At 43.1% G+C, this 72089-nt stretch overlaps 1 protein-coding gene across 2 annotated transcripts; it reads left to right on the forward strand.

Annotated features, from left to right (window-relative positions):
• Positions 1-20704: 20704 nt before the first annotated feature.
• On the forward strand, positions 20705-35865 carry LOC122550569 (G protein-coupled receptor 83-like). Of its 2 annotated transcripts, XM_043691500.2 has the most exons (5): positions 20705-21323; positions 22363-22488; positions 25155-25288; positions 27847-27954; positions 32830-35865. In XM_043691500.2, exons 1-5 carry the CDS (start codon positions 20946-20948, stop codon positions 33452-33454), a joined length of 1371 nt encoding a protein of 456 aa, XP_043547435.2. In that variant the 5' UTR covers positions 20705-20945; the 3' UTR covers positions 33455-35865. The 2 variants fall into 2 exon arrangements, with proteins under 2 accessions (XP_043547435.2, XP_043547437.2); XM_043691502.2 differs by lacking the exon at positions 27847-27954.
• The last annotated feature ends 36224 nt before the right edge of the window (positions 35866-72089 follow it).

Consider the following 72089-nt stretch of genomic DNA (forward strand, 5'->3'; position numbering starts at 1 on the left):
CACGTCCTGCACCTCCATCCTTGAACCCCACCCCTCCAACCGCAACAAAGACAGAATCTCCCTGGTCCTCCCCTTCCACAAAGACTGTTCACTCTGTGACTACTTGATCAGGTCCATGCTCCCTAAAACCCATTCTCCCCTCCTGGCACCTTCCCCGGCCACTCAGGAATTGCAAAACCTGTGCCCACACCTCTGCCCCAGGCCCCAAAGGAGCCTATCAAAGTTTCACCTCAACTTCCACACTGTCATTTATTGTATCCGTTGCTCCCAATGCGGTCTCCTCTGTTTCAACTTCACCAACACTTCTCGCAGACTGCTTCAGAGAACATCTCAAGACACCTGCACCAATCAGCCCCCAATGCCCTGTGGCTGAACATTTCAACTCCCCCTCCCACTCTGCTGAGGACTTGCAGGTCCTGGGCCACCTCCATCGCCACTTCCTCACTACCTGACATCTGGAGGAAGAACACCTTATAATCCACCTTGGGACCCTTCAACTCTAGGGTGTCAATATGGACTTCACTAGTTTCCTCATTTCCCCTCCCCTCCTCTCCCCACCTTACTCCAGTTCCAACTTTCCACCTTAACCAGCCCTCATGACTTGTCCCACCTGTCGATCTTCCTTTCCACCTATCTGCTCCACCCTATCACCTTTACCCCCACCTCCATCCACCTATTGCATTCTCTGCTACCTTCTCCCCACCTCCACCCCCTCCCATTAATCTATCTACCCTCGACGCTCCTAGCCTAATTCCTGATGAAGGGCTTTTGCCTGAAATGTCGGTTTTTCTGTTCCTTGGATTCTGCCTGACCTGCTGTGCTTTTCCAGCACCACTCTAATCTTGACTCTAATCTCCAGCATCTGCAGTACCCACTTCCACCTATTCGGCCTATCAAGTCCACACCGACCCACTGAAGAGCATCCAACCCAGACTTACTCCCCTACCCTTTCCCTGCATTTCCAATAGCTAACCTACCTAGCCTGCACATCCCGGGACACTATATGCAATTTAGTATTGCCAATCTTTTGGCAGTGGGAGGAAACCAGAACATCCCTAGAAAACCCACACAGATACAAAGGGAATGTTCATATTCCATACAGACAGTTGTTAGAGGCTGGAATTGAACTCTGGTTCCCGATGCTATGAGACAGCAGTGCTAATCACTGAGCCACCGTGCTGTCAATACTGACATTGGTGAAGTAGGCAGATGGTAGCAGATGAAGTTCAATACAGAAAAATATGAAGTAATGCATATTTGGTAGGAAGAACATGTATGTCAGACAATATAAAATTAGAACAATTCCAAAAGTGATGCAAGAGCAGAGGGATCTGGGGCTACATATGCACAATCATTGAAGGTGGAAGGCCTTCAATGTTGGTCATTATTTTATAAATATTAATTATCTTATCAATGGGGCACACTGTATGAGAGCAAGGAGATGATGCTGAACTTGTTTATGACTTGTATTTTTGCATTCAGAACAGTGAGACTTCCAGTTGCACACTTGTAGTTACAGCTCAATTTGATCCAATACATTTTTGTTCGAGTTTCCCTTTTTAGATTCATTCTTATGTATTCCAATAAGTTCCACATCTTGCAATGTTCAGCATTCTGAACAAATGTGTCCCACTTTTTTACAGTGGAAATGTTTCAACCTTCAATCCTCAACTCCACATTCAGTTCTTGTCTTTGTGATCTGAGGAGATCTTAGGGAATTCTCAGATATCCATTGCTTTCCTTGGCTACTTGCTTTCCTTTCATTCTCCACTTTCTAGCTGTTTTGTATTTTTGAGGGCAAAAAGGAAAACCTTTTTTTGTTTTATGGATCAGCTCAAAATGATCAACCATTATTGTTATCTAGGTAAAAACCATTCCAATATTGTTATCTGTCTAGCCGTTTCATGTTTTGGTCCTTGACATAGTTTCTTATTAGAGTTGAAAAATGTGGTGCTGGAAAAACACAGCAGGAGGATCGATGTTTTGGGGCATAAGCCCTTTTTCTGCTCCCTCGGATGCTGCCTGGCCTGCTGTGTTTTTCCAGCACCACATTTTTCAACTCCGGTCTCCAGCATCTGCAGTCCTCACTTTTCTCATAGTTTCTTATTACACAAGTTCATGAATTTTTAATTCCGTCTAAGAGAATGCTCCCCCTAAAAACTTTATTTGTGGTTTCAACTTCTAATGCTCATATGCACCTGTCAAAATTAATTTGCTTAACTCTTCCATATTGAATGTAGATTTGACCTGGGATTGATTCCTTTGTCTGTATGTTGCAAGCGCTAACTTATGTGCATCCAACAGAGCTCTTCTTCCTCAACTTTTGGCAGGGCCAAAAGTAAACATTTCCTTAGTGGACTGTAGATAATGACTCAGGTTCTCCCAAACAGAGTCTGCCATTTTATCTGCTGTCCCTTTTTCCAACAGCTGCATTTTAAGCCTAAATTCTTTGTCTGTTTTCCCTTCCTTCTGAAATTCTACTTCTCGTCTTCTCATTTCTCTTTCTTCCCTTTAGAAGTCAATCTTTTAAAATTACTAGATTTTTGGTGACCTTGTTATTCAGTTCCCAACTGTTAACTAAATTTAATCCTATATCTCTTGCCTGCAGCAGCATTCTGCTAGTTTTCACTTCACCACTAGTGTTCTTTAAATAATTGCTGAAATGTTAACGTTGGGTTTTTAATTAAATTTCTCAAATGCCTTTATGATATGATCTGTTTTCCAATCCATTTTCAGGCTGTAGTTATGCATTCACAGCTGTGTGGCACGACATTTTTTGTTAGGATTCACTCAGTCTTTTTTCTGGTACAACATGGGTCAGTTTTTAAATCAGCCCATAATTGATTATGATGTTCAATAAAAAGCTCTATTGGATGCATATGAATTAGTACTTTTTGACATATAGGCAAAGGTTTTGGAATTTAAGGTAACGGCCCCTGGGCACAACACTGAGAAATCAATGTGGCTACCTGGTAACTTCAGCCCGTCACTTGATTCAAAGGACTTAAACTTTGGACACTGGCATCAACTTCTCAGCGCATGCTCTATGGTCACTGGCTACACATATCTCATGTCCAGGGACATGAGCATTTGACCAGCCTTTTGGAATCCACATGACATGCTCTGATCCAGTTATGGAACTCTTATGCATTTCAATACTACACTGCAAACTGCACGACCAACTATCTGAAGCATGTGCACTGTGTCATCAGGGATATAAATCCAGCTCATGTACTGGACAAGGTGGCATCTTGGACTCTTCGCTCACTGTCTTAGGCTCAGAGTAGGTGAACACTATCTGAGTAGCATCCTTAAGTTTCATTGCCTTTCCTTCACTTTGTGTTTTGTTTCCTCAGCCTGAGCTAACAGGGTCCTTTCCTTCTGCCTCACTTGTGGCATTTAGCACAAAGGCAAAGAGCTAGTCTTGTTTGTCAGGAGGGTCCATCAAGTCAAGGAGGCAATCTGCAATCAGGGGCTCTTACTATGGTAAGTTAAGGGAAGCTTCCAACACCAGTCCAGGAGCTTGGATACAGTCAGGCATAGAGTCAGGATGTTCTGTGTATAACTAACTGGGGAGATCAATGTTGAGCAGCCAACACCCAACTTGAATTTTTCTTCCCTCTCAGGGACTGTTTATCCCCTGGTTATGCAAGTGTTATGGGAGAAGAGTGAGAGTGGGCAGCTGTCACTTTTGGTGCAGATTGGGAGGTGTCTTATGTGATTATGTAGCACAGAGGGCATGTAAGGTTAGTGGTGAAGGGTTGGGATGGGTGACAGAGACATTGCGAAAGCATTGTAGTCAGTGAGAACAGTGGAGGTTAGACATTGACCTTCTTCCTACAGTGCCGAGCATTCTTCCAGATGATGTTACTGATCTAAAATAGGTGGCAAACTCTGAACAGTTTTGGCATGGTCTGGTGTCATGATCCTTAGGCTAAATTAAGTCCCACCTCTGCACCACCACATCCAGCACGACCTCTGCCATATTTGGTGTAGATATCAGGAAAAGTGCAGGGCAGCTCTGAATGATAGAGTTTGACCAGGTGCATAGTCAGCTTTTTAAGGTAGCATGGGTACAAAGAATGCCAGTTAATTCTGACATATCCTGGCACTGGTGAGTTGTTCTGAGAACAGTGTGTAGTAATATGGGCTGGAATTGAATGTGAGGGATGCCACAGAGCTGGAGAAGGTGATTAATGAGGTATGTTGGGTCAGGTTGTGATAAAATACACTAGGACTTGCAGTGAAAATTCTCAAAAAACCTAGTGCAACTCTCACTTATCCAAAGATAAGAGGCCAGGTTTATGCACTTTATAGAATTGTTAACTCTTTTTGGTCCAATTTGAATTTTGTTGGTTGCTAAATGTCATCTTGTACAATTTGTGCAGTTATGTTCTGTGGTGCTTGAGATCTGAGGGTACATTGAAGTTTGTTTGCATTTTAGGAATGTACGGTAATTTGAAAGTTTAGTGTATGCCTGTATTAAGGTGGAACGTGGATGGTTAATGTAATGTCCTTTTAAGCAACCATCAGTGGTTGTATGAGGCAAAAGTCTGTGACAAAATGTTGATTCAAAAGTTTGGTTCATAAGAACTTGGTAAAAAGTATCTTTTTGAATTGGCTCCATGTTGTGTTTGGACTGAGGACATTTTAATTCCAGAAATCACCATGTTTGGAATTTCATTTTCTGGCCAGAGTGAGTTTCCAAATATTGTTTTAACACATGAGTGAATCTTTAATTCTGGATGATAAGATGACTCCTATCCAAGTGATAGGGACATTGGAATGTCGAAAATGCAACTCAGTGAGTAAGGGGTTTAGGAAAGGTAAATTTAACAAAAATTGAATTTTTCCTCCCTTCAAGGCGGGGGAGAGATAGATGATATAATTTACGCGCAGGATTTTATGCCCACCCCCCTTTCTTTTGGAATCTGCAGCAGATTAATACTAATTAACACAGTCTGCTTCACATGGAATGGATGGAGCTTGTTTGTCATTTTTAGAAATTGGAGACACCGAAGGCTGGACCCATTTCCCGAATTTCAATATCACAACACAGTGACAGATGAGACACCCTGAACCCATTAAGCCATTCAATGTTGGGGAACTACTGTGGAAATGTCAATTATAGTGAATGTCAGGAATCTCGAAACCACTGAGCCTGGGTACACTTAAGCACATCATGACAAAAACTATATTAAGACTCACCTGCCTCGGTATTCTAAAGCATTTAAATGCAATAGTTACCTGAAAATTTGAAGGGCTTCTGGGAAATGATAAAATGCACGTATGCAGTCTCAGTGGTTTCAATGTATGAAAATGGTTAGTGACTTTGAGGGACTAAACAGAATATTGAATTTGGACAAATATACATAGAGATATGTCAAGTATCTAGAAAGAGTTATCAACTAACTTTAAAAAAAAAGTCATCTTAGAACAAACAAAGTGTTTTGTGCCTGAATCAAGCAGAAATGTTTGTCTTCTGTTTTAAAATATTATAAGATTATGTTCCATGGACTACAAATCTCTACAGATAAAAAGGGACTTATCTCGGGAGTCGGGTCCATTTTGCCAGAGTGGCGCGGAGTGAAGCGAGAGCTGGCGGGAAGGTAAGGGCTTAATTTATATTTGGGCAGTGGCTAAACCCAAGATACTACATGGGTAGTATCTCCCTCCCAGTCTCCCCCCACCCCCCACAACTGGAAGAAAAAGACCCTGTAAGGCAAGGCTTTTATTTCTTATCTATCTTTTTCATTTATTTAAGTGCATTGTTTGGTTTTCGTTCATTCATATAAAGCTCAGCTTACAATCGCAGAGGACCTCAGACCCGTGGCATGTGACTCTCGCTTGATGTGGGAGCTTAGGAACGTGTCTGATGTTCCTGACTGTTACACTTGCAAGAAGTGTTTCCAGCTGCAGCTGTTGTTTGACAGCATGACAGCTCTGGAGCTGCGGATGGACTCACTGTGGAATATCCACGGTGCTGAGGAGGTCGTGGATAGCACATTTAGTGAACTGGTCACACCGCAGGTTAGGATTGCTGAGGGAAACAGTGAATGGGTGACCAAAAGACAGAAAAAGAGTAGGAAGGCAGTACAGGTGTCCCCTGCGGTCATCTCCCTCCAAAACAGGTATACCGTTTTGGATACTGTTGGGGGAGATGGCTCACCAGGGGAGGGCAGCAGTTGTCAAGGTCATGGCACCATGGCAGGCACTGCTGTTCAGAAGGGCGGGAAAAGGACTCGTAGGGCAATAGTCATAGGGGATTCTATTGTGAGGGGAATAGATAGGCGGTTCTGTGGCCGAAAATGGGACTCCCGGATGGTATGTTGCTTCCAGGTGCTCAGGTCAGGGGTGTCACTGATTGGCTGCAGAGCATTTTAAAAGGGGAGGGTGAACAGCCAGTTGTCTTGGTGCATATAGGCACCAATGATATAAGTAGAAAGCGAGATGAGGTCCTGAAAGAAGAATTCAGGGATCTAGGAGAGAAGTTAAAGGGGAGGATCTCGGGATTACTACCAGTGCCACGTGCTAGCCAGTGTAGAAATGAAAAAATAGGCAGGATGAACACGTAGCTTGAGAGATGGTGTAGGAGGGAGGGGTTCAGATTTGTTAGACATTGGGACCGGTTCTGGGAAAGGTGGGACTATTACAAAAGGGACGGTCTACAGCTGAACCAGACCAGAACCAATGTCCTTGAGGGAATTTTAGTTACTGCTGTTGGGGAGGTTTTAAACTAATGTGGCAGGCGACTGAGAATCAGAAGAGAAAACAAGTAGGCAGCGAGGTGGAGACTGTGAGAATTATGAAGATAACAGTAATAAAGGGAAGAATAGGCAGAGAGCAGGTGAGCGCAAAAGAACTAGTGGCCTGAAATGCATCTATTTTAATGCAAGGACTATAGTGTGTAAGGCAGATGAACTTAGGGCTTGGATTGGTGCCTGGGAGTATGACATTATTGCCATCACAGAGACTTGTTGAAGGAAGGGCAAGATGATTGGCAACTAAATGTTCCAGGATATAGACGCTTCGGGCAGGGAGGGAAATAAAAGAGGGGGTGGAGTTGCATTGCTGGTCAGGGACAATATCACATCCCTGTGTTAAAGGACGACACTATGGCGGTCTTGGGTAGTGAGGCATTATGGGTGGAGCTGAGAAATAAGAAGGGTGCAGTCACATTGTTGGGGCTGTATTACAGACTTCCCAACAGTGAGCGTGAGGTAGAAGAACAAATAGATAGACAGATTATGAATAGATGTAGAGGCAATAGGGTAGTGGTGATGGGAGATTTTAATTTTGCCAACATTGACTGGGATACACTTAGCGTCAGAGGTCTGGATGGAGTAGAATTTGTACGAAGCGACCAGGAGAGTTTTCTAGAGCAGTCTGTCAATAGTCCGACGAGGGAAGGGAGCATATTAGACCTGGTACTGGGGAATGAGCCAGGACAAATGGTAGAAGTTGTGGTGGGGGATTTCTTTGGAAACAGTGACCACAATTCTATAAGTTTTAGAATACTCTTAGATAAATAAGAGAGTAGTCCTAAGGGAAGAGTACTAAACTGGGCCAAGGTCAATTATATCAAAATTAGGCAGGAGCTGGGAAATGTGGATTGGACACAGCTATTTGAAGGGAAGTCTACATCTGAGATGTGGGAGGCTTTCAAAGATAGGTAACGGTAGTGCAGGATAGGCATGTCCCATTGAAGGCAAAGGATAGGAAAGGCAAGATTCATGAACCTTGGATGACAGGAGAAATTGTACGACTAGCCAAGAGGAAAAGGGAAGCGTACGTAAGGTCTAGGCAGCTAAGAACAGAACGAGCCCTGAAGGAATATCAAAAGAGTAGGACAAGCCTTAAACAAGGAATCAAGAGGGCTAAAAGGGGTCATGAAATAGCTTTAGCAAGCAGAATTAAGGAAAATCCCAAAGCATTTTATTCTTATATAAGAAGCAAGCGGGTAACTCAAGAAAGGATTGATCCACTAAAAGATAATGAAGGAAGGCTGTGTGCTGAACCTGAGAGAATGGGTGAGATTCTGAATGATTATTTTGCATCAGTGTTCACTGAGGAGAGGAACATGATGAATCTTGAGATTAGAGATAGAAGTTTGATTAGTCTGGATCACGTTGGCATAAGTAGAGAAGATGTGTTGGGTATGCTAGAGATTATTAAGGTGGACAAATCCCCAGGACCGGATGGGATCTATCCCAGGTTGCTGAGGGAGGCGAGAGAAGAAATTGCTGTGGCCCTGATAGATATCTTTGTGGCATCCTTAAATACAGGTGAGGTGCCAGAGGACTGGAAGGTTGCTCATGTTGTTCCCCTATACAAGAAGGGTAGTAGGGATATTCCGGGTAACTACAGACCAGTGAGCCTGACGTCGGTGGTGAGGAAGTTGCTGGAGAGGGTACTGAGAGATAGGAATTATTTATATTTAGAAAAGAATGAGCTTATCAGTGATAGGCAATATGGTTTTGTGTGGGGGAGATCATGCTTTACCAATTTAATAGAGTTCTTCGACAAAGTGACCAAGTTAGATGAAGGGCTGTTAATGTCATATACATGGACTTTAGCAAGGCGTTTGATAAGATTCCCCATTGTAGACTAATGGAGAAAGTGAAGTCACATGGTATGCAGGGTGTTCTAGCTAGGTGGATAAAGAACTGGTTGAGCAACAGGAGACAGAGTAGTAGTTGAAAGGAGTTTCTCGAAATGGAGAAAGGTGACCAGTGGTGTTCCTCAGGGGTCAGTATTGGGGCCACTGTTGTTTGTAATATACATAAATGATCTAGAAGGGGGCACTGTTGGTATGATCAGCAAGTTTGCAGATGACACGAAGATTGGTGGAGTAGCAGAAAGCATAAGGGACTGTCAGAGAATACAGGAGGATATAGATGGACTGGACAGTCGGCGGAAAAGTGGCAGATGGCTTTCAATCCAGACAAATGTGAGGTGATGCATTTAGGTAAGCCTAATTGTAGAGCGAATTATACAATGAATAGAAGAGCCTTGGGAAAAGTTGATGGGTAGAGAGATCTGGGAGTGCAGGTCCATTGTACCCTGAAGGTTGCTGCACAGGTGGATAAAGTGGTCAAGAAGGCATATAGTATGCTTGCCTTCATTGGACGGGGTATTGAGTATAAGAGCTGGCAAGTCATGTTAAAATTGTACAGGACATTGGTTCGGCCGCATTTAGAATATTGTGTACAGTTCTGGTTGCCACATTACCAAAAGGATGTGGATGCTTTGGAGAGGGAGCAGAGAAGGTTTACGAGGATGTTGCCTAGTATGGATCGTGCTAACTATGAAGAAAGGTTGAGTAGGTTAGGCTTATTTTCACTAGAAAAAAGGAGATTGAGGGTGGAACCTGATTGAGGTTTACAAAATTATGAAGGATATAGACAGGGTGGATAGAGACAAACTTTTTCCCAGGGTGAAGGCTTCAATAACGAGAGGTCATGCTTTCAAGGTGAGAGGTGGAAAGTTTAAGAGGGATACACGCGGCAAGTACTTCACACAGAGGGTGGTGGGCATTTGGAACGCGTTGCCAGCAGAGGTGGTAGAGGCAAATATGGTAGATTCATTTAAGATGCATCTGGACAGATGCATGAGTAGGTGGGGAGCAGAGGATACAAATGCTTAGGAATTGGCCGACTGTACATTTGGATCGGCTCAGGCTTGGAGGGCCGAAGGGCCTGTTCCTGGGCTGTAAATTTTCTTTGTTCTTTGTTCTTTTAGATCTCTGGAATTAGATATGATAATAGTTAAGTTGCAAAATTTGATAAGCCCAAGTTATGAGGGGTGGCAACGAGTGTAGAAGATGAAAAATTAAAATAATGGGTTGAAACGGCAATTGGGTTAAGATGTAATTTAATGCAAAGGAAGTTTAGATGAGAGCTTTTCCTTGATGTTTGTGTCCTTGTCTGTCTTTTTAAAAAGACTGAATTGGTGACCAAACTAATACCTAAGGCATAAGGACCATATGTGGAGAGAGATCATTTGATAAAATCATATGGGAGTCAAGAATGTGTGACTTGTTATTGGGATACCGAAGTAAGTGTGCAATGGTGAACGTTACATTGGACATAATAAACATGAGGGAATACAGCGTAAAAAAAAATACACTCACTGAAGAATGGGTCTCAGACCTGTATACACGTACTTGAAGAGAGAATGGTTGAAGAGCACAAAAACATAGTTTAAATGATAAGACATTGACCCAAAATCCTTAGAGAAACTGGCTTTAAAACAAGAAAGTAGTATTAATGAAGGGATGTAAAAATAATTATAATCAAAATAAAGTGTTTGGCTATTATGTTAAAATTTTGCTGAAACTGAAGTATATGCAGTCTATGCATGTATGTTAGCTGAAAATGTGTTACTGGAAAAGCGCAGCAGGTCAGTCAGCATCCAGGGAACAGGAGAATCGACGTTTCGGAAACTGAAGTATATGCAACCCAACCTCCACTCCCGGCACCTTCCCCTGCAACCGCAGGAGGTGCAAGACTTGCGCCCACACCTCCCCCCTCACCTCCCTCCAAGGCCCCAAAGGAAACTTCCATATCCGCCACAGATTCACCTGCACCTCCACACACATCATCTATTGCATCCTCTGCACCCGATGTGGCCTCCTCTATATTGGGGAGACAGGCTGGCTACTTGCGGAGCGTTTCAGAGAACACCTCTGGGACACCCGGACCAACCAACCCAACCACCCTGTGGCTCAACACTTCAACTCCCCCTCCCACTCCACCAAGGATATGCAGGTCTTTGGACTCCTCCATCGCCAAATCACAACAACACGACGGTTGGAGGAAAAGCGCCTCATCTTCCACCTAGGAACCCTCCAACCACAAGGGATGAACTCTGATTTCACCAGTTTCCTCATTTCCCCTCCCCCCACCTTGTCTCAGTCAAATCCATCGAATTCAGCACCGCCTTCCTAACCTCCAATCTTCTTCCTGACCTCTCCGCCCCCACCCCAGTCTGACCTATCACCCTCACCTTGACCTCTTTCCACCTATCACATTTCCAACGCCCCTCCCCCAAGTCCCTCCTCCCTACCTTTTATCTTAGCCTGCTGGACAAACTTTCCTCATTCCTGAAGAAGGGCTTATGCCCGAAACGTCGATTCTCCTGTTCCCTGGATGCTGCCTGACCTGCTGCGCTTTTCCAGTAACACATTTTCAGCTAACATACAGATACCCCATCTTGAGTGGTTGTATGACTAAACCTATAGGTGGAATTGTAATGTGTTAGCACAGTTAGTGTTTGTGAAAGAAGGCTGAGTTAAGACAAGGTGGTGGAGGAGTTTGTGGTAAGGGAACCCCAGGAAAAATTAAAGGTTACAAGCATAAGTTGAAGCTAAAGCCCAATGAGTGTTTTATTGTTTGATACCGTGTATGCTGCAGTTCAAAGGGGTACTTGCATATGGACGTAGTTACCACTCAATGGTACAATCATTTATAAAATTGGCAAGGCAGGTAACATATTGAAGAAGTATCCTTGAGACGGATACCAAGAAAGACAGCTGAAGAAATTGCGTCCATGTATGATGTTATTTTACTGTTACTAGGTGAGGTGACCTATGGATAGGAAACTGAAGAATGAAAAAAAAACACAATTTAAGGAACCTGAATCTGGAATATACTGAATTTTACAGCAAATTCTGTGAATAGATTAATTGGAAAAATAAATGTGGAATGAGTATGTGGAAGTGGTTAAAAACAATGAGAGAACCCAGCAAGCTATGTGAATCGGGAAGGAGAGACATGTGATTTTAGGCCTTTTAGGCCTGTATCACAGGAAGGATGTACTGGTCTCAGAGCATGTTCAGAGGAAGTTCACAAGAATGGTCCCAGGAATGAAAAACTTAACATGAGAACATTTGAGGACTCTGGGTCTATACGATGGAATTTAGAAGGATTGGGAGGGGTGGGGGAGGAATCTAATTGAAAAATACAGAATACTGAATGGCCTGGACAAAGTAGATGTTGGAAAGATTTTTTCCATTGGTAGGAGAGACTAGGATCCAAGGGCACTGCCTTAGAATGGAGATAAGGAGAAACTTCTTCAGCCAGAGAGTGGTGAATCTATAGAATTCATTGCCACAAAAGGCTGTGTAGGCCAATCATTGAATATATTGAAGACGGAGATAGATAGGTTCTTGAGTATCAAGGTTTTTGGGAGAATGGGGGTTGATAAGTTTATCAGCCATGATTGAGTGGTGGAGCAGTCTTGATGGGATGATTGGCCTAAATTCTGCTCCTATGTGTGATGGTCTTATGATTGTATACCTCTCATGGAACAGGAAGAAGAGAGACAGTGTCGAGTTAAGGAAGAGCCATTAGAGGGGCTGGATGTGAAATGCATGTTTGTAGATGGGGTGTGGAAGTACTGTGATAATGAGGCCCAGATGGGATAGGCCATGGTTAATTTGAAAAGGGAACTTTTTTGGCAGGAGAGAGGATAGGAAAATGTCACTCTGACCAGGTAGAAGAACTAAAAGCACTGAACTAAAAGCACTGCCACCTTCCAACTACGAAAAGGACAATGAGTTAACATCTACGCTGACAGTAAAAATGCCCTTGTCCATGACTACATACAGTTCAACATGAAAAACTAATCACATACCCAGTGGCAGCAGTAATTAAAATTAAAGTGTACAGAAACTTAAAAATGCATGAATGGAAAGGAATTGACTGACAGTCAGCTGGTCTGGCACGCTTTTGTTTGCTCTCTCTCTTGCAAGTTTCGAGTGCCTTGGCAGGAACAGGATCCTCTATTCCAGGATGGGAGCTGAAATAGCTTTAGTGTGTGTATGGTTATGTGACATAGTTGCATGGCGACTGTAATTAAGGATATTATTGATACTAGCGGAAGCCTGAAAATGCTAATCTTCTGTGGGCTCCTTTCAATTTTGATCCCATTGGAGGCAGATAGGTACATGGTATAACTTGTTGGTTCCAGCACAGCCTTGACCATATATCAATGGTGGGATCTATTTGAGGGTTGGTCCCCAAAAGCTACTGCGACCATGAACTTGATGATACACCCTGTTGTCATACTATTTGTATTAACAATGTGTTATTTCTATTGTAGTTTTAATCTTCTAGTGTAGCCTACGTACTCTTATATGTTCTCACGTGGCTGTCATTGAGTTGTGTCTGCACCTGCAATTGTAACGCGCCATCAGATATCATCAGGGATGAATCGTACAGGATGGGATGAAGGGCTAAAATTGTTGATGGTATTCAACAGCTGCATGACCTTAATGGGTTCTGTGAACATTCCTGGATGTGCTGCAGATGGCACGATCAGAATTTGTTTTCGGTAGATGCAAGCAGCTTGTTTTCCTTATCTGCTTTTCTGTGCTGGCTGTTTGTTGCACTTTATAAGAGAGAGCACTTTGGTTCAAGTTTTTGGACTTCATCTTGGATCAGGATCACGAATGTGCCAGGACTAAACCTAACCCATGAGACCAGCCGAAAAATCGAGGGGTCCCTGACTGGCAGGAGGGCATAAGGCTCATTGCTTTCTTTTCCTTCCATTTTCATCTTTATTACTTAATAAATTTTCATATTTAAGCAAATTGCTGTTCTTGAGTCTTAACTACATTTAACCAAATCCAAAAAGAATGCACCCTGTGATCCAAGCCAGATAGGATGAGGGAGGGGATTGTGCCCAAGGAGAAAAGTTGGATAGACAAAGGACCAGATAGTGATCTGGCTAGGAGGGTAAATAGCTACACTGGGGACTGTTAGTGGCTAACAATGAGTTGCATGCAATAGCAGACTGCATGATAACAATGCCTAGTGTGTGGGGTTGGGGGGCAGGATACAGGTGAGTTCAATTTTTAAATTGTGGTTAGTGTTTATTTATTTATAATAAATAGTGAAGAAACCTAGTCAGTGTTTTCTATTAACCTGAGGCTATCAGGCAGATAATCTCGGGACTTTTGAGTGCTTTTATTAAATCTTTAACTTTTATGATGACCTCAATTATTGGGACCTGAGTATCAGCACACCTTCCCAAGTAGGACACACTATTTGTGAGAAATATTGTCAGCTATGCCATTGAGATATCACAGCAGTTCAGAAATCCTGATGGCGAGAGAGTCATTGGAGCAACGGCATGGGATAGGGTGTGCTAACCAGACCCCAGATCTCTAGGGGCTTGTTGTGTGGGGTCTGAACCAGCACCTGTAACAGGGCCATTAATTTCTGTTCCTGCCCCTGATTGGAGCAGCAGAGACTGGAGTTGCATGTCAGGGTCCTGTGGAATCCATGATGCAGCTGTTTCTATGGGAATTGCCCAGGTAATTAACTTATCTGATGAGCAATGCCCCTGCACCCAGAACACTGATAAAAATCCTTTAAAGTCAGAAATTCCTGAGGGTTCTGACTCTGTTAAACTTAATGCTTACTGAAACTGCACCTTGCCTGACCCCTTATATTCCATAGACACCTCACAATCAACCCCCACTAAGCACCTTCCCTGTTCCAACTCAAATCCATTCCATCTCCTGACTTAAAGATCCCCAGATATGAATTCCACCCTACTGTGCTAGACGCATACCCCTGCATTCTTTTGGCAAACCTATCCGACTCAATCTACCCAAGAACACATTCAGATACTTGCCACACTGGTATTTTGCCTACCTGGTACCCTTACCCCACAACCAAATGCCACCTAATCCCACATTCAATTTACATAATTTGCCCTTTCACAGCAGTTGTCCAAGCATTTGGCTATGCTGCTGGGCATGTCAATTACAGAACACAACTCCATGAAATTCATGTCACAGATGGTGGTTCAGAAAGTGTTTAACACACTTGCCTTCATTACAAATAAATAAATACTAACCACACGTTAAAAACCTATGAATGATCAACATGTAACTCTACTAGTTAAAACCATAACACTTCTTTTAAAACTCCTACATACAAATAGATGAACACAGACAGACTTTAAACAAAAGGCATTAAAGGTGGGGAACCAAACAAAACTGGAGAAACATGGTTCCAAAGCACTAATCACAGGCTTTGATAAGGAGTCCCTTTTTCTTCCCAAGACCTTCAGTTCTCCAAACACTTTCCTTCTAGGTTCTTTTGATTCTTTGCCAAAGAGACAGGAGATTTACACATTAAGTGTTCAGTTTCACAGTCACTGGCTAGAGGCAACACTTTACTGCAAATGAAGGAAAATAATTGGCTTACTTTAGGCTTCAGTTACTTTTACTGCAGAGCGCTGCTGCTTCCTTCTGCTTATGTACCAGTCATATACACACCAATCTGTTTGGCTGCCAATCAGATAATGGTTTCATCAGACTGATGACTTTGCTATCTACAACTGATCACAATTTTGTGAACCAATCAGCAATCTGTTGCTGATTGCATCTCATTTTGTACACATAACCTAATGCTGTGCTGTCTTATCTCTCCTGCCCTACTGCTGGTTAAAGCAGCAGTGTAAAACAGAAATCTCAATGGGTTCCAGTAACTTATTTCTAAAATAAGCCTTTTTAATTTGAGTCTGTAATTAAAAATGCAGAACAAAATTACTGTATAGATTAGTCTGTAACACATCAAAAACAATTGGTATCTTTGGGAGAGGGAGGAAAGGAAAAAAAACTCTTAAGACCACAAATTGCTGCTTGCTTTTGAATGCCAAATAAATGTCCCTCAGATACTTCATGATTAAAGTCACCATTCTTTTGGAATGTTACAAATATATTTTGTTCTCATTTTCTCTCTTCTTACAATATTTCAGACATGATTGTTTTAATGCCATGTCTTTTTTCTATTACCTATCATTGTGCCCTAAGAAAACACGACTCTCAGTCAAAATGTGTCAGAAAATATATTCCAAGAAGAATACTGAACCCCCTGGACCTGTTTTCTTTTAATTTTTTTATTCAGTACTTTGCTTGTCTTGCACCTCTGCAGTTCTCTATTGGTAAATAAATCCAACTATTGAGTTGCCCTGTATGCATTATTGTAATAAATGATAGTTCTCAACAGAGACAGGAAAAAATCATGGGAATCCAATTTAATTTTTATATGTCCATTAATGGATAATTATTATTTTTCCATTCATGGGACTTTTTACTGATTTATAAGTAACTTAGCTTGCTCTTCAATGAAGAACGTAGCCTGAAATATAAGGTACAAATTGTAAGGACTTTTACAGGACATTGTCACAACTAAAACATTCATTCTTGATTTATGATTTTAAAAAAATCAAGTAAAATATTTGCTGTCAGACTAGTATATTTTGATTAGCTTTAGTTGAACAAGGAGACCAAACTCATTAGCATAGAAACATTTTGTAATAACTAATGTCAAGGTATGTCATTATTCTAAGTAAGTGGTAAACGCAATTGTCCATATATATTTTGAGTTGAATACCTGTAAACTGCAAAAGGTAGTGTAATTCCAAACTCTAATGGGATTGAATGAAAAACAATATGATTAGATTCTCTACAGTGTTGAAACAGGCCATTTGGCTCAACAAATCCACATTGATCCTCTGAAGAGTAACCCACCCAGACCAATTCCCTTACATTTACGCTTGACTAACATACCTAACATACCTAACACTAGGCAATTTAGCATGGCCAATTCACCTAACCTGCACATCTTTGAACTGTACACACCGACACAGAGAATGTACCAACTCCACATAGTCACCTGAGGCAGGGATCGAACCTAGGTCCCTGGCACTGTGAGGCAGCAGTGCTAACTACTGAGCCACTGCGTCAGCCTATGACAATAAGAGTTAAATTTTCTGTACTGACTATTCAAGGAAGGTTACCTCAGAGTAAAACAAGATCTTAATCAGTTGGGCCAATGGGCTGAGTAGTGGCAGATGGAATTTAATTTAGATAAATGCGAGGTGCTGCATTTTGGAAAAGCAAATCAGAATAGGACTTATACACTTAATGGTAAGGCCCTGGGACATGTTGCTGAACAAAGAGACCTTGAAGTGCAGGTAGATAGGATAGTGAAGAAGACGTTTGGTATGCTTTCCTTTATTGGTCAGAGCACGAGTATAGGATTTACAAGGATGTCTATTTACCCTATCCATGACCCTCATGATTTTATAAATGTTTATAAGATCATCCCTCAGCCTCTGACACTCCAGGTGCAGCCTATTCAGCCTCTCCCTATATCTCAAATCCTCCAACCCTGTCAACATCCTTGTAAATCTTTTCTGAACCCTTCAAAAGTTGTATGCTCTGAAAAGCTAATGCTTGGTCTTCTCTTTGAACTACTGCACTGCTTGTGCTCATGACATTCCTATAATAGAAGTGCAGGAAATTCCAAGCCTTTTTAATGGTAATGAATGGACAGTGATAAATGGTCAAATCAGGATGCTATGCAACTAGAAAATTATAGTTTTTCTATTAAATTATTTTCCTTTATTGATTTAAAAATTCTGGGTTGCAAAATAATGGTGAAATGAACTTGATTAATTTTATAGCACATCCTGTAAATCATATATCACATAGATCATTTGTAACATCATGCAGATCCTGTTAAATGATGGAACAGGCTTGAGTGGCTAAATGGAATACCCCTGCTTCTTATGTTCATTTGCATACTGTAGTCACAATGGTGCAGGGATGGTTGGTTGTTTGATCAGCAGGCAGTTTGGACCTGGATGATGCTGTCCTTCTTGAGCAGTACTCAGCTGCACACATTGAGTTATTACCCCTGACATATGACCTTGTAATAAATTATGGGCAACTGTAAATATCATTGGGATCAAGGGAAAAAGAATGTTCAGATTAAAACATCATGCTTTAGAGGTTAATGTGATCAATTAAAGATTGGCATGAGCACTTGTCATCACTTGGACAACTTGAGATAAATCTTGGAGTAAGTCACTAATTCAAATTGTATAGTTCATTACCGGGACATTTGCAGCAACTTCTGTTTTTGTTTCTGATTTACAGCATCTGCAGTTCTTTCAGTTTTTATATTAATTCCAAAGCTGTTTTTGATTTAATTTTGGAATGATTGCAAATTTTGCCAGAGAAGTTATCCTAATGAGATCACCAAATAATGTGATTATGTTTCTAGATCAGACTCCCAACTAGATGGATGAATTTGGATCTGGCAAACTTATGGATATAGTTTGAACCTTAGTGTTGTACTGAGTCACATTCAATTTTATACTCGTCACTAAGCCTTTCTTGTAAATTGGGTTACCTGCTGAAATGTAAACTATTCTTTAGACTTTGACAAATTAGGAAGTCTGTCACCACTCCATCCAGTACTTTATCTGAACACGATTATCTTTCAAATTCTCATAACTGCTTGAACTACTCCAATCTATGTAATACTAGTCAATCATAGATAAAGGATCAGGTGATTATCACCTGATGAAGGACCGTCGCTTCGAAAGCTAGTGTGCTTCCAATTAAACCTGTTGGACTATAACCTGGTGTTGTGTGATTTTTAACTTTGTACACCCCAGTCCAACACCGGCATCTCTGAATCATAGATAAAGGAGTCTGCCAATTCCCTAGGCTGCAGGGATTGCTGGTTGAAATAAGTGTTCTTCTTGGCACTAAAACAAAATTGAATGCTATGTGGACTGACTGAAAATCTGCGTAGCTTTTATCAATGCGTTGTCAAATAAGAATCCATTAGCAAAGGGGCCAACTCTGTATAGGAAATTACTAAACTGGAGCTGTTACTGGCTCAGCTGGAAATCCAAGGCTTTTGTGTTGTTATGGAAATGTGCCATCAGTCACTTGATAGCATCAAAGAACTTCAACGAGTTCGTCACTATTCAGCTGGCACAGAGGTTTTGCCACTTCAGTGTATACCACATTTTAGATAAGTCTTCAAAACATTGCATTTGGGAACTTCTCTGAGGATTTTGTTTTTTCCCATGCTTTCTCAACTTTGTCTTATGACTGTTTTTGCCTTTGCTTTCCTCAGAGGAATCTAAATAAACCTATGTCTCTTTTAGAATGATATCTCTATCATTCCTATCACATTATTTAAATCTTCATACAAATTTAGGTCAGATTTCTGAGCTACTCTTAAATGACTTTTATTGACCAACTTCACATGATAGTAAGTCTACAAAGAAATAAGCTCCATAAATCATTGTTCATGTATTCATTAGCATATTATGGTAGCGCTGGTGCAGGGAATGGATATTGGTTTCAGTTGTGATTTAGCTGATCAGGTAGTTTTGACCAGGATGATGCTGACATTTTTGAGTGTGATCAATTATACACATTGAGTTATTACCTCCATTATAGAAACTTGTAATAAATTACAGGTGATTATAACTGGAATGAGATCAAGAGAAAAACAATTACTGGAGGTTCCAACCTTCTAGCAGAGTACGGGAACTTAGCTATGGAGGTCACAGTTACATCACAGCTTAGTTCAGAGGTTTAGCTACAAATTCATTAAATGTACAAATAATGACAATACTTTGGTCAGAACTATTTTCACAAAGTGTTTGCAGCAGCTGACAGAAGTGAAAGTAGCATTGGGCTGCAACAATCACAAAGATTAGAATCACTTTGATGAAGATGTAACACTTCAGACTCGACGTAAAATAGGGTGAAAGTGAGGACTGCAGATGCTGGAGATCAATGTCAAGATTAGAGTGGTGCTGGAAAAGCACAGCAAGTCAGGCAGCATCTCCGAATCCTGGAGGCTAAGAACGATGGAAGCTAACCCTCAAAACTTTGTTGCTTGTTCAAAAACAGAAATTGCTTGAAAACTAGCAGGTCTGGTAATACCTGTGGATGAAGAAGGATCACTAGACCCAACGTTAACTCTGCTTTCTCTCCACAGATGCTACCAGATACGCTGAGTTTCTCCAGATTCCGCAGATTTTCTATTTGTTATTTGTACTTTTGGCAATTGCCTTAGTCTCAGAGCTCAACCCTACTAAAGTCAGATTTAGAGTCAACTTAACTAATAGCCTGGCCATAATCAATAGTCCTTTACGGTGATATCCTTCAATATAAAGTGGAAGACAGAAGTGAGTTCATGGTATCTTCTTCCGTGTACCCCCACACAGCAAGCTGAAATACATATTTGCGAACACGGAACTGCACAAGCGGTAAACGACATGCTCTCGGGTTTGGTTAGTGATTTTCAAATGCAGGGGAAACCGAATGCGATTTAAAACAGAGATGTTATCTCCTCTGGAGGTGATGCGGGGAATTGAGGAGAATCCTCCTCGCCTTTTAACATCAACAATTGCTTCTGGTCTTCCTTCATCTAACTCCAACGTCAGCGATGAGTGATGGTAAATGGACACAGAACCTGACAGAGAACGAGATGGTGCTCCGCTCTTTCAAAAGTTACTGGCCAGCTCGTTCCATTTTTGCGATAGTTGCATTTTCTTGTTCAAGGTGAAAGTAAAAATGAGAGAAGGAATACAATATATTGCGAATCACCAAATGGGAAAAGACGAAACAGTCCGTTTGAAAGGGGATGGTATATAACCAGCATCAGGAAGAGAACCTGAAGGACACCGTGTTGTGATGCAAGTCCAAAAACGGAAAATCGTTCTTTGACGAAGAAAAGACGTCACTGCATTAGAGAAACTCGAAGCATCAATTGGCTGAAAGTAGGTGTCACCATGTGCGTGGGTTTCAGCTTGGTTCATATAAAACAAACTGACAGAACAGTCTGTAGACAGCAGTAGAATGTTCGATCAGTGCACTGCGCGAATACTCAGCGACTGAAAGCCACGCTAACCGCCCGCAAATTCAGCATTTTGTTGAATTGCGAGCTTCGAAGCGAGAGGTTTGAATGGTTGCTGGAACGATTGCTAATTTAACACTGAGCTGATTGGATGCCTGGAGCGTAGTAACTTTTCAGAAAGCAATAAAGAGCGGGATTTTGCCAATATCTGAGATGTTTAAAAAACGAAGGAGATTTTAACGTATTTGAATAATGACCCGTTACACGTGGCCCACTCTTCACTATTTAGTCAAAGCTTTTCAAAGAGCGGACAATTTCCTTAACTCCACTCTTCCGGAGACACTCGTTTCTAACCGATCGACTTTCCTTCCCTGGGGTAACTTCACTCTGGACGATTGGGAGAACTTTGTGGACTCGGCAAAATACGAGGCGGAATCCCAAAATGCAACCGTCAAAGCTTTGCTTATAGTAGCCTACTCGGTTATTATAGTCATCTCTCTGTTTGGAAATATCCTTGTGTGCCAGGTAGTAATAAAGAACAAGCGGATGCATTCTGCCACCAGTCTGTTCATTGTTAATCTGGCCGGAGCAGATATCATGATCACCTTGCTCAACACTCCGTTTACTCTGGTAAGAATCTTTATTAGTTGGGGTGTATTATTAAGCTTTATTTCTTGTATTCTCCATGTGTACTGAAAAGGTTACACGAAATCAGGAATGCAAACAACGTCGCGCATTGATATAGCGCCTTTAACACAGCAAGTATTCCATCTCTACACTCGAGAGTTGTCAGCCACAAACTGATACCTACTAAATGAACAGGGAACCAAAAGTTTGGTTCGGTGTAATAGCAATACCAGGGTCATAGATGCGGGTTCTTAAAGCACGGTGGCATAATTAGGTAAAACAACCCGTGTTCAAGCCCCACCTGTTCCAGAGATGCGTAATCACGTCTCTGAACAGATTAATTGGAAGATATTTACAACTGACAATGTCAGTGTAGTTAATCAAGTATTGGTGATGTTCAAAAATGTTTCTAAAGGTATTCCCTGCTCCGCAACGTGCTCATCTTGTTACGACTTTCCCGCCCACCTCAAACCGGATCTTTACTGCATTTTGAGTCTCATCTAAAACATTGATCATGACTTTTTGAATATCACGTTTAATCATCAGAGCCTTCCGATTACTTGAGAAAACTTTATTCGCGCTGTTTGAGCATGTTACTTAAAATGTGTACGTGACAAACAACGTTGACATGTTCAGTTTGCTTTTTAACACGTTTTGACTTAATGTTTTGGAAATCTGACACGGAAACGATTGCCATATGTAAATCCAACCAGGCAACAAATAGTAAATAGCATTCCGGTTGACATACAAAATTGTCCCAAAATAACTTTAAAATTTGGCTAATTTTGTTTAATGGAGGCATGCAGAGGTGCAAATGCACTCTCAGTAACTTTTAAACTGTATTAACAAAATAAAAGATAAAGTATTGTATATACAGTATAATGTCAATTGTTAAATAATTCTTTGGTATATTGTTTTTCTCTCAGTAATGCAGAGATGCATTTTGACCTTTCAGTTCTTAAAGCTGTACATTTAGTTCCAGAAGACCCGCTTATATATGAAGTGTTGCACGAATAACCTTCTGGTATTTTTGATTTCACAGGTTCGGTTCGTTAACAGCACTTGGGTTTTCGGACAAGGCATGTGTCACATCAGCCGCTTCGCCCAGTACTGTTCTTTACATGTTTCCACCCTCACCCTGACAGCCATCGCCGTAGACAGGCATCAGGTACGAATCAAAGACTGTGATTCCCACTGACCTGTATAGGTGTAAAAATCTGTTGACCTTTTAAAACATACATTTGGAAGCTTTCGTGCTTATTTGATTGAATTTTAAGTTCACTTTTCTAGAAAACGTGATAAAAAAGTGAAATGTCGACGGGAGCGTGTAAAATTTTCTAGTGTTGACTTAAAGACTTAATGCCGTTTCATAATACAGCTCATTCCTATCAAACACAACTGAGCAATGGTTAATTGAGATTTTGTTGAGGTAATCAAAGTAAAAATGATGATTGACTAAATTGCAACACTGCTTTTATATTTAGAGGACGCATATATGCAAAGTCTGGCAAAGGTTTACCCAAATAGTTGGGGGTGGGGGGTGGGTAGGGGGAGGTGGGTGTTTTCTAATCCGAATGGACATAGCGGTTTTGCATTGACGTATGATGTGCCCCATCAAGGCCACACCTCTGAAACCCATATTACCAAATTAATCCCCAATTAAAACGTTATTTGCTGGAGAAACTCAACAAATCCTGCAACATCTGTGGAGAGAAAGCAGAGTTAACAATTTCGGGTCCAGTAATCCTTCAGAACTGTGAATGCTTTAACAAAGGATATTTTCTGTCATTGCAAAATGATGTCCAATTTGAAGCAATATAATATTGATTGTAAAATTACAGCTCCAAACAAAGCTAAAAGACGACCAATCCTAATGAGGACGACGATCCACATTACCTTGCATCGCCCTCGTGATATAACTCCGGTAGTTTCATATTAGGATCTGAGGTTGCTAGCTACAGTAGAACAATAACAATAGATTGTTCCTTTTCCATTCTAAATGCAAGGATGGACTTCCTAAAACACTGTGCAATCGTGTAGATTCTCTTCAATTTAGGATCGGAAGATCTTCATAGAGCTCCTTTTCACTCAAGGACATTGCGTTTGAGTGAGCTGTCAGTCAAACGTCCGCTTGCTGTAGTGGAGTTAGTATTGCTTACGTTCAGAACTCAGACCAGAGTTAGACAGTCACCTCCCTCATTGCTATCCCTGTGAATTCTTTCGGGTGCTGTTCATATAGTCGGTGGTGAATATTTTGCAGCGATTCGCAGTCTTTTTTTTTAAAGGGAAGCAGGGGCTCGGAAAGTGTCTGGATTCACTTGAATCAATTATAATTATTAGTTGTAAAATGAATTAGAACTTAGACCATCAATAATTGACAACAGTTTTATTTACCGTGTAAGGTGATTCAAGTTAAACTGTCCATTAATTGAGTTTAATTTCACCCCTCGCCCCTTAGCTGTTTTCTTCTGTCGTTTCATCTGAATTCATAAATTATTTCGGAGTTTAGGCAAATAAATATATAATTAAAACATGCAAATCGTTTAACAGTCATTCAGCATTGAAGGGAGGCTTTCTGCTGTGGGTGCTCTGATTAACATGAGCAGAAATTACTTTTGTCTGATTTTGAGACTGTAAACAGTGATGCAGGAGGAAGTATTTCTGACCTGTAATATTATCAACCGTAGCTGCAAATAGACCTCTGCAAAACTCTGCGCACGCGTAGTTACAGCAATTCACTCGGCATTTAATTCAATTCGGAATGTGTATTTTTTAAATACTAAGAAAGTCGACATCAAAACCATGGACATTCAAGGGTATCTTTGTTTTTTCTCGTAGTCAGGTTGTAACTTGTATGTGATTTCAGTTTAAAAAAAAAATCAAAGGCGTTGGAAAATACCGTGTGTCATTAATGCACTGATGCTTGCAAACTGACCCGAACATTCTGCTGCAGTATTTTATTGGAGGCTTTATTTAAATAGCGGCAGCATTTCCAGTTAAATATCAGAGAGAGGCACATGTTACGTGTGTGTACGTATCCGTTACTATCAAAGTGGAAGTATTAGTGGGATACAAAAAGTAAAGCGGACGATTAAGGGAGAGTAACCATATAACGTGACAACAAAATAAATCAGAGAACTGCGGATGCTGGAAGTCTGAAAACAAAAGGCCTTGCAACATCTTGAGCGAGAATACACAGTTAACGTTTCGAATCCAGTGAATCTTCATCAGAACTGATGAAGAGCCTAGAGAGAGAGATATGAAGAGGGTAGGTTGTTGATAGTAAGCCAGGAAAGAGAAAAGCTGAATGAGTGATAGGGAGAGTGAACGGTATGCTGTGCTGAAAGCAGCCCGTGTCATTTGATAATTGGACCAAGATTGTGTGAGAATTGGTTGGCTGTGCTGAAAGCAATTATGTCGTGACAGGGCTAGGTTGTGGGGGTGGACTAAAAAACATGAAAGGACGTAATCAGGCTCTGAAGTTATTGAACCGGATGTTGAGTCCGAGAGGCTGCAGGGTACCCAAGCGAAACGTAAGATTCTATTTTTGGAGGTTGTGCTGAGCCTTGTTGGACACTGCAGCAGGCTCGAGACAGAAATGTTGGTGTGGGAACAACCACCACTCCTCCCATCCCCAGCCTTCAGCCTAACTAGCACTTTTTCCTATCAGTTCTGATGGTGAGTAACAGGACTTGAAATGTAAGCTGTTTTCTCTCTGCAGATGCTGCCAGTTCTGCTGATTTACTCCAGCTATTTCTGTTTTTATTTCACATAACGCGACATATGTATAAATCTTTTCTCCGTAATCGGGATTAATGCTTATATCTTCTGTAGGCTATCATGCATCCTTTGAAGCCTCGGGTATCACCTGTGAAGGGTATGATTTACATCATTATCATCTGGATTATGGCCAGTTGTTTCTCCCTCCCACATGCTATCTATCAGAAGCTCTTCAGATTTGAATACAGGTAAATAATCAGAGCTGATTTTCTCTGAACAAATCAATAGATTTCTGGAGATAAATTATGTCAAATTCTCTGGAAATAGTTCAGGAAAATGGCATTGAAGTAGATGATCAGCCATAAATTAATTGAATGACAGAGCAGGCTTGATGGACTGAATGGTCTACTTATATGTTGTGATGTTCCTGCTTATCTTCTATAAATGTGCATTTGAATATATTGTTATATGTAACATCAACCTGAGTTCAGTGGTACTCGCAGACTGACAAGAGAGCATTATGAGGCTTGCTTAGCAAGAACAGCTGAACTTTGGATTTATGGGGCAATATTTTGCCACCCCTTTGAAGACGGATTGTAAGAATTAATAAACTTGAGACAAAAACTGTCATGAGGGAGGTCTAGCATCTTTACATCTAAACTTAGTATTCCCAAAGGCTGCTGGCATGATACTATGTCTGACTAAAAGATATTCAGTGACTCTGTCAGTAGCAGGATTGGTGAGAGCATGGACCAGGGGCTGCCGGGAAGGTAAATTTCACTCTTAAATACTTAACTCATGAATAATCAGAGTGAAGGCGCAACAGGAGTGGACACAGACACAGAGATTACTCGGCACGTGAATTGATAGATTTGGGCTGTGTCTCCCACCCAATCTCCTCCACTAACCAAACAAAAAAAAGACCATTTATGAAGGGTTGGTAAGGTAAGGCACTTTTTTTCCCCTCTCATGTATTCAATCTCCCTGAGCAATTTACAGTAGGTGGGATGGGAGGCTCAGCAGTTGCACGCTACTCTTGCAAGATGTGGCAGGTAAAGGCCACTACTGGTGTCCCTGATGACTTTGCCTGCGAGAAGTGCACCCAACTCCAGCTCCTCACAGACCACGTTAGGGACCTGGAGAAGAAGCTGGATGAACTTCAGATAATTCAGGAGGCTGAGGCTGAGGCTGAGGCTGAGGCTGAGGTAACTGTGTGACCATCAGGAGAGGGAAAGGGAATAGGCAGGCAGTGCAGGGATCTCCTGTGGCCATTCCCCTCAATAATAAATATACCACTTTGGATACTGTTGGGCTGGGAGGTGGGGGGAGGGAGGGGGAAGCCACAGCAGCCAGGTTTCTGGCACTGAATCTGACTCTGTGGCTCAGAAGCGAAGGGGGGAGAATAGGAGAACAATAGTGATAGGAGATTCAATGGTGAAAGGAACAGACAGAAGAATCTGTGGTTGCAGACTAGACTCCAAGATGGTATGTTGCCTCCGGGTGCCAGGGTCAAGGATGTCTTGGATTCTTAAGGGGGAGGGAGAACAGGCAAATATTATAATACACATCAGTACCAATGACATACCTAGGAAAAGGGATGAGTACCTTAAAAGAGAATGTAGGGAGTTAGGTTGGAAGCTAGAAGGCAGGATGAGGAGAGTAGTAATCTCAGGATTGCTACCAGTGACATGGGCTAGTGAGGCTAGGAACAGAGAATGAGTACAGATGAACATGTGGCTTCAGGGCTGGTGTAGGAGGGAGGGCTCCAGATATGTGGATCATTGGGATACCTTTGGGAAAGGTGGGATCTGTACAAAAAGGACGAGTTGCACCTGAACTGGAGGGTCACCAATATCCTAGGCAGGAGGTTTGCTGGAGCTCTTGGGGTGGGTTTAAATGAGATTGTGGTTGTTGCAGGGATGGGAACCAGAGCTACAGATTAGATGATGGAATAGATAGTGAACAGCCTGATTAAAACAGCTTGCAGACCGTGTGTGAGGAGGGATAGACAATTGATAGGACAAACCTGCAGTCCAGTGTGATGGGTTGAAGTGTGACTATTTTAATGAAAAAAGTATCAAGTATAAGGGTGATGAACTTAGAGCATGGATTAGTACTTGGAGCTACAATATTGTGGCCAGTACAGAAACAATGTAGGTTAGTTTGATCTGAGAATAAGTTAAAAGAGACCCTGATCTGAGACCAGGGTCTCTACTGGTCTGTATGCTTCTATGGTCTATGTTGTATGTTGTGCCAGTACCATTATCTGGGGAAGAATGTTTGATCGCTGCATTTGGACATGGACTGTTTCAGTCTCTGGGAAGTCATTAGCAAATATCCCCACTTCTGATGTAATGCTGGAGGGAAAGTCATTGTTGAAGCAGCTGAAGATGCTTGGGCCTAAGGCACCATCTTGACAAATACCTGTGTGATGTCCAATGATGTTTGTTCTCCATAACCACCAATCATCTTCCTGTTCAAAGTTTATCATTGTTACCTCCATGGTATACCACACAACACATTGGACAATTGCTCTTTGTAGAGATGTGACTTTACATTCACAAAGACTGTGTGGTGGACACTCTTACTGACACTGTCATGGACAAATATATCTATGACAGACAAATTGATGAGGATGAGGTTAAGTATGCTTTTCCCTCATGCTGGTTCTCTCACCATCTGCCGCAGACTTAGTCTAGCAGCAATATCCTTTAGGACTTGATCAATTCCATCAGTAGCAGTGCTGCTGATCCACTTTTGGTGATGGATATTGAAGTAGTTCTGTTGGTTTCATTCTTTTATTTAGACTTCATAGTGGTTTGATTCAACTCATTGGCTTGCTGGGTCATTTCAGAAGACAGTTAAGGGCAAACCACATTGCTGTGGGTCTGGAGTCTTGTGTGAGTCAGACCAGGTAAGGATGGCAGACTTATAAGCGCATTAGTGAATAACATGAGATTTTACAATTGATAATGGTTACACTGAGATTTAACAATTGTTATTAAGCCAGTTTTAAATACCAGATACTCTGAGCTTCATTATGGCAAATGTTTACCAGGAGCATAGAGGACATGCTTCAAAGAATCCTTAAAGCCTTCCAGACAATATGCAATACCCCAATGACCCATGGAAATATCTAACCAATAGCTGCCCAACTTGAGAACAAGTATCTGCAAAGGTGGAATGATTCTTCAGCCCAGGTAGAAGCTAAGCACAAAAACCAGAAGGAGCTTGCAGACATCAGAGTATGCCAGCCACTCACTGCTTGAAATGTTATTGCAAGGACTACTGAAGGAAAAGAAGTCCAGATATTTGTTGAATTCAAATTTTAACCACCTCCCCTGCAGGGAATTCAGAAATATAATCACTATGCCACTTCCTTACCTCCCATTGTTACTATTTTGCACCACTTGCAATGACAGGCTAGACATCTTCCTCTGTCTCTGACTGTATTACTGATTTCAGAATGTCACCCCATCCGAGTTGCAGAGACTCTTGTTTCTGGTGTTGGTGCTAGACCCTGAGAAAATTTCACCCATGATTTCTGCTTGTCTTTAGCACTGGGGAATTTCCTTACCAAATGTAGATTAGATTACTTACAGTGTGGAAACAGGCCCTTCGGCCCAACAAGTCCACACCGACCCGTCGAAGCGCAACCCACCCATACCCCTACATTTACCCCTTTAACCTAACACTACGGGCAATTTAGCATGGCCAATTCACCTGACCCGCACATTTTTGGATTGTGGGAGGAAACCGGAGCACCCGGAGGAAACCCACACAGACACGGGGAGAACGTGCAAACTCCACACAGTCAGTCGCCTGAGTCGGGAATTGAACCCGGGTCTCTGGCGCTGTGAGGCAGCAGTGCTAACCACTGTGCCACCGTGCCGCCCATAACCACTGTGCCACCGTGCCGCCCATAACCACTGTGCCACCGTGCCGCCCATAACCACTGTGCCACCGTGCCGCCCATGTACTTGATAAAGATTGATTACTACGATTGGTTATATCATTGTCCCTATCTAAGTGCATTCTTCTTGGTACTTTTAGTAGTCCTAATGTTAAATTAAATGCTAAACAAAGGTCCTATCAGCCTCTGAGATGATCATAAAATATCACACAGTACTATTTGAAAAAAGTTCACTCAGTGTCCTAACTAATATTTATAGCTCAATTAGTATAATGGGAAAAAGGATTATCTGGTCAAGTGCTTCTATTGGTGGAATCATACTTTGCCCAAACTGACTGCTTGTGTTTCCATCCATGATAAGAATGACTGGAGTTTAAAGCTACTTACTTAGACCATAAGACACAGGAGTGCAAGTAAGGCCATTTGGCCCATTGAGTCCACTCCACATTTTGATCATGGCTGATGGCCAATTCAACTCCACTTACTGGCACTCTCCACGTAGCCCTTAATTCCTTGCGAGATCAAGAATTTATCAGTCTCTGCCTTGAAGACATTTAACGGCCCAGCCCTCACTGCGCTCCATGGCAATGATTCCACACACCCACCACTGTCTGACTGAAGAAATGTCTCCTCATTTCTATTCTAAATTAACATCTTTAATTCTAAGGCTGTGTTCCCGTGTCCTAGTCTCCCCACCTAATTGAAACAACTTTGTAGCATCCACCCTTTCTAAGCCATGCATTATTTTTTATGTTTCTAGTAGATCTCCCCTCAACCTTCTAAACTCTAATGAATACAATCCCAGGATCCTCAGCTGTTCATCATTTGGTAGACCTACCATTCCAGGGATCATGTGTGTGAATCTCCGCTGGATATGCTCCACTGCCAGTATGTCCTTCCCAGGGTGTGGGACCCAAAACCGGACACAGTATTCTAAATGGGGCCTAACTAGAGTTTTATAAAGTCTCAGAAGCACATCACTGCTTTTACTTTCCAACCCTCTTGAGATAAAATGACAACCTTACATATGCTCTCTTAATCAACCTACAAGTTAGCTTTTAGAGATGCCTGGAGTAGCATTCCCAGATCCCTTTGTAATTATGAATTTTCTCACTGTTTAGAAAATAGTTCATACCTGTATTCTTCTCCAAAGTGCAAGATCTTGCATTTGCTCACGTTGAAGTTCATCAGCCATTTCCTGGACCACTCTCCTAAACTGTCTAAATCTTTCTGCAGCCTCCCCACCTCCTCGGTACTACCTTTCTGTCCACCTATCTTCATTTCATTGGCAGACTTTGCCAGAATGCCCTAGTCCCTTCATCTAGATCATTAATAAAGTGAGCAGCTATGGCCCCAACACTGAACCCTGCGGGACACCACTTGTCACCGGCTGCCAATCCAAAAAAGTTCCTTTTATTCAAACTCTCTCTGCTTTCTGTCAGACAGCCAATCCTCAATCCATGCCAGTAGCTCACCTCGAACAGCATGGGCCCTCACCTTACTCAGCAGCCTTCCTTGTGGCACCTTATCAAAGGCCTTTTTGAAGTCTAGATAGAAAACATTCACTGGGTTTCCCTGGTCTAACTTACATGTTACCTCTTCACAGAATTCTAACAGGTTTGGCAGGCACAAACTCCCCTTACTAAATCCATGCTGACGTGTTCTAATCCGACCCTGCATTTCCAAGAATTTAGAAATCTCATCCTTAATGAAGGATCCTAGAATTTTACCAACAGTGGCACAGTGGTTAGCACTGCTGCCTCACAGCGCCAGAGACCTGGGTTCAATTCCCGCCTCAGGCATCTGTCTGTGTGGAGTTTGTACATTCTCCCTGTGTCTGCTTGGGTTTCCTCTGGGTACTCTGGTTTCCTCCCACAGTCCAAATAAAATGCAGGTTAGGTGAATTGGCCATGTTAAATTACCCGTAGTGTTAGGTGAAGGGGTAAATGTAGGGGAATGGGTCTGGGTGGGTTGCTCTTTGGAGGATTGGTGTGGACTTGTTGGGCCGAATGGCCTGTTTCCACACTGTAAGTAATCTAATCTAATCTAAAAAAACTGAGGTGAGGCTAATCAGCCTATAATTTTCCATCCTTTCTCTCTATCCTTTTTTGAACAAGGGGGTTACAGCAGCGATTTTCTAATCATCTGGGACTTTCCCTGACTCCAGTGACTTTTGGAAGATAACAACCGACACCTTTGCTATTTCCTCAGCCACCTTCCTCAGAACTCTAGGATGTAGCCTATTGGGGCCAGGAGATTATCAATTTTTTAGACCTTTTAGCTTTTCTAGCTCTTTCTCTTTTGTAATGGCTACCATACTCAGCACTGCCCCTGACTCTCCTAAAGTGTTGAGATATTACTCAAGTCTTCCACTGTGAATTGGAAGACACAAAGTACTTAAGTTCTTCATGTAAAGTAGATTAGATTAGATTACTTACAATGTGGAAACAGGCCCTTTGGCACAACAAGTCCACACCGACACTCCGAAGAGCAACCCACCCAGACCCATTCCCCTACATTTATCCCTTCACCTAACACTACGGGCAATTTAGCATGGCCAATTCACCTAATCTGCACATCTTTGGACTGTGGGAGGAAACCGGAGCACCCGGAGGAAACCCACATAGACATGGGGAGAATGTGCAAACTCCACACAGCCAGTTGGCCGAAGCAGGAATTGAACCCAGGTCTCTGGCACTGAGGCAGCAGTGCTAACCCATCAGTAGCCTTGAAGCATCAATTTGGAATGGCCCAATGTCTAATTTTGCCTCTCCTTTGTTTTTTATGTAATGAAAGAAACTTTTACTATCATTTCTAATAATGCTGGCTAGCCTACCTTCATATTTGATCCTCTCCTTGCTTATTTCTCTCTTTGTCATCCTCTGTTTATTTTTGTAGCCTTCCTAATCTTCTGATTTACCAGTGCTCTTGGCCACTTTATAGGCTCTCTCTTTTTCTTTGATACATTTCCTGACTTCCTTTGTCAGTCAAGGCTGACAAATCCTCCCCCGCCCCCAGATAATCTTTCTTCTCTTTGGAATGAACCTCTTTACTGTGTCCTCAATTACACCCAGAAACTCCTGCCATTGTTGCTCTTCTGTCTTCCCCGCTAGGCTCTGCTTCCAGTCAATTTTCGTCAGTCCCTCTCTCATGGCCCTGTAATTGCCTTTATTTAACTGTGACACCATTACATTCAAATTTGCCTTCTCTCTTTCAAACTGCAGACTGAGTTCTACCATATAATGATCATTGCCTCCTAAGTGTTCCCTTACTTTAAGATCTTTTATAAAGTCTGGCTCATTACATTGCATAGTACTTGAGTACTTTTGAAGTGTTCAAGAAGGTACCATAATTTGCATACAATATTCTCAGACAACCATAACTAATTCCGATCTATAATGTTGATAGTTTGGACAATATGATTAATTGAGGAGAAAGTGAGGTCTGAAGAAGGGCTTATGCCCGAAACGTCGATTCTCCTGTTCCCTGGATGCTGCCTGACCTGCTGCGCTTTTCCAGCAACACATTTCCAATATGATTAATTGCCATTGTTTGGTCATCTATTTACAGTCAAATTAATTCTTCCATTCAATGAGTGGTATTTATTCGCCAGATACTTCAAAAACTAAATGAAGAAAAATCTTTACTATCATCATAATAATGCTAGTAAGAATTTAGTCAATAGACTCAAATTAAGTGCTCATAACCAAATGATTGATTTCTGGTTATCATGGAAAATGGAAAGAACCATTCAACAGAACATCCACAACACCACAAAAGCTTTGCAACCTAAGCAACATTGAATGATTCAGTTATTTTAAACCATTGATTTCAAACAATGAATAATATCATCTTGTTTTTTACTTTACATTGCAGTAAAGAAAAAATTCGAAGTTTGTGTGTGCCCAACTTCCCAGAGCCAGCAGACCTTTTCTGGAAGTATCTGGACTTGGCGACATTTGTCATGCTGTATGTACTTCCCCTTTTAATTATCACTATCACATACACCACTGTTGCCAAGAAGTTATGGCTTCGCAATGCAATTGGAGATGTGACAACTGAACAGTACTTTGCACATCGGCGGAAAAAGAAAAAGACAATTAAAATGCTGATGCTGGTTGTGATAGTATTTGCTGTCTGCTGGTTTCCTCTGAACTGTTACGTTGTCCTTATTTCTAGTCAAACCATTCATACTAATAATGCTCTCTATTTTGCTTTCCACTGGTTTGCGATGAGCAGTACTTGCTATAACCCTTTTATCTATTGCTGGTTAAATGAGAGTTTTCGCTTAGAACTTAAATCTCTCTTGAATATATTCAGAAGAGAACATGGAGTGCAGGAACACATACTTCCCTGCACAGCCCCTTCTTACAAGCTAGCCTGGCCTGAACATAACAACTCCAAGAGGGAACAATACCCTCAAAGCCTGCACTCCAACAGCAACATCCAATCAGGAAAGACAGATATTTCATCTGTTGAACCAATAGTTTCTGTGAATTAGAACAGGGAAATCTGAAATCTTCCAATATTGTGCTGCAAGCATATAATAAAGGATTGGATTTTACTGTTATAATGACAGCTAAACAGTCAGTTTTTGATATCATTCTTCTGTGCAACTGACAGCAGCCTTTGGTGTCTGGACATATGCAGTTAAACACTGAAATTCAGATGTTGCTCTCACTCAATCCCCCCTTCTACATAGTGCAGTTTTGAAATCCTCACAGTTCAAATTCACTGAATTAAACACAAACCTGTGCATTAATACTTAACGTTATTATTCTTGTTGAAAACAAAATTTTGAAAAAGTTACACCTTATTGAATAAGATGTAACTGGATTTGTAACAGCATATTGTGTTATACTTACTGTTGAATAATCTTTCTAGCCCTAAATACTAATTTTATATTTGAGGAATGTTATATTCTGTTATTAAAAATTCCATCGATTTTTTAAAAGAATATTTTTTTAAAAGTTTGTTTATGGTGTTTATTTTCTGTCTTTGTCCCATATATCAGCTTCATTTTGATTTTGTTTTCTATAAAATTAGAAAACAGTGAGTGATTAAACCTATGCGTTATTTCCTGGTGTGCTGTCAGTGGAAATTCTTCAATCTGATTGGCTGTTAAACCTGCTTAATAACATTACTTCTATTTGACGTCAGTGATTTCCTATAGCTGGTATTATAGTGAAATTAACAAAGGCAAAAGTGCTCCTCAGAGCTTTGTGGGAAGCTTCATTTAGAGATCAATGGTTTAGGCTATCATTTCATTGCTGATCACAAACTCTGGGCCAATATTACAGTTAAGGGAAGCTGTTCCAACACACTGTCATTGCACAGAATGTTTTGAGCAGTGCTAAGAACACCATTGAGAATAAGTCATTTTTCCAATTGCTACATCAAACTGAAAGCATTTCTCCAACCAGTCACAATTGACCATCTGAAGATTAAATAGTCTCTTTGACCATTAATGTTATTGACCTCCACTGGAAATAGTGTATTTAAGATTAGATTAGATTCGATTCCCTGCAGTGTGGAAACAGGCCCTTTGGGCCAACAAGTCCACACTAACCATCTGAAGAGTAACCCACCCAGACCCATTTCCCTCTGACTAATGCACCTAACCTATGGGCAACTTAGCATGGCTAATTCACCTCATCTGCACATTTTTGGACTGTGGGAGGAAACCAGACCACCCGGAGGAAACCCATGCAGACACAGGGAGAATGTCTGTGTGGAGTTTGCACTGTCGCCCGAGGCTGGAATCGAACCTGGGACCCTGGTGCTGTGAGGCAGTAGTACTAACTGCTGAGCCACCGTGCCACCCCTATTAATGATGAAGACAGAATGATAATTGTGGTGTAACCTTTAATAATTGAATAAGTTCCTAACATACATGAACCATTTCCATTTAGTAAGGAATGGTAAGGTTGATGAAACCTGCAAAATAGTCAGCATCTTAAAATCAAATATATGAACATGGAGAAGAATTAAACAACTAACTGATGTATTAAAAAGGATAAATTGAAAGGCAGCATATTTAAAAGTGACTTTGGGTATAAGGAAGTAATGGGGAAGCATTTAGATAATATTACTAATAATATACAAGGGATTGGTGCAGTCACACAACTCAAAATACAATGACAAATTATTCACTGTGGACAACTTACTGAAGTTTTGAATGTGTCCTTTAGTGTAATACAGTAAATATTATAGGCATGACTTTTCATTCTTGCAAAGCGTCAAGTATCAGGAGCTTACACTGGGAATCCAGACACAGATGTTAACAGGTCACACTGGACTTTTCATTGATTCATTTTAATGGTTTGAAAATCCAGTGAAGTTGATTGACCTTTAAGCTTGAATTCCTGGTACATGCTGTGGTGCACAAAGTTTTAAGTGAAATTATGAATTTGTAGAGATTGCCCATGCGAGCTTCAGGAATTATATTTTACTTGTAAAGAGATTCTTACCTCATTTTTAAATTTATTATTACTATGTTATTCTAAATCCTTTATTGTGTACTAACCATTTATAAAACTGAAACTTGTATCACTTATCTCTTTTGAAAAATGAATTCTGACCTCAGGCACATGATAGAGAAGGGTAAAAGCTGGTAGATTAACTAGTGAAATATTTTATGTTATTCATTGATGATGATTTCAATGATCAGACATCAGAATGGGAATTATTATCCAGTCTGAAAATTGTGCTCGTCGATACAGTAACACCCCTGTATAAATTAAATCATCTTCAGAATTTAAGGTGTTATTAATTATAATCAACAATTTCAGACACTTGTTCAAGTTCTAATGTGTTAATTTATTGTCTAAGTTTTCTCCTCAGTTTGCACTTCAGCTTCTTCAGCACTATTAAATAATAAAAACATTAAACAATGTCTTCTGTTTAAGAAGTTTCTAATATTCCAGTTAAAAAGTGAATGTAAGCATTACTCTGTATCAACTTGTTTTAAGTCGTGATAAAGGGGACTTGTTTTCACAACTTTGGCTATATATCCTGATCTAGAATCTCCCATTGATGCCTTTGCTATCTCTATTGCAATGTACTCCTGTCCAGTCTACTGTCTGTTCCTCTCAATATACTTAAAGCCACCCAAGACTGTTTCCAAGTCCTAACACACATCATAACTCATTCACCCCTCATCTTTGTGCTTATTAATCTATATTGGCTTACAGTTAAGCAATGCATCATTTTTAAAACTCTAAATCTTAGTTACAAATCATGTAAAATGTTCTAAATGTGTTATTATACATCAAGAGTACTCTGGGGCAATTCTAAAATATACGTTCTAATTAACAGTAAAAGCTTTGAATCCCCACAGAAGAAAAAAAGTAAACTTGGCCTAATATGACGTATCTTCTCTTTCCCATATCTTGTTAATCCATTTTCTTCAACTAACCAGCAAACATACTCATAAATGTTGCCACGATTGCTGCCTCAAACACAAACTGCACAATACGTTCCATAAAATCCCAATCATCTGTATAAAATGCGTGTAATTCTGGTCTCCTTCCTATCGGAAAGATGTTGTGAAACTTGAAAGGGTTCAGAAAAGATTTACAAGGATGTTGCCAGGGTTGGAGGATGTGAGCTATAGGGAGAGGCTGAACAGGTTGGGGCTGTTTTCCCTGGAACGTCGAAGGCTGAGGGGTGACCTTATAGAGGTTTACAAAATAATGAGGGGCATGGGTAGGATAAATAGACAAAGTCTTTTCCCAGGGATCAGGGACTCCAGAACTAGAGGGCATAGGTTTCGGGTGAGAGAGAAAAGATATAAAAGAGACCTAAGGGGCAGCTTTTTCACGCAGAGGGTGGTATGTGTATGGAATGAGCTGCCAGAGGAAGTGGTGGAGGCTAGTACAAATGTGACATTTAAGAGGCATTTGGATGGGTATATGAATAGGAAGGGTTTGGAACGATATGGGCCGGGCGCTGGCAGGTGGGACGAGATTGGGTTGGGATATCTGGTCAGTGTGGACAGGTTGGACCGAAGGGTCGGTTTCCATGCTGTACATCTCTATGACTTTCTATGACTGAATTTTCCCATTTTTGGCAGAGTGTTTTCCTGAGTGAGATTCTTGGTGGGCAGTCCTTCATGTTCCACATTGACTTTTCTCCTTCATTTCATCTCATTAATTATGCAACTGATCTCTTTCATGCACATCTTGTGAACTCATGCATCAGGAGAGGTAGAAGTGCTCACTGCTGGGACTTTGTGATGTTCATGCCATTGGTGCCATATTTAGTTTACAACCACAGGAACATTCCCTTACACAGTGGTCCTGCACAGTTATGTTATTCCTTAATTCTTTCACGGGAAGTGGGCATTGCTGGTCTCTAGTTTTCTGAGAAGGTGGGGTCAACTGCCTCCTTGAACACCGCAGTCCATGTGCTGTCAGTATAGATCAACAATGTCACTAAGGAGGGAGTTCCAGGATTTTGACCCTTGAGGCAATGACAATATTTTCCAAAACCGATGGTGAGTGACTTTTGATTTGATTTCATTTCATTTATATATTGTCATATGTATTTTGTTACAAAATAGAATGAAAAGTTTTGTAAAGTGTCGTCACTCAATGATGCCATCTTAAAACACAGCAAAAATAAACCACAACATAGAAGATAAAGGCAGAGAAATTAAAAAATAAAGAAAGAGTATTGAATGTTACAGTTTTTATTAGGTGCTCCACCATGGGCTATGGGTCTGGTGGCCAGGTCCAAATGTCCTTTGCCGCACAGCAGCCATTGGAACAAACGTTGCTACTATTGAGCGCCATTTCGCCTCCACCCCCTCGCCCCGATGATTCTCGATAGACTTCGCCAATGCAGAGACCAACAATTCGCTGACAGCCCAAATTCAACTCTACCATCACCATGAGTGCACTATGGGCCCATCTCTCTGATGCAGTTGCTGCTGATGCCACTGGGTCTCATACCAGGTCCAAACTTGTCTCCTCCACCACATCCATTAATCTGCAATTGTGGGTGAAACCCTGCAAGGAATCCAAATTTGACTCCATTCAGCAGCCATGAGTTGGCGCAAGGGTCATCTTGTCAATGCAGAAGCTGCCAGGAGCCCAAATCCAACTTTAATGTTGCTGCTATGGTTCCGCTCTGCTGGGCCTACTCCAGTCCTCACTGTTGGGCCTACTCAGGCTACGCTGGACCCATTTGAGTCCATGCTAGGCTCACTCACTGCCTCAGATGACATCACCATGACAGAGCGCTTCAATAATAGGGAAGTAAAATAAAAAGGAAAAAAACAAAACTATACCGAGAAAAGAGAGAAAAAGAAAGATAAGAAATGAAAAGTAAAGCAGGCGAAATGGATGAGCCTCGGGCTTAGAGGCACCTACTCCACTGCCATCTAGTGGGGAACTTTGTGGTGGTGCAGCCATGTATCTGCTGTCCTTGTCCTTCTAAATAGGAGTGGCTTTGTTTTGGAAGTTATTCTCGAAGAATCCTTGGTGGATTTCTGCTGTATATCTTATAAACAGGACACACTGCTGCTACTGAATGTCAAAGAAGAACAAAGAACAAATAAAAATTACAGGCCCTTTGATCCTCCAAGACTGCACTGATCCAGATCCTCTATCTAAATTTGTCACCTATTTTCTAAGGATCTGTTACCCACTACTCCCTACCGATTCATGTGTCTGATCAGATATATCTTAAATGATGGTATCATGCCAACCTCTAACCATCTCCGCCAGCAATGTGTTTCAGGTACCCACCACCCACTGCGTAAAGAACTTTCTACGCATATCTCCCTTAAACCTTTCCCCTCTCAGCTTGAACTCATGACCTGTAGTAAATGAATCACCCTCTCTGGGGAAAAAAGCTTCTTGCTATCTACCCTGTGTATACCTCTCGTGATTTTGTAGACATCAATCAGGCCCCCCTCAACCTCAGTCTTTTGAATGAAAATAATCCTAATCTACTCAACCTCTCTTCATAGCTAGCATCCTCTGTACCAGACAACACCCTGGTGAACCTCCTCTGCACCCTCTCCAGAGCATCCACATCCTTTTGGTAATGTGGCGACCGGAACTGTACGCAATATTCCAAATGTGGCCGAATCAAAGTCTTATACAACTGTGACATGACCTGCCAACTCTTGTAGTCTATAGCTCATCTGATCAAGGAAATCATGCCCTATGCCGTCTTGACCACTGTAGCGACCTGCGTTGCCTCCTTTAGGATAAAATGGACCTGAACACCCAGATCTCTCTGTATATCAATTTTCCCCAGGGCTTTTCCATTTACCATATAGTTCGCTCTTGAATTAGATTTTCCAAAACACATCACCTTGCCATTGCCCGAATTGAACTCCATCTGCCATTTTTCCACCCAACTCTCCAATCTATCTATATTCTGCTGCATTCTCTGGCAGCTCTCTTCACTATCTGCTACTCCACCAATCTTCATGTCATCTGCAAACTTGCTAATCAGACCACCTATATCTTCCTCCAGATCATTTATATATATCACAAACAACAGTGATCCCAGTACTGACCCCAGTGGAATACCACTGGTCACAGTTCTCCATTTTGAGAAACTCTCATTCACTACTACTCTCTGTCTCCTGTTGCTCAGCCAGTTCTTTATCCATCTAGCTCGTACACTCTGGAACCCATGTGAGTTCACTTTCTCTATCAGCCTACCATGGGGAACCTTATCACACCTTACTGAAGTCCATGTATATGACATCTACAGCCCTTCCCTCATCAATCAACTTTGTCACTTCCTCAAAGAACTCTATTAAGTTGGTAAGACATGACCTTCTCTGCAAAAAACTATGTTGCCTATTACTGATAAGTCCATTTCTTCCAAATGTAAAAAGATCCTATCTCTCAATATCATCTCCAGCAGCTTCCCTACCACTGAAATCAGGCTCACTGGTCTATAATTACCTGGATCATCCCTGCGACCCTTCTTAAAAAAGGGAACATTAGCAATTCTCCCGTCCTCTGGGACCACACCTGTGTTTAAAGATGCTGCAAAGATATCTGTTAAGACCCCAGCTATTTTCTCTCTTGCTTTGCTCAAGAACCTTGGATAGAGCCCATCTGGATCTGGGGACTTGTCCACCTTAATATCTTTTTTGAATACCCAACACTTCCTTGCTCCTTATGTGAACTTGACCTAGAATTTTCAAACATCTTTCCCTAACCTCAACATCCGTCATGTCCCTCTCCTCGGTGAATACCAACGCAAAGTGCTCATTAAGAATCTAACCCATTTTCTCCGACTCCAGGATAACTTTTCTCCTTTGTCATCATGGAGTGGAATTTTTGGAAAGTCGATGATGGAGTGAGTCGATATTTGTGGACATTGTACCAATCAAGTATTTCTTCTGAGGCCATGACGCAGAAAGGAAAGCTCATTCGAATCTCCTGTTCCCTGGATGCTGCCTGACCTGCTGTGCTGTTCCAGCAATAAAGTTTCAACTCATTTTCAATGTAGTCAACAGGGACCTTGATGTGCTAGTTAACAGTTTGGTGTAGAGGAGGGCCATCCTTTTGCTTTCTGTCTACCAAAGGAAGCAGTACCACTAGACTCAGCCTTCTTGGACTGGGGTAGTGATCTGGATCAGTGCAGTGTCCCAGGTTAAAAGAAATGCACAGCACACAAGGATGATGGTGAATGAACCTCTGTGCACTGCAAGGGTAAATGTGATCGTTTTCTCTCTGCTACCTCTGAATCACAGGGCCACCATTCACTCTAACTCGGTTTCTGAACTCCTTTCAACAATGCTCATGGACTGCAACACTCAGTATTGCATACCGAATGTCCATTCAACACCTCTTACCCATCCCATCCTCCTAAACTACCACACCCTGCTGTCCTCTGCACTTCCTACTCTTCATTAAGGATACTTCATGACCTCTACTCCCCTGCATTGTAGGTATTGTCACTTCCATTCATTTCCCTCACACTAAACCCTGATTGTCTTAATGCAGGAAAATATGTTTCACATCGAGGCAGAGACAGTAAAGACAGTGGAAACGGTTTGGCAGACATAAAGCTCCTCACTTAAAATGAGGAGAAAATGCTTGATTTAACTGGAGACGAATGCGATTGCCATTTGGAAATGCAGAGACCACAATATGCTTCATTATGCCATGCTGCACTGCTCTCTCATTGATGCCTGTGTTAATTCATTTTCCGTCTGCCTAAGGTTTTAGTTTTTTGAGACAATTAATTCCCTCTCCTTTTATATGCTGGTGCTAAGACGACTCGACCAATCTCAGCAAAGGAGTCAACACTGGAGATTCTCCACTCTACTTTCACCTCTGAGGAGGAAGCCAGTTAGTTCTCAGAAGATACACTGGTAAGGCTTTCACTAGCACTCCCTGCCAGCTCAGAAACTTTCACTTCAGTGTGTTCCATATCTAGATTAAGCTCAGGAGTACAATCTAGTGAGCATATCATCCACGTGTCTCCACAGTTGATTGAGGAAGAAATGTCTCAGATCTTTAACACTAAGAGAAATGTTCAAAAGTAGGCAGAAGGTGGTTCCTTTATTGTCCATTAATGACTGCCAAAACTGCACAGAGGCACTGAGTTGTGAAGCAGTTTATCACATGCAATCATGTGATAAACATGGATCAATGCATGGAGGAGTCCATCAACATTATCAGTACTGTGCTGCCTCTGGCATGGATGCATTTGATATTTTCAATGGACAGACAGTCCACTGCCAGTGACACCCAGATTTAGCCACTCAGTGTCTGCCAGGTATGCCTGCTTTCCATTGCTTTATCTAATGTTCTGCATCAATGGCAATATGAAAGTGGGATGAGGAACCTCAACCTCACTCCAGTTATCCAAGGCACCAGCAGATATGCATAATGAGGAAGAATTGCAATGAGATCTACTTTTCGCTGACCACTTGAGGATTTCGCTTTTCCACAATTTTTATCCCTCACATACTGAATTGATACTGGAAGACAAACTTTGATTTATGAACCAACTCATAATTACCAACCATTTCAGCTGCTAATCTTGCCATTTTAACTATCTGCTCCTCTACATGAGTTTTGACTACTTCAGGAAGTGAACTTTTTAACTGTTCCAAAATAATTGTCTAATACCATCATACGTTCGATTTATTTTCAACATCCTTATCCACCTATCAAAATTACTTTGTTGATCCTTTCAACTCAATGTATATTTGAGCAGGGCCCCTCATTAGATTCCTCAGCTTCTGACCCATGGACAGCAATCAGTGAAGACAGACAACTGATTTTCCACAATAATCCTCAACTCTGGAACCCCCCCCCCAAGGAGGTGATCTCAGGCCCCACTGTACTGCCCGTACACCCATGATTGTGTTGCCAAATTTCAAATGAATGCCAACTGCAAGTTTGCTGATGACATCTTGGTGGTGGGATGGATATCAAAGAACGATGAGTCAGAATACAGAAAGGAGTCAGAATACAGAAAGGAGTTAGAGGGCTTGGTGGCATGGTACAATGACAAGAACCTTTCTCTCAGTGTCAGCAAAAGAAACAAACTGATCATTGACTTCAAAAGAAAGGAGGAGAACATATCCCCATCTATATCAACAGTGCAGAGGTTGACATGGTTGAGAGTGTCAAGATCCTAGGAGTGATGATAACCGACAACCTGTCCTGGACGTCACATGTAAATGCGTGTGAATGAATAAATAAATAAAGAAATTGTCAAGAAGGCACAACAACCCCTTTTCTTCCTCAGGCAGCTCAGGAAATTTGTCATGTTTATAAGAACCCTCACCAACTTTTACAGATACACCATAGAGAGCATGGACTCAATTTACAATTCTTGTTGCCACGTAAATGTTGCCAACGTCATCAAAGATCCCTCCCATCCTGGTAATGCTCTCCGACAACCTCTTTCATCAGGGAGAAGATGCAGAGGCTTGAACACACACACACACACACAAACAGGTTCCAAACCAGCTTCTTCCCTGTCATTATTAGACTGATGAATAGACTCCCTAACTTCAAATAATGTTGACCTTGTTAATGTTGATCTTGCTTTGCACACCTCCTCTGCATTGTAGCCTGTATGCCTCCAAGCACCCTATGATCTGTATGTCCTTGCTTACTATAATCTGCCTGCACTGCTTGCAAAGTTTTTCACTGTACTTAGGTACATATGACAATAAATCAATCAATTAAGATCAATCAAGATCCTTGAAATATCTGTAGGCTTCTGGCACGAGCTCACATGCACTTAAGATGGCTTTCTTCACTGCCTCATACTCCCCAGATACCTTCTCAATTCGTGATGCAATTATTTCACTAGCTTCAGCTACAAACTTTGTTTGGGTCAACAAAACCCACATGAAGAAGTTTTCCTCCTCTCTCTACAAGAATCTCAGGGAGTCCCTCTCCCACTGCAATTCCCAGGTCATTTCCTCTGCCCTGAAGCTCTTCAACCATGTCCTGAAACAGACTCGCTACTACAGCCACATTTGCTTCCTCAGTGCCAGCCTCCATAACCAACTCATCCCATACGGACTCCGGACCACCTTTAAACCAGCAGAGTTTGGAACCGAACAGGACATACAGTACAGACTACGGATTCAAAAACACCAGCAACAGTTCTCCTTCAAGATCCTCTGCTCCATGCTCGCAGCAATGCGCCGGCACCTAACCTCTCTACAGTCTGCCCTGCCTCAGCTGAAGGCCACACTCTCTCGGAATTGCAAAGGACCCCTTCTGTACTACATCCTCAGGAGAATTCATACTCTCAAGAAACAGTATTTCAACTCCATCTCAAATATCAAAAACTGTAAGTACAACAAACTTTTATCTACCCACCTCCATAACCAACGCTCCTGAAACATTCCAGAAGATTCCCCCGGCCTCTGAAACTGCTCGCATGCCATTAGCCATGCGGCTGGTACAGCTATCATCCCCACACTGATTGATGACATCACTTCCGCTCCTATCATGGCCACTTCCACCCCTCACAATTCCTCATGCACCACAAGTGACATCACGTCCGCCCCTCACATCATTGCTGATGTCACATGCTCAGTGACTTCCGCCCCCTACTGCCGTGTTTGCCACCACTTCTACCCCCACCAACGCCACTCACCTGCATTCTGCAGATATGCTCCCCACAGATCCCACTGTCACTATCCCCGCCCCCCCCAGAACCCTGAGGGGAACACCACCCCTGCTCATGACTCCACCTCCATTCCCCCCACCACTACACCCACTCCAATTACAGGCTCCGCTCCCACTCCCAGCTCCTCACCCACACCAGATCCCAGCTCCCAGCCCTGCCGAGTTTTCACCAACCCTCCAGACCTCCCCCTCACTGAGGATGAACGATCAGTCCTCAGCAAAGGACTCACCTTCATCCCCCTCTGTCCACACATCAATGAATTTAATACACGCCTCCGCCTCCGAGCTTACTTTCACAATCAGGACTCCCGCCCACCTTCCGATGATCCCTTCGCCCAGCTCCAACACACTGCATCCACCTGGACACCGCGTGCTGGCCTATTACCCGCCCTCGACCTCTTCATTTCCAACTGCCGCCAGGACATCAACCACCTCAACCTGTCGACCCCCCTCCCCCACTCCAACCTCTCACCCTCACAACGCACAGCTCTCCAATCCCTCTGCTCCAATCCCGACCTCACCATCAAACCAGCAGATGAAGGGGGCACAGTGGTAGTCTGGCGCACTGACCTCTACACTGCTGAAGCCAGACGCCAACTCAAGGACACCTCTTCCTACCGCCCCCTCGACCATGACCCCACCCCCCATAGCCAAACTATCATCTCCCAGACCATATAGAACCTCATCACCTCAGGAGATCTCCCACCCACAGCTCCAACCTCATAGTCCGGGAACCTCGCACTGCCCGGATCTACCTCTTTCCCAAGATCCACAAGCCTGACCACGCTGGCCGACCCATTGTCTCAGCCTGCTCCTGCCCCACTGAACTCATTTCTACCTACCTCGACACTGTCCTATCTCACCTAGTCGAGGAACTCCCCACATACTTTCGAGGCACTATCAACGCCCTCCACCTCCTCCAAGACTTCTGTTTCCCCGGCCCCCAATGCCTCATCTTCACCATGGATACCCAGTCTCTCCACACCTCCATACGCCATGACCAGGGCCTCCAAGCCCTCTGTTTCTTCCTCTCCCGACGCCCCCAACAGTACCGTTCCACTGAAACTGTCATTCGTTTGGCCGAACTGGTCCTCACCCTTAACAATTTCTCCTTCGAATCCTCCCACTTCCTCCAAACCAAAGGGGTAGCCATGGGCACCCGTATGGGCCTCAGCTACGCCTGTCTCTTTGGTGGCTCCGTAGAACAGTCCATCTTCCGTAATTACACCGGCACCACTCCCCACCTCTTCCTCCGCTACATTGATGACTGCATTGGTGCTCTCGCGAGGAGGTTGAGCAATTCATCAACTTGACCAACACATTCCACCCTGACCTTAAATTTACCTGGACCATCTCTGACACCTCCCTCCCCTCCCTGGACCTCTCCATCTCCATTAATGACGACCGACTTGAAAACCGACATTTTTTACCCTTCCACCGACTCCCACAGCTACCTGGATTACACCTCTTCCCACCCTATCTCCTGCAAAAATGCCATCCCGTATTCCTAATTCCTCCACCTCTGCTGTATCTGCTCCCAGGAGGACCAGTTCCACCACAGAACACACCAGATAGCCTCCTTCTTTAGAGACCGAAATTTCCCGACCACGTGGTTAAAGATGCCCTCCAACGCATCTTGTCCACATCCCAACAAGGACAGAACCCCCCTGGTGCTCACCTTCCACCCTACCGACCTTCGCATAAACCAAATCATCCACCGACATTTCCGTCACCTCCAAACAGACCCCACCACCAGAGATATATTTCCCTTCCCACCCCTTTCTGCCTTCCACAAAGACTGTTCCCTCTGTGACTACCTGATCAGATCTATGCCCCCCCTACAACTCATCCTCCCGTCTTGGCACCTTCCCCTGCCACTGCAAGAATTGCAAAACCTGCGCCCACACCTCCTCCCTCGCCTCCATCCAAGGCCCTAAAGGAGCCTTCCACATCCATCAAAGTTTTATCTGCACATCTACCAATATCATTTATTGTATCCGTTGCTCCCGATGCAGTCTCCTCTACATTGGGGAGACTGGACACCTCCTCGTGGAGCCCTTTAGGGAACATCTCTGGGACACCCTCACCAATCAACCACACAGTCCTATGGCCCAACATTTCAACTCCCCCTCCCACTCTGCCGAGGACATGGAGGTCCTGGGCCTCCTGCACCGCTGCTCCCTGACCACCAGACGCCTGGAGGAAGAACACCTCATCTTCCGCCTCGGAACACTTCAATCCTAGGGCATCAATGTGGACTTCAACAGTTTTCTCATTTCCCCTCACCCCACCTCACCCCAGTTCCAAACTTCCAGCTCAGCACTGTCCCCATGACTTGTCCTACCTGCCTATCTTCTTTTCCATCTATCCACTCCACCCTCCCCCCTGACCTATCACCTTCATCCCCTCCCCCACTCACCTATTGTACTCTATGCTACTTTCTCCCCACCCCCACCCTCCTCTCATTTATTTCTCCACCCTTCAGGCACTCTGCCTGTATTCCTGATGAAAGGCTTTTGCCCGAAACCTCGATTTTACTGCTCCTCGGATGCTGCCTGAACTGCTGTGCTTTTCCAGCACCTCTAATCCAAAACCCACATGGTCACTGGCCACTTCATTTGTTTAGCCACTTTCTCAAATGAAATGAAAAAGGCTTCTCATCAAATTTAGGCAATGCTTAGACATATTTAAACAGATAAGCAACACTCCTTTGGCTAGGATTGCTTTGCTCATCATCACTATCCTCCTCACTAAGCCTACCTTCTACATTCACCTCTGCCCTTTTAAGTTGACTTTCTTCTCTGACGACCCCTTCTCCTGCCTCCAACACACCCCATCCACCTGGACACCCCGTGATGGCCTTTTACCTGCCCTCGATCTCTTCATATCCAACTGCCGCCGCGACATTGACCGCCTCAACCTGTCCACCCCTCTCACCCACTCCAACCTCTCACCCTCACAACACGCAGCCCTCCACTCCCTCCGGTCCAACCCCAACCTCACCCTCAAACCGGCAGACAAGGGAGGCGCAGTGATAGCTTGGTGCACCGATCTTTACACCGCTGAAGCTAAATGCCAACTCGCAGACAACTCCTCCTACTGCCCCCTTGACCATGACCCCACATTCCACCGCCAAACCAGCATCTCCCAGACCATCCATAACCTCATCACCTCAGGAGATCTCCCAATAACCGCCTCCAACCTCATAGTCCCACAACCCCGCATCGCCTATTTCTACCTCCTACCCAAAATCCACAAACCTGACTGCCCCGGCCGACCCATTGTCTCAGCCTGCTCCTCTGCATAACTCGACACTGTCCTGTCCCCCTTAGTGCAAGAACTCCCCAACCTACGTTCGGGACACCACCCACGCCCTCCACCTCCTCCATGATTTTCACTTCCCTGGTCCCCAACGCCTTATCTTCACGATGGACATCCAGTCCCTATAAACTTCCATCCCCCATCACGAAGGCCTCAAAGCCCTCCGCTTCTTCGTCTCCTGCCGACCCAACCACTACCCTTCCACTGACACCCTCCTTCGACTGACTGAACTGGTCCTCACTTTTAACAACTTATCCTTCCAATTCTCCCACTTCCTCCAAACCAAAGGAGTAGCCACGGGCATCCACATGGGCCCCAGCTATGCCTGCCTCTTCGTCGGATATGTGGAACAGTCCATCTTCCGCAGCTACACTGGCACCACCTCCCACCTTTTCCTCCGCTACATCGATGATTGTATTGGCGCTACCTCGTGCTCCCACGAGGAGGTTGAATAGTTCATCCACTTTACCAACACCTTCCACCCTGACCTCAAATTTACCTGGACCATCTCAGACTCCTCCCTCCCCTTCCTAGACCTTTCCATTTCTATCTCGGGAGACCGACTCAAAGCAGACATTTACTACAAACCGACCGACTCCCACAGCTACCTAGATTACATCTCCTCCCACCCTGCCCCCTGTAAAAACGCCATTCCATATTCCCAACTCCTTCGCCTCCGCCGCATCTGCTCCGAGGAGGACCAATTCCACTACCAAACAACCCAAACGGCCTCCTTCTTCAAAGACCGCAATTTCCCCTCCAACGTGGTCAACGATGCTCTCCACCTCATCTCCTCCACTTCCCGCACCTCCGCCCTTGAACCCCGCCCCTCCAATCACCACCAAGACAGAACCCCACTGGTCCTCACCTACCACCCCACCAACCTCCGGATACATCGTATCATCCTCTGTAATTTCCGCTACCTTCAAACAGACGCCACCACCAGGGATATATTTCCCTCTCTACTCCTATCAGCTTTCTGGAGAGACCACTCCCTCCACGATTCCCTCGTCAGGTCCACACTCCCCACCAACCCAACCTCCACTCCCAGAACCTTCCCCTGCAACCGCAAGAAGTGCAAAACTTGCATCCACACTCCCCCCCTCATCTCCTTCCAAGGCCCCAGTGGATCCTTCCATATCCATCGCAAATTCATCTGCACCTCTACACACATCATTTACTGTATCCGCTGCACCCGATTTGGTCTACTCTACATTGGGGAGACAGGCCGCTTACTTGCGGAACGTTTCAGGGAACACCTCTGGGATACCCGCATCAACCAACCCAACTGCCCCGTGGCTGAACACTTAAATTCCCCCCCTTCACTCCGTCAAGGACATGCAGGTCCTTGGCTTCCTCCATCGCCAGATCCTGACCACACGACGCCTGGAGGAAGAGCGCCTCATCTTCCGCCTAGGAACCCTCCAACCACAAGGGATGAATGTAGATTTCTCCAGGTTCCTCATTTCCCCTCCCTCCACCTTATCTCAGTCCCGACCCCGGGATTCAGCACCACCCTTTTGACCTGCAGCCTTCTTCCCGACCTCTCCATCCCCACCCCCTCTCCGGCCTATTACCCTCACCCTCACCCTCACCTCCTTCCACCAATCTTATTCCCAGCACCTCCCCCAAATTCCCTTCCCCCTACCTTTTATCTCACCCCACTTGGCACACCAGCCTCATTCCTGAAGAAGGGCTTATGCCCGAAACGTCGATTCTCCTGCACCTCGGATGCTGCCTGGCCTGCTGTGTTTCTTCAGCACCACATTTTTCAACTCTGGTCTCCAGCATCTGCAGTTCTCACTTTCTCCTAGTTTCTTCTCTAAATGCCAACTTCTGAAGTTCAAACTCTCTCTCTTTCTGCTTTTCTTTTTATTTCTCTCTTTCCTCTGCTACAGCCTTCCTCTCTTCCTCTTTTTCCTCTGCTTTTAATTGTAATTCAAACTGTTTCATTTCCTTTTCATGTCAAAGCTGCTTCATCTGCAATTGAATTCTAACCATTTCCAAACATTCTGATGGCATTTCCAGCAAATTTAAATGTCAAGCTATTGCTGCAATTACTTCACCTTCTCTGACAATCAAAGAGCCATTACTACACAAGACAAACCCTGTTTAAACCAACTGAATTCAACACCCAAAATAAAAGACATTAACACCTAACACTTGCCACTGTTGAGTCCAACAATCCTAAACCCAAATTGGCAGTATAGATTTTGATCCTGGATGTGCCCCCAATTTGATTTGGACCAGACCAGACCCCCGCAAAATATTTTAAGGAGGTAGCCTAGAATCTAACTTTTTCTTAATTTAAAGAGTGAAGTGTGTGTTCCAGGTATGATGCGACTGGTCAAATTACTCAATGTTAAACAAAGCACAATTTATTTAAACACTTTAGTCATCATAAATAAAAGAAAAAGGAATTTAGAATAACTTAACTATTGGAAAACTTAACCAAATAGTAGGTACAGTACCTATTACTAATTAACTGTTCCAATATAATAACATCCCATAAACAGCCCCCTTGGCAAAAAGGCAAATTTAGACACAGATTCTTACATGCAGTTCTCCAATTCAGCAGAAAACAATGTCAAGAGAGATTTCAGAGAAAGCAGCAGCGAGGGATCATTTATAGAGTCATAGAGATGTACAGCATGGAAACAGACCCTTCGGTCCAACCCGTCCATGCCGACTAGATATCCCAACCCAATTTAGTCCCACTTGCCAGCACCCGGCCCATCACCCTCCAAACCCTTCCTATTCATATACCCATCCAAATGCCTCTTAAATTAGATTTAGATTAGATTAGATTAGATTACTTACAGTGTGGAAACAGGCCCTTCGGCCCAACAAGTCCACACCGACCCGCCGAAGCGCAACCCACCCATACCCCTACATTTACCCCTTAAACCTAACACTACGGGCAATTTAGCATGGCCAATTCACCTGACCCGCACATCTTTGGACTGTGGGAGGAAACCGGAGCACCCGGAGGAAACCCACGCAGACACGGGGAGAACGTGCAAACTCCACACAGTCAGTCGCCTGAGGCGGGAATTGAACCCGGGTCTACAGGCGCTGTGAGGCAGCAGTGCTAACCACTGGGCCACCGTGCCGCCCAAATGTTTCAATTGTACCAGCCTCCACCACTTCCTCTGGCAGCTCATTGCATACCTGTACCACGTGTGTGTGTGTGTGTGAGAAAGTTGCCCTTTAGGTCTCTTTTATATCATTCCCCTCTCACCCTAAACCTATGCCCTCTAGTTCTGGACTTCCCAACCCCAGGGAAAAGACTTTGCCTATTTACCCTATCCATACCCCTCATAATTTTGTAAACGTCTATAAGATTACCCCTCAGCCTCCGACACTCCAGGGAAAACAGCTCCAGCCTGTTCAGCCTCTCCCTATAGCTCAAATCCTCCAACCCTGGCAACATCCTTATAAATCTTTTCTGAACCAAAGATGGGCTTTCCTCAGCCTGCACAGAAAGTAGAGATGCTGCTGGGCTTTCTTCACTATGGAGCTGGTGTTGAGGGACCAGGTGAGATTTTCCTCTAAGTGAACGCCAAGAAATTTAGTGCTCTTCACGATCACCACGGGGGAGCCATCGTTGTCCAATGGAGAGTGATTGCTCCGTGCCCTCCTGAAGTCAACAACCATCTCTTTCATTTTGTCCACGTTCAGACAGGTTGTTGGCTCTGTACCAGTCCATTAGTCACTGCACCTCTTCTCTGTATGCTGACTCATTGTTTCTGCTGATGAGCCCCACTACAGTTGTATCATCAGCGAACTTAATAATATAATTTAGGCCGTGCATCACTGCACAATCGTTTGAGAGCAGAGTGAACAGCAATGGACTGAGCACACAACCCTGGGGGCCCCCGTGCTCACAGTGATGGTGTTAGAGATGCTGTTACCAATTTGGACTGACTAAGGTCTCCCAATCAAAAAATCTAGGATCCTGTTACAGAGGGAGGTATTCAAGCCTAGAAGACTCAGCTTTCCAATCAGGTGCTGAGGAATGATGCAGAACTGATGTCTATGAATAGTAATCTGACGTAGGTGTCCTTCTTGTCCAAGTGGGTAAGGGCCAGCTGGAGGATGGTGGAGATGGCATCATCTGTTGAGCGGTTGGGATGATACACAAACTGCAGGTTGTCAAGTGAGGGGGGCAGCAGGTTCTTAATATGCCTCATCACAAGCCTTTCGAAACATTTCACAATGATGGGTGTTGAAGCAACGGGGTGGTAGTTATTGAGGGAGGACACTGAAGATGTCTTCGGCACGGGGTCGATGGTAATGGCCTTGAAGTACATTGGAACTATGGCGCAACTCAAGGAGATGTTAAAAATGTCCATGAGAACATCCGCTATCATGTCTGAGCATCCTCTGAGCACTCTGTCAGGGATGTCACTCCCAGAATGGCTCTTAATATGTACTTTACTGTCCATCCGGTACTCTTTAAAAAAAAACTAAGCATAGGCATCTTTACAGTCTTTAAAATGAGCCCATTTTCACAATTTTAAACACAAGCCCTCAAAAAGAATTAATAATAGAAGCACCTTCATAACAACTTTTAGACAATTGTTACCTGTAGAGCCACAGGAAACCCAAGACAGGAGACCACAACAGAAAAGCTCTTGATAAAGAGGTACTGTCAATTGATCTAATACACATTGTGGTAAGCTCAGCTACTGGCATAGCATGCACCTTGGTGACTGGCATGGATTCAGATTCAGCAACATGGTGAGTCCCCAGACATTAGTGATTTGCAGCTATGCTAAGAGCTTTGGAAGGTTTTTGTGCCAGCTCATGAGAAGATGAGTTTGTTTTGAGGGTGTGGTGCTGGAAAAGCACAGTAGGTCAGACAGCAACTGAGGAGCAAGAGAATCGATGTTTCGGGCAAGAACCCTTCACCATTCCTGATGAAGGGCTGTTGCCTGAAACGTCGATTCTCTTGCTCCTCAGATGCTGCCTGACCTGCTGTGCTTTTCCAGCACCACACTCTCGACTCTGATCTCAGCATCTGCAGTCCTCACGTTCTCCTAGAAGATGAATTTGCACCAGTCATGCCACATGAAACACAAATGTGCTAGAGTGACATACATGGAACATGCACAATGAGATGAGGGAGACTGGCTCCAACTTAATTAGTATATTACACAGAGCTTGCTTTATTTGCAGCCTCTGCTCCATTTTTCTATCTGGCAGAACCAGGATCACTGCAATTGTAGCTCTCATATTTGCTGAAGGCTTTATGTGAACAGAGAATCAATTTCTGTACCCTCCCAGTGACATTGCATTCCCTGTCAAATCCACAAATGCCACACTTCCCAGCAATTTTCCAGAGTATCCCAGACATTATGCAACAGCAGAAGGTTTTAAAACTCATGTAACTGTAGGTTTGATGGTTGCCCCTTTAAGAAATGCTGGTGCTGGCCCCACTTGCAACTGAATGCCTGATCCTTATAGAGGGTCATGAAAATTCATTCAATTCATATTCCTGGTTCAAAGCTGAACAATGGGCATCACATCAGTCAGTAGGTTATGCAGTATCAGGATGTCACTAGGTCTGTGCCTTCCAGTACATCCAGAAGATGCATACATAGAAATGATGCATTGTGATGACCATGTTAGAAGTTGTGCACACCCCAGTGCTCTTCACCCTTGATTTTCCTGGAACACATGACACTAAAAGTTGACATTTCTATTCATTACTCAAAGATATGTATTTTCACACATCCTCTGAATGGTGTAATTTTGATTTCTGTGACTCCTTACTTCATAGCATTGTGGATGTATGGGTGCTGGGGTCAGTTAGCTGAATGAGTGGTTTGTAATACAGAGTGACATGAACAGTGTGGTTAATTTTCCTTATTGATTACAGTCACTATGAAGGCCTTTTCTGCTCAACCTTATCATTTGTGTGAAGTTTAGAGACGCTGAGATTAAACTCACCATTATTTGCCTCTCCCTAATGAGATCCAACTCTGGGACTTTGATGACTTTTACTTACCCGTTGCACAGATTACAATAGTTTAAGACAGCAGGTAACCACCTTCCCAATGACAATGATACAAGGTATTGCAGATCTTGGGGAACTGAAAGATGTTCAAGAATCTTAATAGCATATGTATGGAAAACTGTTCCAATTTACAGTAGAGCTAAAAATGAGAGATTGATATTTAAGGTGATAGGCAAATGAAGGAACAATGGAATATAAGAGAAATATAAATTGTATGCATTACCCAAATAATTAAAACATTAGTTGAATTATTACTGAAGACTGAATGTGACTATTCTCATTGTTTTCTTCAATTAACAGCTGTCTTCCATGTATGCATTCATGTAGGCTTAAATCCCAGACTCCTCTAACAATGTTATTGGAATCTGTTTCTCAATGGAGTATTATGATTCTGACATGGTAATAGCAGACAGCTCGAGACTAGAGGCTGATGAGGACAATTCCAAAGAATGACACATTGTACTTTCCAGGCAATTCCCTGTCCAAAACATAATGTAGTGCTAGTGACATAACAGCAATGCCTACATTGTTCTCACCTCAGTACACACATAGCAAAAATACATGTCATCAGCTGCATAGAGATTTGAAAACTCCATTTTGACAGCTTCTGACAGATGTTGACAGTCGCTGCAGGCACAACCTCTATGCCTGGATTTCTATAGGTCAGAGAGAGATTATACAGGCTTCTCATGGTTTTTAATGCATAAATTTTTTTTAGAATACTTATGACAAATGCTCAAGGTCAACAAATTACTTTGGGCAATTGCATAATGTAGATTTAGAGCCATAGCATCAAAGAGTCACAGAGCATGGAAACAGATCCTTCGGTTCAATCAGTCCATGCCGAATGTAATCCCAAGCTAAACTAGTCCCACCTGCCTGCTCCTGGCCCCTGTCCTTTCTTTTTCATATACTAATCCAACAGTTTTTTAAACATTATAATTGTCTTCACTTCCTCAGGAAGTTCATTCCACACACAAACCACCCTCCATGTAAAACAATTTGCTCCTCTTGAATTTTTAAAATCTTTCTCCTCTCACTTTAAGAATGTGCCCCTTGTTTTGAAATCCCCCATCCTGGGCAAAAGACAACTGCCATTAACTCTATCTATAACCCTCATTATTTCATAAACTTCTATAAGGTCGGCTTTCAGCCTTCTATGCTCCGATGAAAAAAAGGTTCCAGCATTTCCAGCCTTTCTTTATAACTCAACCCTTCCAACATCCTGGTAAATCTCTTCTGAACCCTATTTGTCTTAATAATATCCTTCCTATAACTGGACAAGCAGAACTGGACACAATATTCTAGAACAGGCCTCACCAATGTCCTGTACAACCTCAACATGACTTCCAACTCCTATACTCAAAGGACTGAGCAATGAAGGCAAGCCTGCCAAACACCTTTTTAACCACCATATCTATACATTACTTCAAAAAATTATGTACTTGCACCTTTGCATGAATACTTTGAATTAATTAGCCAAAATTGCTGAAGATAGTTGTTTGATTCCACAGACATCTTCTCGGAGGCTGTACAAGGCACAGTGAAATAATAACCTACATTGTGTACAGTATGAGTAAGTCACAAACTTAATAAATAAAATACATTTGGTTTCCTTAGAATTAGAAATTGAAAACAAAAAGTGTTGAAAATCACAGTGGGTCAGGCAGAATCCCTGGAGGTGCAGGAAAATCGATGTTTCATCAGGAAGGGCTTTTGCCCGAAGCATCGATTTTCCTGCTCCACGGATGCTGTCTGACCTGCTGTGCTTTTCCAGCACCGCTCTAATCTTGACTATGAACTCCAGCATCTGCAGTACCCACTTCTGCCCAACATCCATGGAGACAGAGCAAGCTAACATTCGCTCCCTCACCACCAGACACCTGGAGGAAGAACACCTCATCTTCCGCCTTGGAACACTTCAACCCCAGGGCATCAATGTGGACTTCAACAGTTTCCTCATTTCCCCTTTCCCCACCTCACCCTAGTTCCAAACTTCCAGCTCAGCACTGTCCCCATGACTTGTCCGGATTTGTCCTACCTGCCTATCTCCTTTTCCACCTATCCACTCCACCCTCTCCTTCCTGACCTATCACCTTCATCCCCTCCCCCACTCACCCATTGTACTCTATGCTACTTTCTCCCCACCCCCACACTCCTCTAGCTTTTCTCTCCACGCATCAGGCTCACTGCCTTTATTCCTGATGAAGGGCTTTTGCCCGAAACGTCGGTTTCGCTGCTCCTTGGATGCTGCCTGAACTGCTGTGCTCTTCCAGCACCACTAATCCAGAATCTGGTTTCCAGCATCTGCAGTCATTGTTTTTACCAAGCTAACGTTTGTGTCTAGATGACTCAATTAGAAACTGATATTGAATATTTTCACCGCACAAAATTGATATTGTACAGATGAATCAGGTAAGGATTCTGAATAGATAAGACATCATAAATAAGATCAGACATCATTCAATTCCAAACCAAAATACAATTTCTTGAGTAGTTGGGCATTGCATTCAGACCAAACAGATCCATTTGAGGTGATTTTTTTCATGCAATGAATTGCTACAAATTGATTTGCTATGCTACATTGATTATTTAATAAATGGATCTGTTCCTAGTAATAGAAGAGTAATTGCATAACATATTTTCACTTTATGGAAACTGCTTACAAATTGAATTGGTGTTCACTCAACACTATCATTATCCCACTTGCAACAGTGTTGTTAAAATTGTCTTAAAATGCTTTGAGACCATTTGTTTGTATTATAGAGGAAACAACGCCAATAAAATATCATGTAATCTAGGCTGACACTCCAATACAGCATTATGAAACAAAAGTGCTGAGCAACACTGAGAGAAACAATCACGGGAGAGAGCAATTATTTCCACTATTGGATATCCATGACTTGAGCAAGTAGTCTTTACAGCCAAATATTTTAGGAATGAAATTAGGAAATGACTGAGCAGAGCTGACCAGAGCTGAAATGTATAATACTATGGGGCATGCATTTAAGGTGAGAGGAAATAAGTTCAAAGGAGATGTGATGGGCAAATATTTTACACAGAGAGTTGGTAAGAATCTGGAACACATTGCCAGCAGGGATAGTGGAAGCAGATATGCTAAGGACGTTTAAGAGACTTTTAGATAAGCACATGAATATGCAAGGAATGGAGGGATATGGGCCAAGGGCAGGCAGAAGGGATTAGTTGCATTTTGTGTCATGTTTGGCATAACATCATGGGCTGAACGGTCCATTTGTGTGCTGTACCGTTCTATGTTCTGTAAATGACACTTGATGTTTATAATCAATTGTTAGTCTTAAAATTGAGATAGATAGATTTTATTAACTAAGGGTGCTCAGGAATATGGGGCAAAGGTAGGTAAATGGAGTTAGGTTAGGGATCAGCCATGATCGTTTTGAATGGCAGAGCAGAACGGTGGCACAGTGGTTAGCACTGCTGCCTCACAGCGCCAGAGACCCGGGTTCAATTCCCGCCTCAGGCGACTGACTGTGTGGAGTTTGCACATTCTCCCCGTGTCTGCGTGGGTTTCCTCCGGGTGCTCCGGTTTCCTCCCACAGTCACAAAGATGTGCGGGTTAGGTGAATTGGCCATGCTAAATTGCCCGTAGTGTTAGGTTAAAGGGGTAAATGTAGGGGTATGGGTGGGTTGCGCTTCGGTGGGTCGGTGTGGACTTGTTGGGCCGAAGGGCCTGTTTCCACACTGTAAGTAATCTAATCTAATCTAAGAGGCTGCATGGCCTTTGTTCTTATGATTCCAAAGATACTGCCTTTTATGTAGGGTCTTCACCCAAACTCTTTCTGCTTGCTATGTTGTTTTATGTCAATGTTGAAGATATTAAATATGATTTGAGAAAGAGCACTAATAAATTCCAATTTCAATAAATACTGTCAAAAAAACCCCCTCAGACAGTAAATCAGGCATTTAATGCACTGTAGGCTTCCCCATGGTCAACAGTCATTGACATTAGTTCATTGACATGAGGCTCCCTATATCCAGCTAATAATTTCCTCAATAGAAAGATAATCACTTCTTCAAGGATTAGCTTGTTTGTGCTCTTCCTGCAGTCCAGTCTCATGGGCGTTGAGTTCATTTGATTACAAATATTAATATCAACACAAATCCTGATAGAAAATATTTTACAATACAGCTCAATTCTTAGTTGACTAACAGTTAACTTTCTGGATTCAGAATAATCATTGTGTAAACACATAATGCTAATCCTGTTTGCATGTTTCCCTAATCTAGTGCTCCAACAGGTGGATGTCCCGTGGCTGCAGCCAGTAAGTTGAAGACTACTAACTTCCATGGTGGGTATGGCCATGGCTGGCAGCACTGATTAGCTCTGGGCCTTCAGGGTTCATTTGTGGATTGCAGCTTCTTAATGTAGGTCAGGACAGTCAAGCCCAGCTGACACTTGTAAGAGTATTTCTGACATGGGGAGGAGGGTAGCATTCCACAAAGCCATTGCCATTTTCCAAGAGCTCTATCTCTACATAGAAACAAAAAATTAGGAGGAGGAGCAGGCCTTCCAGCCTTCAATATTATCATGGTTGGCCATCCAACAGTAAACACTTGTCTCCCTTTCTCCTTATACCCTTTGGTCTCTTTTAGAAGCTATATCTAACTCCATCTTGAAAACATTCATGTTTTTGCCTAAACTGTTTTCTATGGTCTGGAATTCCATGGCCCTCACTCTGATTTAAGAAATTTCTCTTCATCTCCGTCTTAAGAGGGTTACCCCTTAGCCTTAGATTGTGACCCCTGGTACTGAACTCCCCTGTCATCAGGAATCTCCTGCACTTGCCATGGCTAGTCCTGTTAGAATTTTGTAAGTATCTATGAGATGATAAAGTAGAGCATGTAGGATGTGAATGATAAAGGATGAGGAAGAGAAGGTTTGAAGAAACTATGCAACAGCTCCACCTACAGTGGCATTTACTGTTCCCATAATTTAATCCCGACACCATTTGGTCCAGCCAGTCTGCTCTGCCATTCAGTGAGATCATGGTTGACCTGATAATTCTCAAGTTCACTCTCTTTCTCACCTCATAGCCCTTGATTCACTAAATGATTAAAAATCTGTTTATCTCAGCTTTGAATATGTTTTACGATCGAGTCTCTACAGCCCTCTATAGTAAAGAATTGCACAGTTTGATGACCATCTGAATGAAAAAAATCGTTTTCATCTCTGCCTTAAATAGGCAACCTCTTTTTCTGAGCGTCCCGCCTGGGGAAACAACCTCGCTTTGTCAACTCTGTCAAGGCCCCTAAGAATCTTCCGTGTTCCAGTGAGGTGTCCTGTCATTCTTCTAAACACCAACTGAATGTAAGCCTTACCTACTCAACCTCTTCTCATAAAAATACCCCTCTGTACACAGAATCAACCGAGTGAACCTTTCCAAATACAATATATCTTTCCTCAGATCAGAACTGTTCACAGTATTCTAAGTGTGGTTGAATTAGTGCCTTGTTTATTTTATAAGACCTCCCCATTTTTATATCTCATTTGCTTTCAATAAAAGCCAACAGTCCATTTACATTTCCCATACCCACAAAACCTGGATGATAGATTGGATGCTTGAGACCCCAAATTTCTCTGTGCTGTGGCTTTCTGCAGTCTTTCTCACTTGAATAACATCCAGCTCTTCTATTCTTCCAGCCAAAGTGCATAACTTTTCATTTCCCCATATTATATTCCATCGGTTAACTTTTTACTCATTCACCTTAACCTGTCTATAGCTCTCTAGACTCTTGGAGTTGTGTGTTTGCAAATGTGCTGCAAGTGTGACATTGCCATACCATTGTTCTACTCAATGGCACATCCACCTGCTTGACGACTCTTTCACCATGACAAACTACCTGCTTATCTTCTCTGTGCAAAAAGACAATTCAAGCTTTCACTGCAGAGGTTGGCAGCTGTAAACTGAGCACTAAGTACACTGTTCACTAAGAAAGCAATGGGAAATGCACAGAGGTAGGCTTCCTCCAAGTGAGTGGTAAAGTGGGTGATCATTAAGAAAGGGAGCTGAGAAACATAAGGTGCATCTAAGTGAATGCAAAAGCATCCTGCAGAGATGCATGAATGTGTGTGCTCCTCCACAGTGTAAACATGTAAGTGTCCCTGAGCTCCAAAGTAAACTGTTGAAAGGCTGAAATGATATCAGAGTTGACCCATGAGCAGGCATGATAGTGTGGTAGGCTGATGGTTTGCTGATGTTGAGTAGCATGGAGGAAAGGTCATGGAGGACAGTGGTCATGGAGTATTGCATAGGGACTCTTTGGTAGGGCAATCATTCGGCAAGCTGCAGCCATCAGGTACCTTTCTAATTATGTGCCAGGAATCTGTGCCCTCCAGTTTCTTGGGGAAAGGGAGAGAATTGGAAATGATATAGAAATGAGCTGAGTTGGTGCTTTAATGGAATGCAAATGTGTGGAGATAAGCTAGTTGCAGTTCAATGGTGAAATACTGAAGTTGCTATTTGTTCCTGAGGGGAAATCAGGTAAAGTTTTCTTGACTTTGAGGATCTGACTTTTCTCATTCCACTGTATTTTCCCTTTTTTTTCAGCTTTGTTCACATTAGACCAGGAAGAACATTTCACCCCTAATTCTATTTCTCTGCACGAATGCTGCATGACCTGTTCAAAGTTTTCAGCTTCTTTTTGTTGGTATTTCATTTTTTCAAGAATTTTTGATATTTAGCATTTAAATTAATGATTAAAATGATCAGTTGACTTGTACAAAATATCTGGACATACTTCATACTTCATCATGACCTTTATAGGAAATGCCATTCTATTCCCGCACTCCAAATGCATGGCAGAGATTACATTTCTGCTGTTGCCAGAATACATAGCTTGTAAAACAGAGGTGATTAATCCAATAGTAATTTGATATGTCAAGCAGAAAAAAAAATCCTTGTCTACTCTATACTTCCCCAAACTTCCCATTGACTAATAGTCATGGAATGGAAACTGTTTATCATTTAGGGCATGCAAAAGATTGTGTGAAAACTTTCCCTTAACACTGCCATTGGAATTCTAGCCTTTTAAGTGCTCTGTATGGTAAAAATTGTTGTCTTCCCTGGAACCATTTAAGGTTTCTTGAGTAGATTCACTGCCACGAATCTTTCTTACTGGTATCATTCCAAGTTACAAACATCAAGTGTGGAAGAATGTTCACATTCTGAATTCAGTATGGGAATCAATCTTATTGAACAAAGTAGATTGACTATATGATACTTTACAGCAAGTTACATTATGTCTGAGCATAGAGTCATGTCTTTTGAGACTTCAGGTTAAAGTTAAGCATAAGCACACATTATTCATTACATAGAATGTGGCATGAGAGCGACTAAACTGCTAAGTGAACACTGATTAGTTTCTCTCAGGAACAGTCCTTTATAATCTATTAGGAGGAACTTATCTCCTGATGTTAGTCCATCCTTACACTCTTATACCAATTCATAAACTGAGGATACAGTTTAAATGCTAGCAAGGTTGGTGTTGTTTTTTAGTATCTGGTTCAAACTACTGATCTTGCTACAATTACTACAGAGTCATAACTCAATTTCTACACCAAAGAGTTCAAATCTAATCACTAAGATTGTGTTATTTCAGCTATTTGAATCCATTTCAGATATGTTTAATAAACCAACCTGAATGTCCAATGAATCATTTAAGTATTTTACAAGCCAGATCCTACACCACTTTGCAATTATATTTCAAACAGCATGAACAGCAGGGTGTTATAATCTCGTTATAAGATTTTTCACATCAATACTGTCCAACGTCGGAATGGGACTCAGGACCAGGAATCTTTCCTACTGTTATTTTACTGGCATTAGATTAGATTACTTACAGTGTGGAAACAGGCCCTTCGGCCCAACAAGTCCACACCGCCCCGCCAAAGCGCAACCCACCCATACCCCTACATTTACCCCTTACCTAACACTACGGGCAATTTAGCATGGCCAATTCACCTGACCTGCACATCTTTGGACTGTGGGAGGAAACCGGAGCACCAGGAGGAAACCCACGCAGACACGGGGAGAACGTGCAAACTCCACACAGTCAGTCGCCTGAGGCGGGAATTGAACCCGGGTCTCTGGCGCTGTGAGGCAGCAGTGCTAACTACTGTGCCACCATGCCGCCCACATATATCCACAGAATATTTTACTATCTGATTTTCTATTCATTGCTAGTTTTCTCTAGGGAATGGAAATTTGGAGATTTTAAATTTGGAGGTACAAAATTGGCTTGAAAGTAGGAGACAGAGGGTGGTGTTCGAGGGTTGTATTTCAAACTGGAGGCCAGTGACCAGTGACATGCTGCAAGGATCGGTGTTGAGTCCACTGCTGTTTGTCATTTATGTAAATAATTTGGATGTGAATATAGGAGGAATATGACCTGGTTGAGGGGAGGGATGAATCTGGTTGGTAGCTGGAAGGAAGGGTCGGAAGGTGGAATGGAAGGGATGAGGCAGGGCTGAAAAGGGAGTCGGGGGATCGGTGGGAAGGTTATTTGAAATTGCAGAACTCAATGTTGTGTTTCTGTTCGCCGAGCTGGAATTTGTGTTGCAGACGTGACGTTTTATCCCCTGTCTAGGTGACATCCGCAGTGCTTGGGAGCCTCCTGTGAAGCACTTCTGTGATGTTTCCTCTGGCATTTATAGTGGTTTAAATCTGCCGCTTCTGGTTGTCAGTTCCAGCTGTCCGTTGCAGTGGTTGGTATATTGGGTCCAGGTCGATGTGCTTATTGATTGAATCTGTGGATGAGTGCCATGCCTCTAGGAATTCCCTGGCTGTTCTCTGTTTGGCTTGTCCTATAATAGTTGTGTTGTCCCAGTCGAATTCATGTTGCTTGTGTGGCTACTAAGGATAGCTGGTCGTGTCGTTTCGTGGCTAGTTGGTGTTCATGGATGCGGATCGTTAGCTGTCTTCCTGTTTGTCCTATGTAGTGTTTTGTGCAGTCCTTGCATGGTTCACCTCTATTGACAAAACCCTAGCCAGAGAAACAATAGCCAACCTGCTGGACATACAGAACAGACAGCAGGATGTTGAACCTATCAACAAAGATGCCATACTCAAACTACTGGACCTGTGCCTCACAACACACTTCACATTCAACAACCAAATATATGAACAAATCAACGGAACACCCATGGGCTCACCCATCTCTGGACTCATAGCAGAAGTGGTAATGCAAAGGTGAGAACAAACAGTCTTACCACAAATTCAACCCAAACTCTGGGTCAGATATGTGGATGACACCTTTGTAATCATTAAAAACACAGAAATAGAGAACACACACCGGATCATCAACGCCACACTCACAGGAATCCGATTCACGAGAGAGGAAGAAAAAGACAACCAACTCCCATCCCTAGACGTGATGGTACAGAGAACACCGAATGGAGAATTCACCACAAAGGTATACAGGAAAGCCAGACACACAGACCAAGTCCTAAACTACGAAAGCAACCACCCCAACACACACAAAAGAAGTTGCGTCAAGACACTATTCAAAAGGGCCACAACACATTGCAGTACACCAGAACTGCAAAAAGAGGAAGAAGAACACCTATACAATGTATACGCCAAAAATGGATACCCGCGCAATTTCATCAACAAATGCCTAAGGGAAAGACAACGGAACGAGGACATTCCGCAACCCAAAGGACTAGCCACACTACCATACATCAAGAGCATTTCGGAACTGACAGCCAGACTACTGCGACCACTAGGACTCATAACAGCACACAAACCAACAGCCACTCTCAGATTCCATGCAAGGACTGCACAAAACACTACATAGGACAAACAGGAAGACAGCTAACGATCCGCATCCATGAACATCAACTAGCCACGAAACGAAACGACCAGCTATCCTTAGTAGCCACATACGCAGATGACAAGTAACATGAATTCGACTGGGACAACACTACTATTATAGGGCAAGCCAAACAGAGAACAGCCAGGGAGTTCCTAGAGGCATGGCACTCATCCACAGATTCAATCAATAAGCACATCGACCTGGACCCAATATACCGATCACTGCAACGGACAGCTGGAACTGACAACCGGAAGCGGCAAATTCAAACCACTATAAATGCTGGAGGAAACATCACAGAAGTGCTTCACAGGAGGATCCCAAGCACTGAAGATGTCACCTAGACAGGGGATGAAACATCACGTCTGCAACACAAATTCCTAGCTCGGCGAACAGAACCACAACAATGAGCACCTGAGCTACAAATCTTCTCACAAACTTTGCAGAACTCAATGTTGAATCCTCTGGTCTGTAGGCTGTCCAGGCATAAGATTAGGTGTTGCTTCTCCAATTTGCAGTCTGATTCACTGGAGGAGGTTGAGAATGGACATGTCAGAGAAGGAGTGGGAAGGGGAATCAAAATGGGCGGTGACCAGGAGGACTGACTGGCCCTCATGGGCCTGGACAAGATGTTTGGTGAAACGTTCCCTAAGTTTATGTTTGGTCTCACTAATGTGAGACATCGGGAGCACTGGATGCAGTAAACTAGGTTGGAGGAGAAACAGGTGAACAGTTGTTTCACCTGGAAGGCCTGTTAGGGGCCTTGGCTGGACGTGAAGGAGGTGGTGTGCCATCAGGTTTTGCATCTTCTACATTTGCAGGAAGGTACTGGGGTTTGACTGGGGGTGAGGAGGGGGTGGGGAAGGGGTGTGGAGTTGGTGGAGAGAGTTGCCTGAACCAAGAAGTAACAAAGTGAATGGTCCTTGCTGAAGGCGGAGAGGGATGGGAAGGGGACTTGCAGAGAGATGTGGGGAGGGGACCTACGGAAGACAGAGGGGTGGGAGGCTGGTATAATTACTGCATTTAAAAGGCATCTGGATGGGCAAAAGAATGGAAAGGGTTTAGAGGAATATGGGCCAAATGCTGTTGAATGAGACTAGATTAATTTGGAATATCTGGTCGGCATGGATGAATTGGATTTAGGGATCTGTTTCTGTGCTGTACAACTCTGTGATTCTAATTAAACTAATTGTTTTTCTGAAGATTAATATTGTATTAATTTCCCATTTGGAGGATGATGAACTGAGGTTTATGTTCTGCTGTATAAGTAGGGCAGAGATACTTGCTTCACGGATAATAAATTTCATGCACTTGTAATGCTCGTGCACTAATTAGATTCCAAAAGTACTAACTGGCAAGCTTGTTGTCCAATCAGGGGCCGTATCACTGATGTCTCACCCTGCTTGTGTTGGTTGAGGGAAGAACATTGCCAACATAGCAAAGCCATCTGATCAAAAAAAAGCACCAATAATTAGAATTAGCCTTAATTGTAATATACACTCAATGAGTATAGTGAAAAGATTATTCGATTAGATTACATTAGATTATTAATCTCCATCTGAAAACACCAGAAAAGACAAATGGGCTCTCCATTTACACCACATTGGAAAAACAATCTCTCTGTCATTGAGGCACACCCTCAGTATGGCACTACTCCAGCCCAACCTTAGATACTTTAGCTAAGGAGGGCTCCAAGCAATAACAGAAGTGTTTTGAATGTTGTCAAATGATTCAACAAAAACTTTCTGACCAAGACTGAATATATCTTTCCACAATAGGTGAAAGTAATTTCTGACTTTTCTGGATGTGTGTCATGAGTAATTTAGGAGCTGATTAAAATTTCAATCATTGCAAAATTAGAACAAGAACTCTGATAGGACGTCTCTAGCATTCAATTACTAATGTAATTATATTTGACAGAACTGACAACTCTAAATAGTGGTTTAGAAAGGGAGCAATTATTTTGCTGATTTTCAATATTTGGTTTTGACTTTAATTCAAAAGAAGATCCTGGTATACTTATCAAGAAAGAAAAGATTTCTGTTTATCTCATCTCCATGTGCACCTCAAAACACATTACAGACATCGGCATTTCCTGTTCTGTACTTGTGAATTAATTAATTGCCTGGGTGTGGTACACGATTATATTAACTTGATAAAATCTGACATTTTAGTTTGCATGTTGCAAGGAGTTACATCGGCAACTATGATAAGCATTTGGCACACAACAAAAAGTAATGAAAAGAATGACCATTAATCTACGAAAGGTTGAGGAATGTTTGCCACGGCACCAGAATTCTAGTCTTCCTTATTTAAAGTTTAGAAATCATTAACATTGACCTAAAACAGCAATAAAATAAAGTTTTGAGGGAATGTTCCATTGTCAGAGATTCTGCCCTAGATTATTGCATTAACTGAACAAAATGCCCTTGCCAATGGTGCACTTCTTCAAATGCACTGGGCTGCTAGCTAGAATTCATGCTCATTTTCTGACCTGGGTCTTGAGATCTCAAGAAATACAGTGTTAAACCCCTCTGTTCTCTGGAGTCTGCCTGTTAACATCACAGTCTGTTAGTATCTATCTCATGGCACTATAACCAGACTGCAGGTTTAGCAAACCTTGTAGTCTAAGTTTCTTTTGAAGAAACCTTGTCTGAAATTCATTTGGATATTGGACAAGTTCTGAACACAGTTTGGAGGGAATTCTGCAACTTCCAGCCGATTACACCAATCTGAATTCAAGATCATGTGAACAAAAAACCTTCACTGGATGCTGCCCTTCTGGACTTCAACAAAAATCATATGAACTGATGTTGACATCTTGATTTTTAAGTTATTCACAATTCTAATCTCTTTCCATCCCTTTTTCTTTCTCCCTTGTATGCTTATGTGTATGTGAGGTGTCAATCATTGCCTGAGTTTGAATGCGTGAATAAACCATGAGCAGAATTTTATAGGAATCTGAGCAATGTAGAGTTTGTGCTAGGAATGGAACTGAAGTCCAGTTGTGGCTTGTCTTGATGTTTGGAGCATCTCACTGCATTTTTCTGCTTTTGCTGAGTGACATGGTGAGTTTCTTGCTAGGCGGCAGTGTGTTGCAATTTCGGTGGATTAGAGCTTGTTTTTTGCCTTCAATTTATCTCATTAATATTCAATTTCTCACCTTACCAAATGTGCCAAACAAGGTATCTATCAAGAATTATTAACAAAGAGGTCAGAGCACGGTCTAACAAGTTCAGTTTAGTGCTGCTGGCAGTAAACTGGCTCCATGTTGGACACCACACACCAACAACTCAGGGCATCATCCATGGGCATCAGCCACAAACACTCCACAAATGCAGATATTGTCCAACCTATAAGAACCCTCATGGTACATCTTCAGTTCTGCAGTTTGACCACACCAGAAATTATCATTGTACTTTAGCAGCAAGGATACTATACTCAGGTACGTGTATCCAGATCATGGACATGCACACAGTTCATGGACTGGGCCAGGCTGAACCTCTGACCCATTTGCTTGCTGTAGCAGTGCTCACACATTCTGACCATAACTAAATGTTCACATTATTCCTGTCTTGTCTTGCCTTGCCATTTAGTACAGATTCAAAGCCATGAAGGAATATCATAGTTATTAGCAGTCCTTAGTCAAGTCAAGAGAGATAGCCTACACTCTAGGGGTCCCAGCACAGTAAGTAAGAGGCAGCTTTGATACCCCAGTCCATGGGCTTTGACCACAGTCGGTCAGCCACTTGGAATAGTCATAAGGGGTGGGGCACTGAATTTTGGGAAGCCCACCATCCGTCATGACTCTTTCTTGCCTATTTTGGCTTGTTTTCTTCCTGGAATAGAAGACAAACAGGTATCAGGGAGGTGAAAGTAGGAGGTACAGCTTTGTCACAGGTGGGGAGGTGCAAGCAAGTGAGTAAAAAGCACACGGGGCATGCAAGGTTCGTGATTTAGGGGTTGGGGTGGGTGACATCAAGTGAAGAAAGATGTTATAGTCAGTAGTGAGAGTGGTAGAACATGAGCCTCACAAGGGGAAAGGGTACTGTCACAAGGCATCCAGCCTGATGCGGTATCACACACAAGCCCCTCTGGAGTCACCACTTGGGATACTCCTGAGGCGACCGGATTCTCCACTTCCATTATGAACAAAGAATAAAGAAGAGCAAAGCACAATACAGAACAAGAATAGCCCTTCAGCCCTCCAAACCTGCACTGATCCATTTTTTCCCTTCCATACTAAAACTGTCTTCACTTCTCTATTCATTTCCTATTCATGTATTTATCCAGGTGTTTCTTGAATGCTGCCATTGTATCTGCTTTCACCATTTCCTCTGGCAGCACATTCCAAGCACCAACCACTATTTGTGTGAAAAACTTGCCTTGTACATCTCCTTTAAATTTCCCTTCACTAGTGTCCCATAGTAATTGACCCCTCCATCCTGAAAAAAAGCCACAAACTTTCCACTCCATCCATGCCATTCACAATCTTCTAAATTTCTCTCAGGTCACCCCTCAACCTCCTGCATTCCAGTGAAAATACATCCAGTCTATCCAACCTCACATAAGGAGACTCATGTCCTCCTTGTTCTCAGTTTTTTGTGGACGCTAGCCCTGATTTGTCAACAGCGTTCCCCTCCTACTTTCCCTTGGACGGTGAGAAGAAGCTGAAGGACCTGGAGGAAACCCACGCAGACACGGGGAGAGAATGTGCAGACTTCACACATACAGTCGCTTGAGGGTGGAATCGAACCCGGGATGATCTTCTCCACATCCATCTGGTCAAGATCTCTTGGTATCTTTTCACAACCCCCCCCATCCCCCGCCACACTTTGATACTCCAGTGGGTATGAGGAGGTCTGTCTAACCTTCTCCACCCCACCTGGCTCCAGTTTGGGTATGTTTGGGTCAACATTCCCTGAACCCGTCCCAATGCAATTACCTCCTCCCTCAGATAAGGAGACAAAACACTTTGACTCTTACTACAGTGCGGAAGAGGCCATTGTACTCATCTAGTCTCCACCAAGCACCCCACCCTCTCCTTTAACCCTGCATTTTGCAGGGTTAACCTACCCTAGCCCACACGGCCTTGGACACGACGGGACAATTTACAATGGCCAATCCACCCGAACCCACTCATTCCTGCGCACTTTGGGACAATTTCCCTTGGCCAATCCACCCTAACCCGCACATCCCTGGACACTATGGGACAGTTTCCCATGGTCAACCCACCCTAACCTGCACATCCCTGGGCAACGTGAGACAATTTCTCATGGCCAATCAACCTGAACCTGCACATCCCAAGGCACTGTGGGACAATTCCACATGATCAATCCACCCTAACCTGCACATCCCTGGACACTACAGGACAATTTCCCATGGCCAATCCACCCTAACCTGCACATCCCTGGACACTACAGGACAATTTCCCATGGCCAATCCACCCTAACCCGCACATCTTTGGACACTATGGGACAATTTCCCATGGCCAATCCACCCTAACTTGCACATCCCTGGATACAATGGGACAATTTCCATTGGCCAGCCCACCCTAACCTGCAGATCTCTGGACACTATGGGACAGTTTCCCAAGGCCAAGTCACTCTAACCTGCACATCCTTGGGCAATGTGAGACAATGTCTCATGGCCAATCGACTCGAACCTGCACATCCCTAGGCACGTGGGACAATTCCACATGGCCAATTGACCCGAACCTCCACAACCCTGGACACTGTGGGGCAGTTTCCCATTGCCAATCCACCCAAACCCGCACATCCCTGGACACTACGGGACAATTTCCCATGGGCAATCCTCCCTAACCTGCTCATTACTGGATACTACGCGACAATTTCCCATGGCCAATCCACTGTAATCTGCACAGCCCTGGACACTACAGGACAATTTCCCGTTGCCAATTCACTCTAACCCACACATCCCTGGGCACTATGGGACAATTTCCCATGCCCAATCCACCCTAACCCACACATCCTTGGGCACCTCAGGACAAGTTCCCATGGCCAATTCACCCTAACCCGCAAATCCATGAACACTACGGGACAATTTCACATGACCAATCCACCATAATCTGCACATCCCTGGGCACTATGGGACAATTTAGCATGGCCAATCCACCCTAACCTGTACATCCCTCGACACTACGGGGTAATTTCCTATGGCAATCCACCCTAACCTGCACATCCCTGGACATTATGGCACAATTTCCCATGGACAATCCATCCTAACCTGCACATCGCTGGACACTATGGGACAATTTAGCATGGCCAATCCACCCTAACCTACATGTCTTTGGACTGTGGGAAGAAACAGGATGCCCCAGAGGAAACCCATGCAGATACAGAGAGAATGTGCAAACTCCAAACAGACAGTCACCAGAGGGTGGAATTGAACCCGGGTCCCTGGCGCTGTGAGATAGCAGTGTCAAGTCTGTTGCTGAGCCACTGTGCCATAGTGATGCCAACGACATGGGTTCAATTCCTGCACTGACTGAGGTTACAACAAAGGGGTCTCCTCGAGTTCTCCCTGAAGCATTGGTGGTTAAGCCACCACCAATCGCCTCACTCTAATGATGATGTGGAGCTGCTGCGGTGGACCAAATCAGAAGTCGCCCAATACCAGATCATTGGACTGGCAGGTTTATTTGAGCTCACAAGCTTTCGGAGGCTGTCCTTTGCCTGGCAAAAGCTTGTGATATCAAATAAATCTGTTGGTCTGATAACCTGGTGTCATGTGACTTCTGACTCCCTCTAATTACTTCAGATGTGGTCTCAATGGCAGCCCTGTCAAACTGAAGCATAACCTCCTGACTTCTGTATTACCTTCCCCTCTCGACAAACAACAACATTCTATTAGCTTTCCAAATTACCCGCTGTACCTGCACACTAACGTTCTGTGATTCATCCACTAGGGCACCCAGTTCCCTCTGCAACTTCTTGCTGATTGGGCTAATGCAGATTATGCCTCAGCCACATCCTGCAAAGAATCCTGGTGTGGGACCCCAACTCCTTCCCCGAATTCCCTCCTGAGATGAGAACAAATAAAAGAGGGTGGGAACACATTACAAACACTCACTCAAGTTGAAAGAAAACAATCAGCCAGATTTAGATTATTAGAATTTTTTTTTGAATTGAGCTAAAGTAGTTACTTTTTGCCTTTCTTTAAATAAAGAGAATAAATTAAAAATAAATTAAATCAGAATCCGATTTCAACACTTTTCATCTACTGGAATATTCTAAAGGCTCTCCCATATTTCACTATCAAAACATGGCCAGAGAGAGACAGGGGTGCTATGATAATCTGCAGTGAGTATTCATTACCCACAGCCTCTATTGCCTCATCCTATTGCTCTCACTGGACCCTCACTCATGTCTCAGGGCTCTGCTAATGCAGCATTTTCTGGGGATGTCACAATTCGGATTGAAATTTCTTCAACCCCCTTTTTATTCAAATGTGCAATAAATATTTACTAGATGCAATATGCAGAGGAATGGTGGGGGAGATGGTGGCATGGCAGAAGATGAACAATACCTTTGAGATTGTGCTCCCATCTTCAAGCACATTGCTCTTCAGAAAGTGTGGCATTGTGAAGCATCTTTGTGTGTCCACACAGAGGGGACGTGGATTTTTTCCCCCCTTGAGAAGGTGGGGGTGAGCTGCCTTCTTGAACTACTGCAGCTCCTCCCCACGCCTCAACTGGTGTAGGGGTGGTGCTGTTAGGGAGGGAACTCCAGGACTTTGATGGCCAAATCGGGATGGTGTGGGGCTCGGAGAGAAACTTGCAGCTGTTTCTGTGTACCTCCTGGATGGAGTGGTCGTGGATTTAGAAGGTGCTGTCCAGCCTCAGTAAATTTCTGCAGTGCATCTTGTAGACAGTACACACTGCTGCTACTGAGCATCAGCGGTGGAGGAAGTGGATGTTGGTGGATATGGTGCCAATCAAGTGGGAACTGCTTTATTCTGGGTGGTGTTGAGCTTCTCGAGTGCTGTCAGAGCTGCATCCATCCAGGGCAAGTGGGGAGTATTGCCTCACATTCCTGACTTGTGCCTTGTAGATGATGGACAAGCTTTTGGGGAGTCAGGAGGTGAGGTATTCCATGCAGGATTCCCAGCCTCTGATCTGGTCTTGTAGCCACTGGGTTTATATGGTGGAACCAGCTCAGTTTCTGGTCAATGGTGACCTTAATGATGTTGATAGTGGGGAGGATTCAGTGATGGTAACACCATTGAACATCAAGGGGTGATAGTTAGATTCTCTCTTGTTGGAGATGGTAAACTTCCCCCCCCCCACCGGATATTAATAATGGGGCGATTCAGTAATGGGTAATGCCATTGAATGTCGATAGGTGATGGTTAGATACTCTCTTATTGAAGTTGGTAACCCCCAGGATGTTGATAGTAGAGGAATTCAGTGATGGGTAACACCATTGTACATCAAGAGGGTGACAGTTAGACTCTCTCTTGGAGATGAAAACTGAGCTGTGGCATGAATGGGGGAGATTTCTTCAGGGGGAAGGTGCTGATTAGTACTAATCTAGTAAGCCAGGGGGCCAGGATAATGCTCTAGGGATGTTGGTTTGAATCCCAGAATGGCAGCCGGTAGAATTTAAATTCAAATAAATAATGAAACCTGGATTTGGAATCTCGTCTGAAGAAATGATGACCATGACAACTGTAATTGATTGTGGTTCCAGGGGGGGAGAGAAGGAGTTCAGTAACATGGAAGGAAATCTGCCAGCTTTCATTTACATATAAACAGCAGCTACCCCTTGACTCATTTCTTG

The sequence above is a fragment of the Chiloscyllium plagiosum genome, unplaced genomic scaffold (assembly GCF_037043375.1).
Source record: "Chiloscyllium plagiosum isolate Xiang-an unplaced genomic scaffold, Cpla_swu_hap1 HiC_scaffold_6, whole genome shotgun sequence".
Taxonomy (NCBI): Eukaryota; Metazoa; Chordata; class Chondrichthyes; order Orectolobiformes; family Hemiscylliidae; genus Chiloscyllium; species Chiloscyllium plagiosum.

Bases quoted from the DNA above. Each gene is read 5' to 3' on its own strand.
- LOC122550569 (XM_043691500.2), top strand. From the start codon at position 20,946: ATGACCCGTTACACGTGGCCCACTCTTCACTATTTAGTCAAAGCTTTT. The intron at 22,489-25,154 runs GTACGAATCAAA...TATCTTCTGTAG, and splicing joins TCGCCGTAGACAGGCATCAG to GCTATCATGCATCCTTTGAA. The intron at 25,289-27,846 runs GTAAATAATCAG...TCTTTTATTTAG, and splicing joins CTCTTCAGATTTGAATACAG to ACTTCATAGTGGTTTGATTC.